The sequence below is a fragment of the Ruditapes philippinarum genome, unplaced genomic scaffold (assembly GCF_026571515.1).
Source record: "Ruditapes philippinarum isolate M1 unplaced genomic scaffold, ASM2657151v2 ctg4096_1_1_1_1, whole genome shotgun sequence".
In the NCBI taxonomy this organism is placed as follows: Eukaryota; Metazoa; Mollusca; class Bivalvia; order Venerida; family Veneridae; genus Ruditapes; species Ruditapes philippinarum.
The window spans coordinates 247,467-319,555 of NW_026856301.1; the positions used below are offsets into that span (position 1 = coordinate 247,467).

The window sequence follows — 72,089 nt, forward strand, 5'->3', positions numbered from 1 at the left end:
CTGTATATTATATGATGGCTGATTTGTGACATTTCGTGGTGCCACACGGAGCAAAAATACGACATTGCACAAATCAGTTACCATAGACACCATTCTTTCAAGTATTAGTACTATGCAGTATTTAGCTTAACGAGCTCTGTTTATACCAAATGTTTTTTCCAAAAGAAAAGACGTGGGTGGTGGTAAATTTGTTAAATCAATTTATTTAATATTACCAACGTAATAGGAATTCCGCAAGGTAAGAAAGAAAGAAAATATGGTAACAAAACAAAGGAAGAGCATTAATCAGTATGACTGTCTTGTGATATTATTAATTGAATAACAATATTATTTATGAACTGGAAATTGGTAACATAAACATGTGAAAGTCACGCGACGTATAATTACTATTTTAAATTACCACTATAGCGTTCGTACTTGTTTATTCCATTATATTTTAGGGGAGTGGGTTGTTTATGTCGACTTCCCATTTTGACTGATGGGGAAGATCTCAGGTGCCCCTTTGTGCATGATATCATTAATTATCTGGGACAAAAATTAATATTTGGTCCCAGGAATTATATATGAGACAATAATATTTATCTTAGTCTATAAAACAACAAAGGGAATAAACCATAAATTTCAAGCAATTTCTCATAAGTTTATTATTTGTCTTATATACAAATTTACCATATTTAGTGTATTACAGTACATTCTACAAAAACTTTACAAAACTTGCATCACATTTGTTTCTATTTACATACTTACATATAAAAATCATATTATACATATACATAGCAAAGGTCAACAAAGTTCAATAACCATCACTGTATTGGTCAACAAGTAACTTATTGTACAACATCATCTAAACATCAATGAACAAATATTTTGTGTTAATTTCAAACCAACAGTCAAATAATATGATATAATTACCACATTTTTATAGCGCCCTTCTCAAAAATAAAATTTTCAAAGGCGCTTTACAATGGAATTATATACATTTACAATGACTAAAAACAAACAAAAAGTAATAAAAATAATAACACACATATATGTATACATTTACAAAATATAAAATATGCCATGATTAATCTAAAAGTCTAAAACTCAGTCGATCATACAAATTTTTAAAATAAAAAAAAATGTACATGAAGAAAAATAAAATAAAGAGAAACGTTAAAACTATTAAAATTAAAAAAAAAACAAATCAAGATAAGACAACTGAAATCTAAATCCAATTTGATAAAACAGTAATCAATAATTGAAATGTGATTCAAAAATAATATTTCAAATATGTACCCAGATATCTCATAACAAAAGACAGCACGCCAATTCACAGTGATGACAAATACAGCACAGTTAGTTACTATAAATTTTCTGGAAATAAATGTGTTTTTAAAGATTTCTTGAAAACATCTACTGTTTTTGAGTCTCTGATACTGTCTGGGAGAGCATCCCACAGTTTTTGGTGCCACCGAAGAGAAACTGCGTTCACCATATCTTACAGTCCTACTTTTGGGAACAAGAAGTTGCTTTGAAGAGTTCTTTGATCTTAAGTTTCTTGTTGGTTGATATAGCGCCAGTAAATGTTTACGGTAAATTGGTGACTGGTCATGTAGGGCTTTATAGGTTTGCATAAAGATTTTAAAATCTACTCGGTAAACCACAGGAATCCAGTGTAATTTCTTCAATACTGGAGTGATATGTTCAAATCTGGATGTTCTTGTGATGATGCGGGCAGCAGTGTTTTGAAGATGTTGTATTTTATTCAATGTCGTTTTCGGTACACCATATAAAATTGCATTACAATAATCCATGCGTGAGGTGACTAAAGAATTCACTAAAGATTGTGTTCATCAGTATTTAGGTATTTCCTTATATGACCAATCTGGCGTAGTTGTCCATAACAAGATCTGCAAACTGAGTTAATGTGCTTTTCCAGGGTCATGTTGTTGTCCAGTACAGCACCAAGATTTCTTACACTGTTTGATGGTTTTATTTTTTCATCTCCGATTTGTCACAGTTATGGTCTCAACATGCTGTTGGTTTCTCTTAGATGTAAATATAATTACTTCTGTCTTGTCAGCATTGATTTTCAACATATTATTGTTCATCCATGTTACTATTTCAGCAAGACAGCTTTGGACTCGATCTAAAGAGTCATTCTTAGAGACTGGACATGCTGGTTTAAAGGAGGGGTACAGTTGTCCATCGTCTGCATAATAATGGTATTCCAATCCATGTTTCTTACATATTGCACCAACAGGTTTAGTGTACATAGTAAAACATTTTGGTCCCAGAACGGATCCTTGAGGCACACTGTAGCTCAATTTGACTGGGTTTGACAGTTCACCATTTATTGTGACAGTCTGGTGTCGATCACTTAGATATAAACGTATCCATTCTAACGGTTTTCCAGAAATGCCAAATTTAGTTTAAGGCGCTGTAGAAGTAATGTGGTCGATTGTATCGAATGCAGCTGATAAGTCCAGCATAATTAACATGGTAACATCGTTGTTGTCTAGTGAATTCAATAAATCATTTTGAACTTTTATTAAAATATATCATTTTGAACTTTTATTAAAATGATTAAATATACTACATCAACACTGCAAAAGAGTAATTTCATCAAATGCAGTATAAGAAACTGCTATGCCTTATAAGAAACTATTTTGCTAACAAATACTAACAACTAACTAACAGTCTTAAGCAAAGTAAAAAGTCAAATTAACCTGTGGAACAAACAACAGATCTGAAGCAAAGGTTTCTTGAATCTTAGTGCTTACAGCATGACAATAAAAGGTTTCTATGGAGTAGTCGTCCAGTAAATGGCAAAAGGCAATTGTACTGCTGATGATGCCAATAAACTTAAAACCGTTGTAACTTTTGTTTATTAGTTGCTACTATGATTTCTTCCTGCCCAGTATGTTTTAATTGATATCAACCCTTAGTGGAGTGCAGTGGTAACTAAATTCACAAGGGCAGACCAAGATCAGTTGGTACATCTTGCCGTCTAATCATGGCCTGCATTGCTTGTTTTACAGTTTATCATTACATTTTGTATTTTGAAATTATCAAAGCTGCTGTCAAATGCTTTAACGACTCAGGTTCAAAGGTTTATATCAAGTCAAAGTATTTAATAAGCTTCTTTATCTTAATTTATAATATTTCAAGGTTGTTCATAGCTGTTACAGAATTGTGACACATTTTATTACGAGTATTGGGAGTTTTAAAAAAATTTCACACATAGTTGTCAAAAATATTACAAACGTTAACTGCATAAGCTATGAAAATGGTCAGATATCGGAAAAAAGGCTTATATAGATGTTACAAGGTTGTTACATATTTGTTACAGTATTGTTACATGTGTAACGTGAGCTAGGAGTTAAAGGAAAATTTCATATATGATTGTTACAAATACAATTATAAACAAATTACAAACATATTACTTGGCGTTATTATTTAACATATTATAAGCGTTTCACTATATTGCTCCAATTGTGTACCCTATCACTTTGAATGACTAAATCAAATGTTTCCAAAATATTTGTTTTTTAATTTTTAAACACAGACGGCACTTAAAGCGTTTCGTACTAGATAATATTTAACGTTTAAATACGTCATTGATTAAAAGCATACACTTCACGTATAAAAAATATTGATTTAACCGACAGTTGTTGAGTTTATCAGTAATTTTTAATAACATAAACATCTCCATTAAACGAGATAGGGTAAACAAATATTTTGGAAACATTTGATTTAGTCAGTCAAAAGCTGTTTTGAAGTGGTGCTGGTTTTTAAATGGTTAAGTGTTCGATCGGTTTATGTTAACGCGATACAACCGTTTGTAGGTTCGTTTGTTTTGCGGTATACAAGCATGTTATTTCGCTTGAAAAACATAGTTAACATTCACGACTGCGCACTGCATTTCAAAAACCTTTGATCAATGCATGTTTTGGCATGGTCAATTCCAAACAGCATAATTATAAATAGAGGTTTAATTAATAAAAAATAAGTAAAAAAGTACACTTTTCATAAAAAAAATAACTTCAAATTTCATTACTATTATATAGGTTCAATAAACGAATTTAATTGTAGCAATAGCAAATCTGCAATCTAAATGTAAGAAAGCAGAACATAATTTTGGCAGCAGTTATCTTCCATAAAATGGTTATCAGGTTGATTTTTTGTTTGATTTATACTGCTAAGATATCCTTGACGAATAGTGTACCTAGATTGTAAAAATAAAAACATTTTATGACTTGATTATTTTGAGTTACTAAAATCATGATATTCACTTAAGAATACCAAAATATTTTATAAAAGATACTTATACGTATTTTATTTGTTACACAAAAAACAAATAGTTGTCAAAAGAAGAGACAAGACAAATACATTTATTTTGAATTGTTTGAAAGAAAAACAAAACAAAGTCATGGAAAATGTTTCAAGAAGACTTTCACGTTGTTTGAATATAACTGGTTATCGTATGGAACTGATACATGTCGGAGAAATATCTTTTTTGAGATGAACCGCGAATCGAATATTAAATGGCCGGAATACACTCAAATTACCGCGGGCAGTTAAGCTGACGGAATAACTAAATATTACGAAAGCGATTTAGATCGTTTGATCCTTTCCAAAGACGTTAAGTGTTTAGAAGAAGGAATTTCTTATTCTAGTTTTGTTGTTTTTCACACGAATAAATATCTATGTTTGCTAGGCTATATCAGAGTATTGCTGAGTAATTGAAATAAAATGTACCTATCAAAAGGAGCAAACAAATGTCTCATTGCGCAAAATGGTAAATTGTCTGATTTTTTTTAAATTTCACTGGGTTTAAAACAAGGGGAACCACTCTAACCGTTGCTTTTTATACTGTTTGTTAATGATGTTAGCGATTTACTAGATTTTGATAATTTAAAAGATAATGACTTACAGCAACTTTCAGTATATCTTTTGCTTTTTGCCGATGATATGGCAGTTTTTACAACGGACAAACACAGTTTACAATCCCAATTAGATAGTATATACTTGTATTCAGTCAGATGGAAATCAAAAATTAATGTGAGTAAGACAAAAATATGTGTATTTGAAAAAAGAAAACAAAGACATGATTTTGAATGGTTTATTAATAATGAAAAAATTGAAGAAGTTGACAATTTTTGTTATTTAGGCATTAAACTTGTTAAAACAGGAAATCTTCGTTTTGATGTTAAGGCCCTATGTGACCAGGCGCGTAAAGCCATTAATAGTTTATTATCTCTTTTTAAGAAGATAAGCATTGATTTAAAGACCAAACTAGTATTATTTGATAGACTTATTGTTCCCATTTTATTGTATGGTTCAGAACTTTGGGGAATATACAATTATAAAGAGATTGACAAGTTACATATCAGGTTTTGTAAAATTATCCTGGGTGTTAGAAAACAAACTACAAATGCTGCTGTACTAGGATAACTCGAAAGATTCCCGTTATCTATTATAAGTATTGAACGTTCCTTTAAGTATTGGATTAAACTTAAGAACAATAATAATAATTCTGTTTTGTGTGGCATTTTTATACAACAATGTACACTATCACAATTAAATGTTAATAATTGGGTGTTAAGAATTAAACAAACTCTTGACAATCTTTAGGTCTTTCACAGTTATTTGATATCTTTAATCCTAGTTAACTAGATTCTGTTTGTCTTCGCATAATCTTGCAATTGAAACTGGTAGATTTAATAATATAGAGAGAAATGAAAGATTGTGTTTATTTTGTAATCAGAAACAGATTGAATCTGAATATCATTTTTTATTGATTTGTCCAAAATATAATAATATCAGAAAAGATTTACTTCCAAAATATTATACATCTTGGCCTTCACTTAATAAATTTGTTGCATTAATGAAAATAAAACTGTTCAAGTAAAATTAGCAACTTATATTAAAGAGGCATTTAAAGTAAGAACACTGGCTATTGAGCGAAATGAATTTTTTCAGGCAAACAGTGCTTAATTTGTAAATTTATTTTCATTGTATTGTCATGTTTATATGTTATGTGTTTCATTAATCATATGCATTTGAATTATTATTGTACATTGATATGTTATTTTGTCTTGGCCATATTCTATAATTATTTACTTGTAAATGGCCAAAGGCATATTTGTGCCGATTGCTAAATAAAGATTGAATTGAATTGGTAAAACATATATCTCCAATAGGTTTACTGAAAGTTTTTTTTGAGTTTTCTGAAATTGGCAGAAAAGCCCATAGAGTTGATTTAAATGGATCTCGTATCAAATTATTTCGTACACATGGACAATGTGTTTCATTTAGAAGTGAAAACAAATTATTTGACTTTGTGACTGGTTTTAAGTGTCAAAGTCGCGATCTTCTTGGAAAATGGATGCAAAGAAAGAGAACTTACGATTGGCCAGATACTACATTTATTTAGTTAAGGAAATATCGGCACCCGAAGGTCATGTTGTGCCAGTTGCAGAAGTTCAAAGACGATTCCCCAATACCGAATGGCGTATTTGCTTTACAAATGCAGAACTTTTGCTGGTAAATTCTTTACAAAGTATATATATTGTTGAAAAAGCTTTCACAGACAGCTCTAAAACCTATTTGTCCGGCAATAACGTCGTACATAGAAAAGAATGTTATTTTCTGGCATGCAGAGAACACACCAAAAGATACTTTTGCTACAGATTTACTTTTGTTCAGGTTAATTGATGCCCTCAAATTCTTACAAGACTGCATTAAGTGTAATAACCTTAAAAGTTATATGATAGAAGATAGAAATCTTTTCTATGGACGAATTTCTGAGCTGCGAAAAAGCTAAATGTTGATAAAATAGATCAACTTCTTAGTAAAGAGGAACAACTTATTCGAGAATCCAAGAAATTATTTGATGCGTATGCTGCTTTTGATACGCCGTCTTACATTAAGAAGCTGAAAAGGCAGAACAAATTGAAAAGCTTCTGATGATGCAGTCATTATTGTATATGAAACTATACGACGATAAAGAGTTTTCAGAAGTTAAAGCAAATTTGCAAAGACTAGTAATACCAGACAAATGTCCTGGACCACCAGACGCTAGTTCACCTTACTTATTTAGAAGAAGATTATCTCGTATTTTAGAATGGTAATATAAATACCGGACAGATATTAAATAACGTTTCAGTAGGAACAACAAGTACACTTGTATTAAAAAAAATGCTTCAGTGAAAATTATGGCATTTCATAATAAATTTTAAATTTTCAATCGAAAGCTGCCAGCACATATTTGTTGATTTATTGTTACAACAGTGCGTAGGAAAATCGGTAGCCAGACTAATATCGTATGAAAACAAAACTGTCCGTTGGGTTATTTGGTTATCTAGTCAAAACTGGTACCAACAGATTCCCCTATAATCACGCATATTCTCGAACTTATCCATTTTCCTATAGCTTTTTTCCACGTTATCTACTTACCTAATCCCTTTTCCATACAGATACGAATTTCTATTACCGTAAATTAAATCCAATTAAACAAAAAATCATAAATTTACTCAATATTTAAAATGATTATTGGTAACTGAAAAAAATGTGTTGCTATTTTAAGAAATGCTGTAATTTACAGTATAATCTGACACGTGTGCAACTTGATTTCCCCTAAGGTCACATAAGTTCACTGATGAAGTGTACAAAAACAGATGTCTATTTCGTAATCAGCATATTTGTCAGGGAAACATTGTGCATGACTTTTTTTCATGATCAAAAGGTCTGTCGGTGTATGCTTTCTACACAGAGGCATACAAGGAGCAATAAAAATCGTCTGTATACAGTGTGACAGGGACATTTGAACAAATTATGAACAATTAAAATGGATATTGCACAGTATTAGACACCAGCAATTGTGTGAATAAATTTTGCAAATTAGATTTTTGAGCAGTCAATAAAAATGTTTTGCCTGCAATTAATATTAGGCTACGATTACAATGTAAATAAATTCCACGCAGCAACATACGTTGACCTCTGATTGACAATTTACTTTTCAAAAGAGTTACGCAAATTTGTGAAAAAGCCACCAGAATTAAGTCCTACGCGTTAACCTTACTAAATACGAAAATCAGTCCAACTGAGAATATATAACGGTCTTTTACGTGGTTTTATATTCACGATGAACTGCAAATTTCATTTGCTGCTCGCCATTATGCGGTAATGGCCCTCGAGTCCCAAATGCCCTTTGGGCCTGCGCCCCTCAGGCCATTATGCACATCTTCAGGCCATTATCGCATAATGGCGAGTAGCAACTAAGTATTAACCACTAAATAAAACATGTTACGTAACACAGGCCTGGCTATATTGAGATAATACATGTGTCGTCACACACACGTAGTCTGCATAAGCAATCGAAACATATTTTCATTTTCTATTCCTACGAAAATAATTTACATCGGCCTTAAAATGAATCATAATGTGGTTTACTAAATCATATATACTTAAACCTGCCGGAGCCTAATTTTAAAATGGCTTGTGACCCCCCCCCCCCCAGTATAGCTCTAAGCGATTCAGTTGCACTTCTGTTCAGTCTGATAGCTCAATTCTTTGAATTTTGATATTTAAAACAACTTAAATTTACATTTGCTGTTCGTAACTGAAACCGGTGCAAACAATACCTAATTTGGAAGGTTATTGGTGTAAACAACTACCTTTGATCTTCATACGAATGTATTGAGTGACAGCTATCAAAACTAACAAGTCAAATTAATTATTTTTATTCACCGAGAAATTAAAAAAAATACATAAGGGTTAACAAAATAATACTCAACAATATGTTCCGGTTGAAAAAAGTCCTGAAAAAGAAAATGCAGAATTAATAGACATTTATTTATTATTAGACAGAGATTAAATAATAATAGACATGTTTAATGTTTTAAAGAAACGCGAGAATATATTAGAACCTAATATAATTTTAAACTTCAACATAAATAATCGTTTAGCACTACAATGCCTTATTGAACGCTCAAGTAATTCTATTTTTTAGTTGTGTGTGTGAATGAATGCCTCGTGCAAATCGCTGTTTCTACTAAGACAATACATTTTGTAACCTGCCGAATCAATAAATATAAATATTGTGCATGTTTCCCACTCAGTTGGAATAAATATTCACCGGATTTATCAGGATTTACGCAATAAGGTACTTTACCCACTAATAATTAATATATTGTAATCAGTAATACAGAATTAAATAATTTTATAATGCATGGTCGTCAGGGGAACAGGACGTCTTCGATATTCTTCAATTTTCATATTCGAAAAGATTTAACTAAAATTGATTAATATACATGATCGACGTACTCCCGGCGGAACTTATCAAGCTTAAAATGACACATTCAATAAGATCATTATTTTTCTATCATTAATGCAGTGATAACAAATAAATTAATGTTTTCAATGGCTATATTTTAATGTCTGCGGGACTCATTTGAACAATATTGATAAGAATCTACAAAGTATTTTAAGGTTATTTTCCGACTGTATATTGATATTTTGTTTAGAGTTAAGACCATTATTTTCAAAGCAGAAATTTTGTAAAATGTTTTGTCTTTGTTCTTTGAATTTTTCGCAACGTAATAAGTAGTGTTTGCTATTGCCGATAACGTTTTCTGGATAAAGAACCCATCGCCTTTTTTCTAAAGCCGCCAGTCCCAGCGTCCTGTTTCTTCTAGAAAGTGCGTGTTATTTGTACTAAATTTTAACATTTTTTCGCGTTCATACTAAGGTAAACGTATCAGATATTTTTCAATACTTTGGGGTTCTTTGTAGACGGCAAAACATCTACCTTTATCAGATGACTTAAGTTGTGTGTTCCAGTCCTGATAATACTGGTCAATAAGGATTTTTTATAGAATTACCAAAGTGTGGACAATTTAGGGCAGGTTAAAGGAACCACAAATCTGCACCACTAAATTCAAGTGTAATTTTTATACGTTTCAGTCATTTAAACTCTTTTGTAGTTGTTTAAGCATGATAAATTTTGTGAGATAATTTTAAGACCTACCCAGTAACTAGCCTCCAAAATGAAATCATCCTGTTTAAATCATAACTAATATCGCCATTACTCCAGTCTCACCGAATTACATATATTTAGATGTTGATTTACGAGCACTAATATGTTTCTAAGAAACTTGCACTGACCTTTTTCAATCATTGTTTAAAGAGTCATAGCCAAAAAAAAGTTCTGATCGATACATAATAATTGTATGGTCAAAAAGCTTAAGAATTAAATTTGAATTATTTACCTCTGTTAAGAGACGGTATAGGCTATTAGCTTGTTGGATGATGTGTACAAAGAACCATTACTGTTGAAAATGATTCCAAGGTATAAATATTTGTCCGTTTTATCTAAATTTGAAATGCCTATATGAAACCGAATATCACTACGTTGCTTTTTATGTTAATATTTAAAAATTAATTTTTGAATGAGATATAATCACTGTACCATCGGCATAGAGTGGGACTAATAGTGTGAGCCATTATTCAGCGTCGAGTGCATCTGTTAACTCGATCCCTACTGATCTTTGAGATTATAAGTGTTCTTGTAAATCGTTAAAAAGTTGGAAAATAAAACTGGACTTAAATTTCCACCCTGTGTGACGCCTGTATTTGAACAGAGACAATCAGAAAATTCTCCGTTATTCTTGATTTTATATTTTGATGCATATTATAAATTAAATTAAATATTATCCCATTTATATTCGCTTTGATTAGTTTTTGCCATAAAGCTACTTTTCATACTTTATCAAATGCAGCAGAAAAATCGACATATGCAAAGAACAATTTCTGTTTTTTCTTTCTTTAGAATTCCAATGAGAGCATTAACGTGAAGGTATGAACCAAGCAGCTGTAGTATTTTCTGAAGTCAGCATGGTTTTCATGAAGAAGATTATTTATATCATATGATTAAATATTTAATTTTTTAATACATTTTTAAATTTCGTCTGCGCAAATTTCCTTATTTAAAAAGAAGTTTGCCTTAGGTGTGTTTATATATTCGCTCGGGTCGAATTGATTATTATCAGTGTCCGAGTTATTTATATTCTTGAAATAATCGTAAAATTCCAATACGGTTATCGACTTTTATGTTTAAAACCGTTCAAATATTTCCAACATTGTTTTCGGTTCTCACTCCTCATTTTACTTTTTTTTTCTTAGTTTGTTTGCCATTTTGTTTTATTTTCGTTTATATAAGAATAGTTCTTTAATACCTTGTATACTGTTTACTAGCATTTTGTAATCTTGTTTGATTGAAATTTTTTATTATTATGATAATTTGTTATATCGTCATGGTTGTCTTATCGGGCCTTATGACATTTTGGTCCGAACCATGGTTTGTTGATATCGTTATTTATTATGCCCCCACTTCAAAGAAGAGGGGGTATATTCCTTTGCATTTGTCTGTCTGTCGGTCCGTCGGTCCGTAGACCAAATGGTTTCCGAGTGATAGGCCTATGAACTTCATAATTGGTATGGTGATTGGTTATGACCAGTAGATGATCCCTATTGATTTTGGAATCAAGGGGTCAAAGGTCAAGGTCACATTGACCTTGTAAGTAAAAACGGTTTCCGATCAATAACTAAAGAACGCTTTGGCCTAGGAACTTCAAACTTGGTATGGTGATTAGTCATGACCAGCAGATGACCCCTATTGATTTTGGGGTAAAGGGGTGAAAGGTCAAGGTCACATTGACCTTGTAGGTAAAAACGGTTTCCGATCAATAACTAAATAATGCTTAGGCCTAGGAACTTCAAACTTAGTATGGTGATTGGTCATGACCAGCAAATGACCCAAATTGGTTTTAGGGTCAAGGGGTCAAAGGTCAAGGTCACATTGACCTTGTAGGTAAAAACGGTTTCCGATCAATAACTAAAGAACGCTTAGGCCTAAGAACTTCCAACTTGGTATGGTGATTGGCCATGACAAGCAGATGACCCCTATTGATTTTGGGGTCAAGGGATCAAAGGTCAAGGTCACTTAGACCTTGTAGGTAAAAACGGTTTCCGATCAATAACTAAAGAACGCTTAGGCCTAGGAACCTAAAACTTGGTATGATGATTGGTCATGACCAGCAGATGACCCCTATTGATTTTGGGGTCAAGAGTCAAAGGTCAAGGTCACATTGACCTAGTAGGTAAAAACTGTTTCCGATCAATAACTAAAGAACGCTTAGGCCTAGGAACTTCAAACTTGGTATGATGATTGGTCATGACCAGCAGATGACCCCTATTGATTTTGGGGTCAAGGGGTCAAAGGTCAAGGTCACATTGACCTTGTAGGTAAAAACGGTTTCCGATCAATAACTAAAGAACGCTTAGGCCTAGGAACTTCAAACTTGGTATGATGATTGGTCATGACCAGCAGATGACCCCTATTGATTTTTGGGTCAAGGGGTCAAAGGTCAAGGTCACATTGACCTTGTAGGTAAAAACGGTTTCCGATCAATAACTAAAGAACGCTTAGGCCTAGGAACTTCAAACTTGGTATGATGATTGGTCATGACCAGCAGATGACACCTATTGATTTTGGGGTCAAGGGTCAAGGTCACATTGACCTTGTAGGTAAAAACGGTTTGATTTTGGGGTCAAGGGGTCAATGTCATATTGACCTTGTACTTGATAACGGTTTCTAATCAATAACTCAACAACTCAAATTGCCTTAGTTGATAATTTTATATTAAATAAAAAAGGTTTTTCGTAAACACATTTGAAGGTCTTATATGTAATATAACAACTTGGCTGTCATTAATGAGGCCTACATGATTCATAAAATTTATGCATATATTTTTTGGTAAGATTTGTAATAACTTAAATTGCTGCATACAACCTATGGGGTCACAAGAATTATTACCTTGTGACTAGTCATGACCAGTAGATACTAGATAACCCTTATTAATTGTTTGTTCACAGGGTCAGAAGTCATGCATAATAACCTGATCACATGAATAATTGGCTTCCGATGTTTTAAAAACATATCTTGTTTATATCAGTTTTATTAAATTTTCGTTTTTTAATAAAAAGTTCTGCCGATTTGGATAAAAAATCCTGTAACTGTTGAGTTACGTTTACTACAGTATTTAAATATTGCGGGTATATGCTTCACTGGCACTTAATATATTCTATGTCATCTAAACATATGTTAGCTTTAAATTTTTCAGAGTTTTGAAGCTGCCAACTTGGTTTATTATGAATGGTTCTATTATCACACAGTTTCTAGGTGTGTTAAACAAATTAAACAAAAACTTTAAAGCACTGTGTCCGTCTGAAAATAGGCTATCAGGTTCTAGTATTTTCAAATAGTAAGCATATTGAAACATTCCAACTGTGACGATAACATAATCAATTAAAGACTTATCTCTGATTGTTAATTTACCGAAATTAACGTCAACGTCAAATTAGCCGTTCATTTTAAATAGATAATTGTTTCGACACGTTTCAATGAGCCCCAAACCATGTTTGTAAGTTCTCTTATCTTGAGAGAACCTACCTAGTTGGATATTATATTTTTCTAGCAATGTGAATTTATCGAAGAGGCTTGAGCTTCCTGATCAATATCAAATATATCGTTTAAAACGAAGTTCGACGGTATGAAGTCAGGAAGCTGGGACATTCTGGCATATATATTTCGGAATTGCTATCTATTATTTTGATATAATTTGAAAAATGTGTTACGTTCATGTATACCTATTCGTCCAGATTTTCTCATTTATTGAATTTCCGACCTGTTTTTCGACAACAAAAGTATAGCCATTGATATCAACTACGTCTAATTTCGTGTCAAGAATTATAATGATATCATAAAACGTAATCATGTCCAGAAATTCTTGATATTTCAATCTTCGTTTAAGGCCACTTACATTTAAACTGAGAAATTTCAAGTCACCAAAGCTGTCACTGAGCCCCCGTGAACCTAGTCTCTTCCATCCGGGCTTTTGCAGTTATCAATTGCACTGGTATTAACACTTTGCACAGAATCTAGAGTGTGATTTTGGCCATTTGGTGAATGATTATTCCAAGGGCGTATGAAGCCACGTGCTCCCACATCTCGTGGTGCTTTTTGAGCTCGTGGTGCGTCTGAAGTTTGGTAGCGTCGCGGAGCCTGGTGGTAGCACGCACAAAACGACGTTCATGTGTAGCGGTGGCTATCTTGATTTACTTCGAGATTGTCTGTCAATATATTTGTGTGTTTGAGATAAATCATGGAATGTTTGTTGGCTACTCTGAAGAGGAGTTGTTGATGACTATTTACCTGATTGATCACGTGATGAGGTGGCCTTACAATCAGGAGATTGAGTTCTTACGGCCGATCCTTGGTGCTCTAGTCTGTCGTCCTTTTTGGTGATAGTGGAAAGTTCTTATTAAATGTGTAGGCTATTGGTGGTGCAATTCGTGACACAGTCGTACACAACATCCCCGTCAAAATTATTTTACAGGGATAAATGAAGCTTACTTTATTATCTGGATATTGTTCACGTAGGATTTTTATCATGGGCCAAAGAATGCGTCTACCATCCACAATTTCTTAAGGAAATTTCTATTGATACTTTTCGTCGATCCGACCAGCTTGTAAGCGTGAGAGAGAATGTTTTAACGTCTCCGTAATCACGGAAGATAACGATTATAGACCTAGTATATTCTTTGTTAAACGGCCCTAAAGGATGGGCTCTAGTAATATATGGCAACTTAATATTTTAAGAGAATCTTAGAGAATGTTTATAATTGTATTTTACAATATTATGTCGAGTTTCAGAAAAACAAGCAAATAATAAATTGTTTCGCCTACTTCTAGCCTCTTGTTCAATTGAGTTTTAGTCAATCATTCTCGAGTTGTTGTTCAATTTGACCGACTTTTGTTGAAATATTCAGACATGTATCGGGTTTCTTTTCAATTGATTGCATATATTGTTTACATTCTTTGTCATCGGCAAATATCACCAAAAGTTTATCATCAATATTCATATTTCTCTTTATTCATATTCAGTCACAATTGAACCAAGCTTTTTTTCTTTCTTGGGATTGTTTAAAAGTGTTCCAACCCCCATGAGAGCTACTCTGACTTTCCATATGAAACAATTCAGCTGAACTATCATGGCCGTCGTCATCGGCGTAGCGGGGTCCTAGAGCTTCATATTGCTTTCCATCAGCTAGCATTTTAATGGGTGGCAAGGGCAAGGAATTAACCTGACCACTCCAGGATACATAATTTCCATATCTCTGATCATTTCACGATAAATTAGACTTTTTTAACCACGATGTTTCAACTTTAACTTTCACAAACTGGAAGCGGAACATCCAGTAATGCTTAAGAAAGAATAAACGTCATCATAAAGCCCACTAGGAATGTCGCCAAACTGTTATCATGTTTATTGTTGTGTTTGACACAAACAAAATATACTTCTGTTCATTAACTGCTAAAAATATCCGTGACGGGTGGTGGTCGTAGAATCTAGAAATAAAACATGTTATCACTAGATTATTTGTAGATAACTAAAAATACCAAAACATTTAAAATGTTTATACATTCGCATGGTCTATTTATTTACAGAACTGCATATGAAAAGTTAACCAAGGACAAATATTCACCGAAAGAAAAGAAAAGAAAAAAAATATTTTGAGATATTTGAAACAAAAACCAAACGAAGTCATGGAACATGTTTCAACAAGACTTTCTCGATGTTTGAATATAATTGGTTATCGCATGGAACTTATTCAGCTCCGAAGAAATATCTTTCTTGAGATGAACCGTAAATTGAATATAATTTGGCCAGAATACACTCAAATGACCGCGGGAAGTAAAGCTGAGGGAATAACTAAATATTACGAAAGTGATATTGATCGTTTGATCCTTTACAAAGACGTTAAATGTTTAGAAGAAGGGACTTCTGATTCTAGTTTTGTTGTTTTTCACATGGATAAATATCTATGTTCGCCTGGCTATACCAGACTTGTGCTGAGTAATTGTAATAAAATGGCTCTATCAAATGAAGTAAAAAATTGTCTCATTGAGCAAAATGGTAAAACATATATTTCCAATAGATTTACTGAAAGTTTTGTTGAGTATTCTGAATATGGCAGAAAAGCCCATAGAGTTGATTTAATTGGATCGCCTGTTAATTTATTTCGTAAACATGGACCATGTGTTTCATTTCGAAGTGAAAACATATCATTTGACTTTGTAGCTGGATTTAAGTGTCAAAGTCAAGATCTTCTTGGAAAATGGGAGCAAAGAAAGAGAACATACGACTGGCCGAACAGTACATTAATAAAGGAGATATCGGGATCCGAAGGTCATGTTGTTCCGGTTGCAGAAGTTCAAAGTCAATTTCCTGATACAGAATGGCGTATTTGCTTTACAAATGCAGAACTTTTGTTGGTGAATTCTCTAAATGAACATCATCTCAAAGTATATATATTGTTGAAAAAGCTTTCAGAGACAGCTCTAAAACCGATTTGTCCGGCAATAACGTCATACATAGTAAAGAATGTTATTTTATGGCAAGCAGAGAATACACCAAAAAACCTTTTTGCTCCAAATTTACTTTTGTTCAGATTATTTGATGCCCTCAAATTCTTACAAGACTGCATTAAGTGTAATAACCTTAAAAGTTATATGATAGAAGACAGAAATCTTTTCTTTGGACGAATTTCTGAGCTGCAAAAAAAGTTAGCTATTGATAAAATAGATCAACTTCTTAGTAAAGATGAACAACTTATTCGAGAAACCAAGAAATTATTTGATGCGTATGATGTTTTTGATACGCCGGCATTCATTAAGAAAGCTGAAAAGGAAGAACAAATTGAAAAGCTTCTGATGAAGCAGTCATTATTGTATATGAAACTATATGACCGCTATAGCACATGTGAACAATTTTTAAATTGCCTGGCAGAAGATAAAGAGTATGTAGAAGTTAAAGCAGAGTTGCAAAGACTAGTGATACCAGAGAAATGCCCTGGAGTGCCAGACGCTAGTTCATCATATTTATACAGATCAAGATTATCTCATATCCTACAATGGTAAATATAATACCTGACGGGTTTTACAATAACGTTACAGAAGGAACAAAAAGTACTTTTGTATTCCAAAAAAATGCTTCAGTGAACAATATGGCATTGCATATCAATTTTGTACTTTGCAGGTATCAGTAGAATTTGTCATTTGCAACAAGTATTATATTTAAATTCAATCATTCATTTTTAATCGCAAGCTGGAGATGTTCATTTTTATATTTTACGGTTGTTAGCGCCATAAGCAATTCATCAATACATTTTGCTATAGACACTTATGACATTCCAAATTGGCTGTTTTTAGACATGCGTTAATGTAAAATTATTTTAATGGTTTGGCAAGTAATTCGCATTTTAATATTAAAACCGGCTTAATGTTTGTTTAAATATAGGACAGTTGTATAATGAATCGCATACATTCTTTAAATTTTTTATACGGTTAAGACAATATATCATTTGATTTTATCGGCATAATTGGTCTTATTGTAATTTGGCATATTTTCCCCCGATTTTTATATTTAAAGTAGTTTATATGTATTGTTATACTGACCGTTTTAAAGACTTCATTTTATTTATTTGGATGTTTATGTTGTAACTATAAAGCTATCTTGATTAAATCATTACATTTTGCTATAGACAGACATGAAATTCCAAATAAGCTGTTTTAAGACATGCGACAATGTAAAATAATCTTTTTATGGTTTGGCATTTTGATACTTAAACCGACTTAAGGTCCATAAAAATGAAGGATAGTTGTATTATGTGGATTGAATACATTTTTTAATGTTTTGTACGGATCAGACAACATATCATTTGATTTTATCGGCATAATTTGTATTGGGGTCTATTGTAATTTGGCATATTCTTTCCTGTTCTTATATGTAGAGTAGTTTGTTCGTATTATTTATTTATTTATTTGAATGTTTATCTTGTTACCATACAGCTATATTGGTTAAATCATTTAGAATGCTTTGGAATATGTTTATATGATTGTTATCTTCACATTTTTTTAACAAATTGTACAGACTGTAGTTAATACATGTTCAAATGTTTATTTTATCGTAGAATAATTGAATAATGCGCATTTAACTACTATACTTGGTAACTAATTCTGCAAGGTCCTTTTATATATATATTATATTGGTGATACAAATATTATAAAAATATTTATTTAATGATTGATTGATTGGTTGGTTGGTTGCTTTGATTGATTGATTAATTGATAGTGTCAGGAGAATGACTGACTTGATGTAATTGTAACAGTTACTGGCATTTAATTGTCCACTTAACGATATTTTATAGGTGTCTTTCTCTTTTTCTATCTCAAATCCATATATACATTTAAACAACAAACTCTGATTTTTATTTACACCCAAAACAAAGAACCCTGATAAAAAATATCTTTTCAAGTATACGTCTTTTATACAACACCTGGCGAGCTCGAGCTCTAAACAACTCATAATCAAACTAGACAATAAAATCGCCAAAATATAAAGCACATAGAATGAATTATTTTACGACTCCGAGATACAGTAAGGACCACAAACATTCAAACAAAAAAAAACTTTTAATTTAATCAGCATCGGAAAACAGCTCAAACTAAACACCCAGTATTTGCAGATATCTTTTAAAACAAATCTTGACAAGACAAAATCACTCGATACAACTCAACCAGTATCAACCAAATATAGCTTACAAAACAGATGTTACTCAACAACAAAATATAATGCAATAACAAAAACAACAAATTACAACCAATGAAAAATGATTAATTAAAGATCACAACGATTAAACTCAACCAACCCCAACAAATCAACAAAACTCCCTTCAAAATAACAATAATCGCTTTTTACGCTACACACTACAAGCATAAAAATAATAAAACAAGAAAAGCATTGATGCAAAGCATCAAAGGGCGTCCAAGCAAGAAATGCAGCAGGTGCAGATGAACTAGTAGATATATGATGACAAGATATTCTTATAAACTGTTCAATGGTTCATTGGTTTTTACCAGAATTGTATATCACTTATGAATGAACGAACGAAAGACATTGTTCATTATTTATAATTTTGATTGGCATGCTAGAAATTAGAATATTACTTGTTATTTCTTTATGATCGTGGTTATTAATAGCAACGGATATACATGTATACAATCATTTATAATCCATATGAGTAACGCATGATCAACACCACACTTGTGTAATTGTCCCTTATTATGTTATCGCTATTAGCGAAGACCCCCTCTTAAGCTATCTGTTCACACTAAGTAACAATATGACACTTGTTATATTACCATGTTGAGCATATATGTTTATTATACACTAATTGTAATATCTTTTTTAATAAAAAAAATACAGATTTTATTAATATTGTTTTCTTTTCTTTTTTGTGTTTTATGCACTACTTTAATACTGAGTTTTTACGTTTACTACTATTTTAAGAATTCAATTGTCATAATGACCGACGATTATAAGTCAAAACCTAACTGGAAAAAGTCAGTAAATTATGGTTAAACTTTCAATATATAATATTGTTTATTCTTAAACCATATACATGTACATTTGTATTTTTCTTTATCATTTTTTAAATTATCAATCAATTGAATAATTCATAAAATCTGATTTGTAACTTTGAATAATTCCTCGGCATCTTTACTAAACACGAATAACAAATTAAATAAAATGTTTCAAAGTTGATAGTGTCATATTAATGCCATAAAAATGTACATTTTTCTCAATTATTGTACATATTTATTGTTTTTATCTCATATAGATAAAATAAAACATGCGATTTGTGTTGTTGGTTTTTTTTTCGAATTGTATGTTTATGTATAATAATAATCAATAAATTTGAGAGTTGATCTATTTTTATTAATTATTGTAACCAAACTAAGTGAAAAAAAGCTTATTTATCTGTAAAATATTTGTTCTGTTCTGTAACGATATCAAACATCTACTCCAAAACCGGAAGAGACCGGACAATAAACGTGTGGTACTATTCGCCGGTCGTCAAAATAGACCAGGAGAGACCGGGAATTACCGACAGGAGTACATCCCTCTATAAATAGATTTTCGGAATATTTAGGTCATCAACTCAACATTCTATTTACAGCTTTCGAAATAACATACCATAATAACCCACTGTGTACTACAAAAATGATAAATAAAAATACCCCGAAGAGCGCGATTTATTGACGGAAAAGGTTAATTAATTTGAAAATGTTTGCATTGCGAAATTCTCCAGTTCGCTATTCATTGTACATATCGCGACTAATTAATAATCAAGCACCCTCATACCGATCGGAATGATCGGCTTTTATTATGAACAACTATAAAAGGCTCGAGAAGTTGCTGTCGCCCTTTCACAAATTCTGATTTCATTACATAAAAGGCGCCGCGCTTCGGCGCGGACTCCAAAAATATTCGCTAACATTTACGTGTATAGATGTTTATACGAACAGCAACATGATATTTACACTTCATCTCAATGTATCGCTGTAGGGAAATATTTACTCGTTGTAAAATGATAAAACTAACGGAACAAATAACGTCAAATGACGTTGTAACTATGGTTTTATGGTTTTTTTTTGCCTTGATGATTATAGAAACCGGTAGGCAATAAATCAAATTGAGAAAATCCAGTTAATGTCAGTTATTTTTCAGTATATATAGAAATATATACTGATAAACTGTATGATTATTATGACAGATTGATTGATTGATTTCTTGTAAAGGTTCTTGATCACAAAAAGATACTTTTTATTGAAATCGAAAACAGATCATTAACGAATATGTTGAAATGTGGATAAAAGTATAAATGGCCTCTAATGTAAAAATATTTAAGTTTCAGTATATCTTATGTCCAATTTTTAGCTGTTTTCAGACATGCGTAAAGGTCGTTGACTTCAAACCACTTGCCCCTCATCGGGGTTCGAATCGCGACAGGGACTTTGGATTCTTTCATGTGAGGGAGCTATTCAGCTAGCTTACGGAACGTCGGTGGTTCTACTCGGGTGCCCGTTCGTGCCTGAAATAATGCACGGAAGGGCACCTGAGGTCTTCCCCCACCAGTAAAGCTGGAACGTCACCATATGACCAATACTGTGTCGGTGTGACGTAAAACCCAATCAAACAAGCAAACAAATAATGTAAAATTATTTGTATGGTTTGGCAAGTAATTCACATTTTGAAATTAAAATCGACTTATGGTTACTTGAAAAGTAGGACAGTTCTCTATTTTGAACCGAATGCATTTTTAAATGTTTTCCACGGATAATGACAACATATCATTTGATTTTATCGGCATAATTTGTCTTATTGTAATTTGGCATATTCTTTCCTATTCTTATATTTAAAGTAGTTTATACGTATTGTTATACTGACCGTTCTAAAGGCTTCAATTTATTTATTTGACTGTTTATGTTGTAACTATACAGCTATATTGTTTTAATCATTAAGTATGCTTTGGAATTTGTTAATTTGATTGTTATCTTCACGTTTTTTTTTTTAATTAGTATGGTAAAGATACCTTTATTGAAATCAAAACCAGATAAGTAACGAATTTGTTGAAATGTGAAAAAGTATAAATGGTTTCTTATGTAAAAATATTCAAGTTTCATTATATCTTATGTCCATTTTTTTCCAAACAGGGCAAAAAAGGTAACTTGTTGAATTGAATTGCAAGCCTTTCAAGGAAAATGGGAGAAATGAAATGAAAGTAAGGATAACAGTTTTAGATAAGATATTGCTATTAACGCGCATCCGCTAGCTCGCTTTAACTTAAATTTCCGATCCACCGAGGATAATGAAACAGTTTTTATACCCCGCACAACAACGTTGTAAGGGGGTGAGTCCTGGAATCAGCTTGTCCGTTCGGCCGTCCGTCGGTTTTGGCTTGTCCGCCCAATAACTTAAGAATCCTTTGACCAACAGTCTTCATATTTAACATAGAGGTTAGTCACGATTAGTAGATGATCCCTATTAATTTTGAGGTCACCAGGTCAAAGGTCAAGGTCACAGGGGCCTTGACTTCAAAAAGCTTGTCAGCCCAATAACTTAAGAATCCTTTGACCCATAGTCTTCAGATTTGACATGGAGGTTAGTTACAATTAGTAGATGACCCATTTTGATTTTGAGGTCACCACGTCAAAGGTCAAGGTCAAAGGGCCTTGACTTCAAAAAGCTTGTCCGCCCAATAACTTAAGAATCCTTTGACCCACAGTCTTCATATTTGGCATGAAGGTTAGTCATGATTAGTATATAAACCTTATCGATTTTGAGGTCACAATGTCAAAGGTCAAGGTCACAGGCGCCTTGACTTCAAAAAGCTTGCCCGCCAAATAACTTAAGAATCGTTTGACCCACAACCTTCATATTTGGCACGATGGTTAATCATGATTAGTACATGACCCCTATTGATTTTGAGGTCACCAGGTCAAATGTCAAGGTCACAGGGGCCTTGACTTCAAAAAGCTTGTCCGCCCAATAACTTAAGAATTCTTTGACCCAAAGTCTTCATATTTGGCATGGAGGTTAGTCACAATTAGTAGATGACCCCTATTGACTTTGAGGTCATCAGGTCAAAGGTCAAGGTCAAAGGGGCTTTGACTTCAAAAAGCTTGTCCGCCCAATAACTTAAGAATCCTTTGACCCGCAGTCTACATATTTGGCATGGAGGTTTATCATGACCATTAGGTGACCCCTATTGATTTTGAAGTTACTGGGTCAAAGGTCAAGGTCACAGGGGCCTTGACTAAAAATATTGTCAGCTCAATTGCTTAAAAATACTATGGTCAACAGTCTTCATATTATGTATTGAGGTTGTTTATGACTAGTAGATGACTCCTTTTTATTTTTAGATGACTGTGTCAAAGGTCAAGGTCACATGTATTTTACTATAATAAGCTTGTCTGCTCAAATGCTTAAGAATGCCTGTCCGCAGTGTATTGATTTTGACATTTTCATATTTGAAGCATGTAGAATACATAACTTAGCAATGCACTGGCGTAGTAACCTCATATTTTGCAGGTAGCTTGTCCTTGGGCTCTAAATGCTGACAAAGTGGTGGGTGGGGGTATTCACGCCATGACAGTGGCAGTTCTAGTAATCACAATTTTGTTAGCGCCATAAGCGATTTTTCAAAACAATTTGCTATATTTTGTGATTTTAGACTGACATAAAATTTCAAATAACTTGTTTTAAGACGTGCGTTAGTGTATAATTAGTTTTATGGTTCGCGCAAGGATATCGGGTCTTAAACATAAAGAAGTGTGTTACATGTGATTGTCTAAGTCATGAAAACAATAACAACGATGGAACAAATAATCCTAACAAATAACCGGTCTGGTTAAAAAATGCATAAGGCATACGCCTGTTAATAAAGTATATGACGAAAAACGTACTAAACATTACATCAAGTCAGTCAACACAACACAAAAATAACAACGGTATGCGTTTAAACACGACCCGCGCAACACGTGTACGCATATGAGACAAGTCACCAGTAAAATAGGTCAGCTCCGTTTACCTTTGCAGTATTTTGAATAATACCGAAAGTGCTTATGAAGAAGTCAATGTCCAAATTGTTTTATATAGTGACGTAACGGAGTAAAGTAAGTCTATGAGACGTTTATCAATATGTTGTTAATTAGTACCTCACTTAAACCTGTTGAGCTCGTTTTATGGTAGTATCGTTTCTAATATTTATTTGTGACTTTTGTCTTTAAAAAGTACCGTGTTAAAAATCTAACAATCATTGTCATTTGTCGGCTTTATATTTATTGTTATATTTTTCTGGTCCTTCGGGATCATTGATGCCAGCACTATTAAGTGTTGACAATTGAGTACCGCTAAAGCCGGTGCTGGGGGCGTGAGAGATGTTGCACGTATTCAAAACCCCTCATGTACAGACTCAATCAAACCGAGTCTGCAATTCTCTTGTAATTTTGTTGTGATTAATGCTTCCGAGGGATCACTTTTTTCCAGATTTTTATAACAAAATTTCATACTCGTTTGAATTAAGTGTATATGATTATAAAGTTTTGTCAATTATCCTTCAGCATTTTGTTTAAATTCATCAAAGGAAAGACACTTCACATTGAAAATCTGGATATAAATATTACTACTTATTAAGTCCTCTTCACTCGTCTAGTGTATATTTGAAATCTGTTTATTTCTAGGCTCTTAACTGTACGTCACTCTATAAAAGTCCGACCGGATTAAGCTTATCATTTTTCACTGTTAGTTCAACAGGTGGTCAATTATAGTCCTCCCAGTTTTACTCAGTCATTTTGGGCTTAAATCCATAGCATATCTGGTGTTCCCACTTTCTCAATGATAGTAATTTGTTTTTGTGTGTTCATCTCCAGAGCTCTAGGTTAATAGCTATCTGAAACAATGGTAGATTAACACCTTACATTTGTGGCAGTGTGTTCTTTTGCGCTTTTCCATCCCGTCCAATACAGCAGTTCAGCCTTACAATGTTAGAACTAGTATAAGATGTCAAGTTAAGAGCTGAGCTAAAGGTGTTATTCAAGATATGTTGACGCTTGAAGTAAATAATTTAGATATAAACTTATTCATAAGCATCCAGTATTGTTCAAAGTACTGCACAGGTAAACAAAGCTGACCTATTTTACTGGTGACATGTCTCTTATGCGCATGCGTGTTGCGTGGGTCGTGTTGAAACGCATACCTATTGTTATTTTTGTGTTGTGTTGACTGAACCTCTACGTTCCTTGGTGTAATGGTTAGTACGTATTTTGTCTGAGTTTTGAATAGCAGACTGATGTCTTATGCAATTCCTCTAGAGATCGGTTATTTGTTCCCAGTTATTATTGTTTATATGATTTAGACAGTGGAAAAAAAACCAATCTATGAATTTGACCTGATGTTAGTTTAGATATCCAAATTCGAATTATTCGCCAAACCATCAAACTAACTTTACACTAACTCGTGTCTAAAACAACGTACACGCAATTTCACGTTTTTTTCTCTAAAATATAAAAAGTAGCAAAATGCTTTGAAAAATTGCCTACGGTACCAACAAAATACTGATTGAAAGTCTTTCATTATCCCCATTGGATATGAAATTTATGAATAGCGAGCATGCGGGTGTACGTTAATACTAATATGTGAACTTTAAATTTTTATCGTTTCTTTTTGAAGACAAAAGATATACTGAAACTGGAATATTCTTACATTAAAACTCTTTTCATACATTTGAACTTGTATTTACTAAAGAGTGCACAAAATGTGAACATAACAATCAAAGATACAAATTTTAAATTCATACTTAATGATTTAATAGATATATCTGTATAGTTACAACATTAACATTAAAATAAATTGAAGCCTAAAAAAGGTCAGTATTACAATACGAAATAAGCTATTTTAAACATAAGAAAAGGAAACAATATGCCAAATTACAATAAGACAAATAATGCCGAAAAAATCAAATGATATAGTGTCTTATCCGTGCAGAGCTATTGTGAGTGAACATTTAAAATGTATTCGGTTCATGATCCAACTACCATGATGGCGAGCAGCGACCAAGTATTTACGTTTTTAATACCTTTGTCCGTAGTACGGCTTTTAGACATCATCGATAATTTTTGCTGTCGCCCTTTCTAAGAAAATGACACATGTTAATGTAAACAAATATCCGTCATTCAGTTTAACCCTCCATTTAACTTAGAAAACATGACAACACACAATAAATATGAGAAAATGTTGTTTTATTGTTGTTTATATCGAAAAAATTAATACAATTTATATTCTTTGAAAGAATAACATTTAGAATTAGTGCCAGTTTTTATGAACTTCGATAATGGTTTCTGAGACTAAAATGTCCAGTTCTAAATGCAACCAATCCTTTTTTCTACAGTCAATCTGAAATCAAATTTTGGATTTTTTTAGGGTCATGCTTTGTCTTGGGAAGAGTTATTGCATTCTTTTCTTGTGTTCATATATATTCAATGTTAAGCTTTGCTGATTGCGATTAATTATGTCATTTGAACTTAATTTTTGTGTGCAAGTGACTAAAGTTCATTCAACATCAGTAGCTAGCTTGAAAGTCACTGAGAGTTGATCACGTGATTTTGCACGTTCGCTCATTCACTCGCCCATTATGGAAAGAGATCTAGTTGACCCGTAATCGTCGTGGAATAGCGAAAGTATATCGATTCAACATTAAGCAATACATAAACAATATTAGATGCAAACATATTTTATAAAACGACAGTAGGTTAAACAAATTATGACACAAGCTATATGCAAACAGTTTCAAAATGATTTAGTAGTTAAAAGTAGGGCGCATAATACAGAAGCAAAAAGTGTTCAATATAGGGTAAATGAAAAGTATTTCGACCTCATGAAGCTGTAAAAATATGACAAAAAATGATGCCAAAAATATGACACATAATAAATGCAAATTGAATATTACTTTTTATAAGTAACAAAAACATTTTTGTTATAAATAAGTAAATAATATATTTATGCCCGAATGTATATCATTATAGAAATTTCAAGTAGATAATCTGCAATATCATACAATCAGCAAAATGGTAATATCCTAAAAATAAGGCCAGAGGCAAAGTTTTAAAAATTCACATCACACACACACACGAACACACGCACACACGCACACACACACGCACACGCACACGCACACACACACACACACACAAGCGCAAAAAAAGACAATAAAACAGTTTTAAACAAAAACTCTTAAAATATACATGTTTATATATACACTGAATATAATGATTGTAGTTTTGCTAGACAATCTTGTTATATCAGAATACATCGATTACATCGGAAATTACGTGACTTTAAATTGAGCGAATAGTTACCCTGGTTTACAGAACAGAACAGAACAGAACAGAAATTTTATTAAAGACTTAAGCATACAGCTCATCGTCATAACATACAATAATACACACAAATCATATAAATTATAAATAAACTTTACAACAAATATTTGTCTAAATTCAACAGTTGAGAGTGATCTGAGTAAGCATGTTATTAAAGTACATATATCTTTCATAAGAATATTATAACGTTGTTCTAATAATAACAAAAAAGATTTATAAGTTATTTAATTGGTCAGTTCTCTGCCTAAAGCATTTAATACAATAAATTGCAAGATTATGTAGAGTCTTTTTACATTTTGAATTTAGCAGTTCTATAAATTTAAACATACTTGGACGTGTATAGTAGAATCTAGGAATATATTTTCCCCTGTTTTCATGATAAAAAGGGCAAACTAAAACAAAGTGGAATTCGTCCTCGATATCATTTGAATTGCAAATTAAACAATAACGTAATAATTACATATCGATTCTTAATTGATACATTTAATTGCTCCTTTTTAAATCGCTTAATCATTGATACTTTTTAGCATATGATAATCGCGTCTTACTGATTCTTCATTCATGGCAAACGCTTCATTATAATTATATACTTTTATTGCATACAAAGGCTTGGTTTCTCTGGAAACGTTACTGACACGCTTTGCTCCTCGTCATATAAACGTTTCACTGATCTTCATAAGACGTTCAACACACGAACAATTTTAATTTTAACATTGGTGTCCTTCTCTCTAAAGTTATGACTAGTGTTTGAGGCCAACAACATTATTTTTAAACCGTCCAAAAAGCGAATCTTCATAATCATAAGGATTGTGGCGATATATCTGTCTCTGTTGTTTGTCATTTGGTAGCCATGTTTTGTCTGGTCGAAGCAGATTGCTTAACCTCTATAATATTAGAAAAATAAACGTTTAAAGATCCTGTAAGTTATAATTTAGGATGTAACAACAACAACACTTAAGTGAAATTGTATACATGTATATATATTCTGAAACAATTTCCTAACATCCAAGAATATGTTAAATATGTACTCATATTAAATATTACACGTATTATAAGTAATTATTAAAATATATGCATTCATTTCTTATTGAAAAATTTGGCTTTGACTTTATCAAAATTAAATTTCTAATTACCTCCCCTTATCTACATGAAAACTAAATTCGGTAATTATTATATCTTTACAAATAATGCTTATTGTACTTTCAATACTGATAACTCGCAATTTAAGCATCTTATATAAAACTTTAAAACAATTTGAGTTACAGGATCTTTAGGTACATATAAAACACGTGACATACAATTAAACATTTTACCAATTACCGTTCTTGTCTTACATGTATCAGTATGTTACTAATTAACAGTGTTTTTTTCCATAGAAATAGCTAAAATAAACAGATACGTTTGATTCTTAAAAATTGTTTGTGTTAGCTAAAATACATCTTTTGTGTAAAAAAGAAATTAAATATGTTAACGAGTTTGAATACTTGATATTTGATACTTTCTCACTCTTGAAAGGTAATGTTGATATAGCTAAACTTGCAATTTCAACAAATTGATATTGGTATTTCCATCCGAGTTATTTAAAAAAACAAACACATTGTGTTGAAATGTTGAACTTAAACAAATATAATGTATGCTTTACTCGTGTATAATGTATAATTTTGTTCTAAAAATTGGGCCTTTTGTTTGACCTTGAATAGCCTTTTTCATATAATGATTTTAAAAGAGGCACTTGGGGGACATTTTGCCAACAACTCAAGTAGTTTTGTGGTCATTTTGCCTTTAATGATTGGGGAGCTTTAATCAACCCATCAAGTTACATTTAATGATTTTGCTTTTATTGACTGAGGGGCATTTAACCGCCCATCAAGTGGCATTTGGTCTTTTTTTTTTGCTTTTATTGACGCAGGAGATTTTAACCGCCCATCGAGTGGTATTTGGTTATTTTGCTTTAATTAACGCAGGAGATTTTAACCGCTAATCGAGTGGCATTGGGCCATTTTGGTTTTATTTACTGAGGAGCTTTTAACTACCCATCGAGTGTTTTGCCTGTTTTGAATAAGGGGCTTTTGAGATAAACTTAGCAAATTACCTGGCAAAGTGTTCCCTTTTCCTTTACCAGCTGGACAACAGCAACAACGGCAATTAAACTGCAAGGTCCAAACGCAAGGATATTTCCTATAACTAGGGCATACTCTGGATAATCATAGCCAATCGACGAGTCTGTATATGTGGATATTGTAGTAATTAAAATACCCTGCAAATAATACAAATAAACAATTTGAAAGCTCTTTCATGTGAGAGATAACAGAGCAAAGGAGACAAAGTGAAAAGCAATATTTGTAAGAAAAATTGTAATAGGGTAGAATCAATTTTTTATGTATCTTGTATAATCATTTTAACAACCACAATACCATCATACAAACAATAGATTTTGATGGGAGCCTTATGTGCTTATTAAAGTTAATCTATTATGATCTACAAACTAATTTAATAAACACTTGCATTTTTAAGGAAATAGAAAATAACAGTCTAGTAAAACACTTGTTTTTCAATGTAATGGAACTGAAGTTAACTAAAGAAGTCTTTGACAAATTTAAAATCTTTAAACATGTATTGTTTTGTGCTATAAATCTTTTTGAGTATGTATGACATAGTGCATTATTGTTATGTAACATTAACCATATAGAATAGAGAAAAAATAATCCATAAAGAAAGCCCACCACGGCAAAATTGAAAATGTTGCAGACTCGGTTTGATTGAGCCTATTCACGGTACTGTGAAGTGCAAACTACCGTCCACATCCCCTAGCACCAGCTTAAGCAGAATTCAACATTTAAACATTAAACAGCCGCAGATATGTTCATACGGCGATTATCATGGAACCTTTAATGTGACACCTCCGTGGCATTCCATGAAAAACGGCGTATTGTCCCCAAGTAAAAAAAAGCGTGTGCTTTAAACGAGAAAACAATGGGCATAACGAAATAAAATGGAATTTTGAAAAAGTATAAGAGGCAATGAAGCCTGCATATTCTAAGGGTGATTCAACATTATTCAAGTAGGAATATTGGAACCACCCAAAAGTTTAGGCTTGAAATACCACAAGCACAACAATAATGTCGTGCTGAATCATCTTTAAGTTTAAGGAACTTTTACAGTCATCAAATATTCGGCAAACGCATTCGTGAAAAGCTCTTAAAATTTCAACATTGTTTTAACTTTCCCTAAAAAAGTAATCGTCGATATTGATATAGACCGGAGAAAATAGAACCGTTTTCCAAACAAATATGAGATACGGAAAATTACGGGAGTTGCCAAGTTTGAACGTAAGTATTAGCGGAAAACTAGAAGAATTAAATGTTACCCCTATAAAGATTGGAATGCAGAAGCACCAAATGAAGCGGAGTATCTGAGATGGTCGTGACCCAGTCATCATCTCTATATCATCGGAGAACCGACCCGCACCTGACATAATACATAGTATGATAGATAAAATCTGACATAACAATGAACTAAAAATTGCCACAGTATAAAATTGCAGTGTACAATAATGTACTTGTATAGTTTACTTTAACATGAGGTCTAGTTTTGTCCATCCAAATAATGCATAAATTAGTCTGCCTTAATGTATAGTTATAGTATTTCACATTTAAAAGATACAATTTGACATACTATATACTAAATGTCTTGCTAATTGTATTGTTTTAATCTGAAATTAACTATAGCTTAAGCGTGGCATACTGTATATTTTTTAATCTGACATAATTTATGTTTCAAATCTCGCTCACTGTATGGTAAGAAACTAATGTAACGAGAATGTAAAAGTCTATGGTTCCAATCTGACATGATGCATAGTTTAAATTTGGCATATTACAAGAATATGGTTACAATCCGACAATTTTGTAGTCAGTTTTTCATACTGAATTGTTTTAATATGACAAAATGGAAAATCAAAATTTATTAAATTGTATAATTATTACACGCTGTCATAATAATAAATAACGTCTTGGAAAATGTATGGTTATAACCTTGAATAAAGTGTACTAAAGTCATACACAAGGATAACTTACCATAGATCCAGGCAACAATGACGCATTCTAGTAGGGCTGTGAATACTATACCAAACAAAGCCACATACCAATCTATCAGCATAAATATATAGTAACCACCCTAAAGACAATGAAAAAAGATAAGTCAAAATACAATCGGGAGTCAAGATCAGTTCATTCTCTTTGTTATATGTCATTTCACAAGCTAACAGATGACGTAATGTTTAGACCGAAAGTAAATGGCGACAAAGAAAACTTCAAACTTACCGAAGTAGTGAGTGGCAGACCAAGCACAAAGAGGCAAGATGTCAGACTTGCCGAGATCCATATCCGGTATCTACTGAACTTTTTGAAATTCAGATCTATTAAAGCATTTGCACCTGTCTCAAATGTACCAAACTGAAATGATATATGATTTAAAAATCATTCGATATAAAATTGCATTTTGATTTAGTAAGACCGGTGTATTGTTGTTACTAGTCTGAAATATTTCTTTCGCCGAACAAGTCTTTTTTAAGAGGAAAAAGGGCATTTTTTTACAAAAAGGACACTTTCGTCATTTTTCGTAACTATGAGTTTTAAGTAAAGGTTTGACCTGACATGATGAACTGGGCGTTCCTCATCATATACACGAGTAATTTAACTTCTCATCACACGGTAAGTGCCAAACTATGCCGATTTCCCACGAACTTGTTATTCAGTTTAAACCCAAAGAAATGTGAAATATGGCTCGTTCTAAGATAGTTCTATGAAACATTTACAATGTGTGTTTTACAAGCAAATTGATAACATATGATAATCTGATGGTAATAACAGAAGTAATTGAACAGTCTGATGCACCGCCATTGAAAACGTTGGTGGATTACTCCCGTAAGAAATATTGTTTAAAAAAGACAACCTGCGAGTCAATTCCAACCATGACAAGTGTCGTAAAGAACAGCACGGACCAAAGGTTCGGCGCGGGCAGACGGCTCAAAGCTTCTGGATATGCTATAAAAGCTAAACCCGGTCCTACAAATAAACAACATAGACAGCGTGCAAAAGCCACATGGTAATTTTATGGACACTGCTGTTTGGGCCGTGTATAAAGTTCATAAAGGAATTAAACAATCAAATTCAACATACGAGATTTAAGGGTAATAAGCCTTTAATTTTTATAATGACCAAGCATAGATTTGTGAGAGAGAAAACATTAAGAATGAATGAGACATGAAAAATGCAAGTACACGATAAAAAGCCTAACACAAATTGTAACATTAAAGTCAACGCAAGTGTAAGTAGAATAGTTCTGCTATATTCTTTAATAAACGAAATTAAAATACGAAGCTAATAAAAACAGTTTCTGAATGCGATGCTTTTGACAAGTAATACTGCAAATTATAAATGTTCGTACCTGCGAATGGTAATTTATCTAAAGATGTCCCTGTTTCCTTCGACAGAAATCCCAGCACAGAAAACACAACAAAGCCACCAAATATGGCAGTAAACGCATCAGCAAAGCACACAATCACGGTATCTCTATTCTCAAAAAAAACATCAAGGTATTTACTTGTCCATTGACACTCATAACTGGGCCGCGTCACGACAAATCCAACATAGTGCATCCGCGCAATCTGATCAGGATCCATGCTGTTAGCTATCAGTTTCTCTACTTGTAATAGAGTTGTTAAGCGAACAGCATGGATCCTGATCAGACTGCGCAGAAGCGCAGGCTGGTCTGGATCCATGCTGGTCGCAAACGCATTATGTTGGTTTTGTCGTTACGCGTCTCAATTTTATAAAGACATTTTGTGTTACTCTGTCTAAAAGTATGTTTCCTTTAAATTCTGTTGTAAATCACGAAAGGTCGTTATTTCTAATAATGTGCGAATTGGAATGGGTACATGGGGTCTATCCCCAATAACTAAAAGAAAAAAATAAAAAGAAATAAGAATAACAACAACAACAAAACCTCCGCAATAGAAACCTTCAATGTATATATGACTAAAATCAAGAAAACAAACAAACAGAAATATAAAAGAAATCAGGAGGCACAATTAAAAACCGGAAACAAATCTTTTGAGCGACTAAATTAAAAACTGTAAGATTAAAAAATAAACACTGATTAACAACCAACCTTAATGCATTATGATTGAACTTGTTAAAACTAGCCATTGTAATTACACCACCCCATGCTGGACCAAGTGAGTAAAAACACTGCACTGCGGATTCTATCCACATCTAGAAAGAAATTAGAATAAGTAAAATACAAGGGCAGCATGTATATTTTAGTTTCCAGAACTGGAAAAAGTATTATAATGATCTTCTTTAGTAGATGATAAGTAGATTGGAAACGTACAAAATCACTCTTTTGAGTATTATTGACAAGACAATTTAATATATAGATTAGAACATTTAAAAATGGTATTTGAAGACCGTACAACTAAATTTTTTTATTCATTTTGCTGTTTTGAGTAATATAAGTAAAACAAACAGCAATTTTCCTTGTTGATAATATGCTCAATAAGCATTTGTTTCAAAATTTAAAACGAGAATAATAAGCGATCTTTAGATCGAGATTTATATCGTTTTTATTTACGAACAAGATACATGATTTTAAGATTTTATATTTTAAAAGCGTATTGAATTCTTTTATGAATTTACCTTTCCATTTGCAAGTTTGCTGAAATCAGGGATGACGTAATGCCTTAGACCGATCCAAGCGCCGTCTAGCGTTACTCCACGAATCAGTAATATAAGTAACAAAACATACGGTAACGTAGCTGTCACGTAAACAACCTTGATCAATTCAAGAAATAATAAAAAAGATCGTTTTATATGAAATGTCATCTTATATCAAATTAAATTATCATGTTATCGAAACGTATCATTTATGCACCATGTCTAATACAAATGCAAACACAATTTTCTTGATATTCTATAATTTCATACAAGCCTTGTATTAAAAACATTAATATTCCTTCAATAAATTATCTCCTTGTAGCGTCACGATTGCCTCAACAAGAATTTAAGAACAAGTTGAAAATGTTAAAGCTGTGATTTGAGATTAATGCTAAGAAGGTTATCTTAGAAAAAAACACTCTTTTACATTCATTATTTGATGTTATTTTCTAGATTTTTTTTTATCAAATCGGAAAGATTAATTGCTTTTTTACAGCTAGATATATTGTACATTATACACAACTAAAGGCACATAAACTAAATTTATGTTATTGACGCGATATATCAAGAAAGTGGCGTCACCGAAATTTCAAGATATGTGACACAATATACTTTACCTTTCCTAAAGATTTAACACCTTTTGCTAGGCAAAAGAAAACCAAAAGCCAACCAAGAAACAAACATCCGACTAGGTGAAGTTGCAATGATCCAATGTCTTCAATTCCTGACGACATATTAAGAACTTTTCGTCTGAAGACAAGTGATTAAAGGAATAATTTGCACTGTAACACATACTTGTGCAGCATCTTGAGATGATATTTGAAAGTACAATATAAATATGTCGTATTTTAAAGTAGTAAATTACTTTTACATATAAAGCGACATGATGTTCTTCACAATGTAAATGGAGAAGGAACAGGTATAAATCAAAATAACTTTACATTTGGCCAGGATTGTATTCAGTACTTTATTGTATTTCACATACTGAATAATTTAATTGATCCATATCGCTCGGAATGACTTAATTGTTTCTTTACATCAGTTATGTCCAAACAAAGTGGGACAATCTTTTTATATCTTAGGCAGTTTTAATATTAAATCCTAATCATTTGTAACTATAATTATTGGCCAATTACCATTATAATGGCCAACGTTTTTGAATATATACATGTAGTTTATTTAGCTCCACTTGACAACAAAAAAATTTGTTTAAAACTTTCCAATACTATTTGGTCATATTGCGACTCAGGTTTGAATTTTAAACAATGTGCGCTACTTACCATTATTAATTTATTCAAACGCAAGCAAAGGTCGGGTAGATTCGATGAAGCCGCCAATTTTTCTTTTAAAAAGGGGAGGGCGCTAATTAAATAAATATCCTGTGCTTGAATTTAAGCGATATGATAAAGATAATAAAAACTTACTCCCAGAATTCTGTTCCGGACGACATAAGCAGCGTTCCTGAACTTACATTCAATAATTTCATCGTCATATTAGTTGTTGAATCTGTAATCCAATTAAAACACATGTAATTCTGCGAAATGTCGTCATTTAATAATCAAACATCTAAAGCTGAGAGGCAAAAACATAAGTAACCACAGAATAATGAAGATGATTCGAAGTATGAAATGTCATGCACAAATAGTAAAGAAAAAAAAAAACAATTATATCGTAAACGAATGTTGAAAGATTTTTTCAGTGTAACATAGTTACCTATACAGTTCTCTGTGTTCCAGCTATTGTTGCACGTGCTCCAGGGTAAAGTCGGGTAGAATGACATGATGAGGAAATAGAATACCCAACCAAATGCTGTACCAAAATACCAAACATAAAACAAAGATGTGGTCACCATTAACAGTCCAATACCTTCAACAAAAATAAAAGAAAATTGTTTAACCCTTTTACCCATGCGATCATTGCAGAACAAGTTTAGCCGACACGTCCATGCCATCTTGCCATGGTCTTCACTGTTTCCTTTTCCGTCAGTGCATGTTGCAATGATTTCCATAATATGATGAACAAGTTTTTCCCAATCGAGATGAAAAAGGCCATGGAAGATATAAAACGTTTTAAGGTTTATTTATTTTTAATTTTTCCCCCCTTAAACCTGTGGCCTTAAACTAGCCATATGTCTCCTTCCCCTGCACCTTGACCTTTTGTTGGCAGTTTTCTTTACAATTAAATGTTTCCGTTAATATCCTTGTCATTTTCTATGGTTTCTTATTCTAAAGAATTTATTATAACGCCCCTCCGTGCTTTGCTTTGTCCCTCTCCTGTTTTGTTTGGCGTCATCCTTGGATTCTTGCTGGGTCGTGTTTGGGGATGGGTTCATTGAATGATACCCTTCCTTATTGATCTGTGTTTTCATATTTGTCAATAAACACATTTGAGCCGCGTCACGACAAAACCAACGTAATGCGTTTGCGACCAGCATGGATCCAGACCAGCCTGCGCATCCGCGCAGTCTGATCAGGATCCATGCTGTTCGCTTACAAACACTATTACAAGTAGAGAAACTGATAGCGAACAGCATGGATCCTGATCAGACTGCGCGGATGCGCAGGCTGGTCTGGATCCATGCTGGTCGCAAACGCATTACGTTGGTTTTGTCGTGACGCGGCTCATTTCAATTTACAACTACCGCGCAACGTTAACATCCTTGTGTTGAATGAGTTTTGCGTCAAACCGACACAGTTCATACTGTAGCTTGCTTTAACAGATAGGGGGAACAAACGCTCTAGTGAATGTCATATGCAAACTCCTGAGCAGATACTTGAGTACAGCCAAAGATCATCTAAGGGCTATTTAAAAAGGTTTGTAAGATGATATTTAATTTTAATGGCAGCATACAGTGTAAATAATCTTGAAATATCAACCAAAAAGTAAATTACTGACAATTGCGTATTTCGATAATTTTGATTACCAAACAAAACGAGTTCAACCACAACACGTATTTTTTCTTTAGCATTCATTCACGCATTTAACCGCTTATTACTGTAGCTTCTTCAAAAGAAACTACAACTGACGTGATGTCAAATAAATAACGTTAAGCCACATGTCGGCAAAATAAAACGTAACGTTAATAATGTACATAGTAAAATGTATAAACATGTCATGATTACGAATATTTATTACAAAAGTTCCCAATAGTAAATAGATAAAAACACGTAAAATGAAACAACGTAACGTGTTGAATAATAATGATACAAATATTTATTTTTTTACATTTTATTCTATTTGTTATATATTTATTCTTTTTTATGTTTTTTCGATGAATTTGATTGTAATTTATTATTTTAGTTATATCATTTACATTATTTTACTCAATCTCAAATAAATAATAAATGCATGCATCCAAGCAAAGAAAGCAGAGATCATGACGACTAAATGAGAATACTTTAAATAATTTGTGAATTTGGTAAACATATAAGTCATGTATACAAGCCAACCAGATGAACTTTCGTTTCGAATTTAAATGTTAATATTAATTTTGGCATCGAACTTTGTGCAATAGTGTAAGCACATCAATTTATTCCACACAAATCTGTGCGAACTTTAGGTATGCATAATTAAATGTTATGTTAACATACCTTTAAATAACGGGCATATATTCCAAACTGTTATGGGCGACTTTCCGGAGAACTGACCCAAGCATACTTCTATATAATATAGTGGCCCACCACATATTATCAGGAACAATAAAAACGGTATAATAGCGATTCCTGTAAATATATATTTAACAAGAAAATCTTCACTTTTGAAGTTACACAACTGATTAGAGCACATAAAGGCAGATTATGCCCCAGAAATCCACCATATCTGAATTCCTAAATAAAAATAAGAATCAGAGTGAAACATACTTTATCATTTATAAAACTTCTCGATCGTCTTTTTGAGCATTCATATCATAAACATGCGAGTATCAAAATAATATAGCAATCTTTGGTTACACCCATCATGCACATTTTTCATAAATTTGTGAAAAATATCTTGAAGACAAAAACAAATAATTAAGAGATAGATAAAAAATAATAGATAGATAAAAAATGAAAAGACATACATTCATTTAAAATATAAATGAAACATAAATAAAATAAAATCATAAATAAATAAGAAAAATGTGAAAACGAACCTCCGCCATTCCTGAAGCAAAAGTACGGAAACCTCCATATGTTTCCTAGCCCAACGGTATATCCTACCAAGGATAGAACAAACTCAAATCGTCCACCCCATGATTCCCTTTCATTCCAGTCCACATCATCCTTTTCATCTAGTTCGTCTAGATCTGTAGCAGTACTACTTTCATCATTGACAAAATTATTTTCGGCTTTAATATCCAGTTTTAACAGCTCCTCTTTTTTCCCGTCATCCATGACTGTTTGTTTTTCTTTTCCTTTTTTATATGTTTCGTTTTGTCCGCAAATAATGAAACTTCCAATGCATTTTTTCTAGTTAACCTGTGATAAAAAATGAAAATTGTTCAGTAAATACGAGGTATGTCTATAAGATCTTACACGAGATGTAGTCGACGAGTGAAAAGAAAGCTGTGGTGGCGATCCTTGTAATATTTTTGGGCGCGATCAGTGGTACCCTACATGATATGAGAAACTGATATGATATTTTTAATGACATATGCTATCATATGGCAGGCAAAATCACTGTTCAAAAGGTCATTCGAACATTAAATGTATGTTATATTGTATAGAAAGAAATAGATAAACGTCTTATCAAATAAAAAAGAAAGATTGTAACACGATCAAATCCATCCCGCATTAGTTTGCCCGCCAGATACATTGTTACGGTATTTAGGCACAAGCCTTATATTAAAAAAAGTATGTCAGAGCAATAACGTATACGACTTTTGTCGCTTTAAATTTATGCATCATTTAAGTTACAATACAGTTTACCAATGATATCATATCCGAAACAGCTTGTCCACTTATAGGGTCATAAAATATTTTATAAAAGAAGTGTTTGCCTTTTATTTAGGTTAATGTATATGGGTATCATATTTCTAATTCAGTTCACATGTCCGTATGCGATTGCAAACATTATTATCAAAAGGCTTTGCTTAATACATACAGGCATAATGAAAACTGTTGCATGGGTTATGTTTAAACTTAATTGAACAAAAGTCTTGATATTTTCGTAATTCACAATACAGGTAAGTAAGGTCTTTTCAGCTTTTCTCAGGCTGACATTATTTCGAAAAATTGTGCAAGCAAAACAAATTAAAGCATGGGTAAAGCGTAGTTTGTTTAAAGTTTTGAGTTAACCGTAAACCTGTGTAAATATTTTTTTAAAACTGGCTGATTTTTAAGAAATAATTTCAATGGAAGAAACGTTACAAAAGGAGGTTTCTTGGAAAGGTAAAGGTATGAAATAACCATTTAGAGCATTATTAGTTTTGTCACACGCTTACTTATAAAACTAGTAATTACAGAAATTTAAACCTATGACAACCAACCCGGTAACTAGTAATTTTGCATTGTTTTTTTTCCATCAAAACTGATTTTAAAGTGCTGCAATTCTCAATGAATTGAAAAAGAGTAAAAGGCTTTTCAGCGTCGCTTACTAGTTACCCTAAGATCGACCTGAGGCCATTTTTTGCCTGTCACATGTCCAAAATTTTCTTGGCGATGAGGGGAATACCGCCCCCTTCAAACCCACCAAACAGAAGCGGGCACATCCCCCTTCTGGCAACCCCCTGATGTAACATTTGGATGGAGGGCGGCGCCGAAAAAGTGGTCATTTTTTTAACAACATTTCTTAAACTAAAAACAGTGTTTGGGGCCTAGATAGGGCATTTGTTCACTGTTTGAGGCCTGAAAAATGGGGGGGGGACAAAAATCCGTCAAAACACGCTTATATGTGGGAAAAGGTTAACAAAAAATGATGAAAAACCTAGGAATTACCCGAAAACTAGTTTTTCCATGTTGACACGTGCCTTTACGCCTAATTTTGGTGATTTTTTTTTGTTTTTTGACATTTTTTCTTTTTAATTAATTTTTTAGCCCATGAGCATATTGCGAAAAATGGCCGTTTTCATTGAAAAGACCCCTGTAACAAGTTCAAACTGCTATGAAACTATGAAAAATGCTTTGATACTTAGCACAAATGTTCACGCTTATATGAGGGAAAAGGTTAAAAAGGTTTTTTTTTAAAGTTTTATTCTTTGTTAACTTATAACTTTAGCGTAACATATTTAAAAACGGTAAAGTTATAACATGGGAGAATGTGACACTCTATATTTATCTATATCAATTAACACTCATCTATGTTATACGAGCTTGATAATATTAATGCTTTATTAATGTTATCGTTTTCCACCAAGAGAACCCTTTTACATACAAATGCTTTAGATTTTATTTGCTTAACTGATCTTATCACAGGATTAATCGACCAAATGGTCTTTTGTTGGGATGTTAAGTATACGGGGCATAAAATGTCATCAAAGTTTATTACAACCGCTAAAATGATATGAAATAATTTGAAACGCTCAACGGATCCTTTTTCTTTTCTTTTTTTTTTTGAGAAATTGTCTGAGATATATAAATGACATTTGTTTGTTTTATTGTTGTTTTTTCGTAAGATGAATTTTTTTTCATCGAGCGATCTTCAATCATGAGAACACTGGTTTTTTAAGTTCACGAGAAGAAATAAAAACAAACACACACATTATAATAATTTCTTTTTTATGTATCTTATACATATATAACATAACACATCTGTAACAATACTAGACAGGAGCTAGATGAACTCGATACTTATGGCAGGTGGTCATACGGATTTACAATACATTGTATATCGAAAAGGATCCCGGATCCGGCTTTTCCGAAAATCATGTGTTAACACTTCTTTTTTTTAACCTGTGACACTGTTTCGCGGGAGAAGTTATTCAAGTCAAGACGCCGCTTGCTTCAAATTGTAACAAATTGTTTTCGCTTTTGTCCCATTTATATAAGTGCTTGCGTCTTACATGCTACTATCAGTAACAATTGTGTTGCGATTTTGAAGATTTCTTAATTTAATGATAGATTAATATATTTAAGATAATGAAAAAATATCACTAAAAAGTGCAAAAGAACTTCTTCAGCTTTATATAGGCATTAAGACAAATTCAGTTAAGTGAGAAGCAATGTGCAATTAAGGAAAAGCACACATGCAATTAAAATAATGATTCTGTTGAGTATACTGACATGTGAAGTGAAGCCATAGCGTAACTATATTAAACATGTATGCATTTTTATTAAAAAAAGCAATTAATGAGCAACCAGAGACATAGAAAACATATTTAAGTCTCTTGAGCAATGAAGCACTATCATGTATTCGCATTTGTAAATCTATTAAATATAAATAGCTGCGTGTAATGAAGCAGGAGTATAATATACACAGTTTGAAATATTCACATTTTAGTTAACAAACAACAATAAATGAGAATGCACTAAACGTACCTGGATTAGTAAAAAGCGGGTATAAACATGTCATCAAGATACATATACTCTTAGCGGATATTCCCTTCCATAGATGATTGGCATTACTTCTACGTATACACATTGCATTACAGTTATTGCTCGTAGGATACTTAATTATGCCCCTAAATGTCTTCAAGAGCAGATTTGCATGTGGAAGGAAGTGTATTTATCAGACCGTTATGAATGTGACCAAAATAGTTAGAGATGATGTTTAATGATAGGTAAATTGAATGAAGTGCGTTAAATCTATTTCTAATTAGTTTGTGACTCTAGATGTTTGTAAATTTCATCCCTGCTTTGCTCTAAACAGGTCAGATTATGTCAGAATTGTAAGCGAAAATAAAAGTAAGGTACCACATGGGGGAAGCTTTTTAAAAAGTAGTCTCTTCATGTAAAATTGTAAAATTATATTTTGGAAATTTTCACTGTAAATCATTTTTACATAGAACTATTACGGGTAATCCACTCAAAAGCATGAAGTGATATTCATTATCATTTTGGTTTACACAGAATTTATTTTAGTTCATTGCGTAGGAAGCTATAAGCTTATAGACACACTTTCGAATCCGTTCCTGGAACCAATTAGTACTGAGCAATTAGTGTAAAGGTTCTTGATCAAGGAAACAACGACTTGCCCCTGATGGGGGCATTTTAAGCACTGCATGTTCAGTTGTAATGTTACGCTTAAATTTGAATTGTCACCAATTAAAATAACAAACAGTTGCCAGCTAAGTAAAGTCATATTTTATTTACCTGTCAATTATGAATACATTTAAGCATTAATATTCGATCGCACGTCGGATGTCCGTGTAGTTTACGAGAATAAATTGATCGACATCTCATCGGCAAAAGTACAGTTGGTAAAGTGATTGCCTGATATAAAAGAGGTCTGTAGTTCTGTCCCTACTGTTGTCATTAAATTAAGACTAACTCTTTCTTTATTTTTGCAGAATATTTAAATGAAAATGTCCGAGTGCTTGTAAAATTGCCTACGTTGATGTGAAGCAACTTAGGAACATTGTTTTGTCTCGATTTGCATTGTGTTTTACGGCATTGAAATTATATTAAATTTCATTTATTCAAATCCGAATGAATTTTGAATATTAATTCTTAAACAGTGTTATCGAAAAAGAGTAAAGATTTTACCAAAATAATTGCTAAACATCTCTAAACAAACGAACAACAAACATAAAAACAATCATAGCTTCAATGTTGAAAATAAAAGAATGAATAAATATGGACCTACGCAGTCTCGATCTTACAACACGTAGGACATTTAGAAATCACAAACCAGCAGTTTACCATATTGCGCTATAACGCACAAATTAAATTAAAGTACATCTTACTGCGTACCTCTCAGGAACTTACCGATTCATATCTTGTGTGCATTGACCGTACAATCAATATGCATTTGACAAGATAATAAATCACATAATACATGTAATAAACTCTAGTTGGTAAAATGGGATAAAATGAAAATTGAAGTGCACGATAAATACTAGGTTGCTAAGTTAAATATGTAATCAAATATATCTGACCTTTTAATGGACGGAAAAAAGATGACAAAAGCGACAGTAACACGTAATTATTAGATCAGATACGTATAAATAGAAAAAAAACATACTTACGTGTTATACATATTATACACATGGAATTAATCAATTAATTAATTAATTAATTAACTGTCTCACTTAAGTGCCACATATAACAAAAATATAAAAAACGTGAAGCAGTTAATTGTTTCCCTAAGTGATTGATACTATCCCGGATCCTACTGATCATGGATCACAGATTCTGATATTGTCCTCAACTAACACATGATAATAGAAATAACGTGGATGATATTATTAAAGAACTGACATGTGTATGGTGTCTGTTTTGTCACAAGTTAGTTGGCAGTCATTTCAATCATTAAGGTTCTTGAATACTCACGAGGTTGTGTTAAAAAAATTATAAAATTATTTACGTAAAACTTTAATTAAGTTATTAACAAAAATTAATATTAACAAAAATACTATTAAGTACATGTATGTTTAAATAAGAAACTGGTATCAAATATAAATTGAAATGGACAACTGAACAAATTATAACAAACGTATATATATTACCTTTTCGTTTGTATTTCATTAAGTATTGATCAAATTAATAAAAACAAACTATATCACAAATAAACTAAAAAAGAATTTTCTTTCCGAATTTTTGTCAAAAGACAAATGTAAAGATACCTTTAGCCTTGACTAAAACTTCAAGAAAAGGTTCGGCGAAAAAAAAAAACACGTTGTTTTTGTGAATAAAATAAATTGATTTGTATTGTATTAAAGCGTCTAAATCAATCCAAAAAAATCAGTCGACTTGCACATCATGATCTTACTTATTGGAGGCACTTTAACGTTTCTGTAACGATGACTTATCTTAGGAATACTTTTCGCTAAACAAACCCTTTCAGTTGGCTCACAATGAAAATACACAATGGAAGTACTTGAATTAACAGGACAGATGCTAAAAAAGATTTACCCACCATATATAAACATATCCATTGACTTAAACGAGAGATAGTGATTTTGGCTGGTTTTGTTAAAGTTAATTGCAGAAGTTTAATATATAAGGACTAGCTTTAATATTGTTTATTGAAAAAACAAATTAAGGTAAAAAATAAGAATCAAAACAATTTAGTCAACAAATATATCAAAACAAAATAAATTACCTTGTGTTCAAGTTACATCATCTCCTTATCCATTTAAATGTAAGGAATTCTAAAAATGAAAAAATTAATCTTCAAATGATGAAATTTATTATATAACTAACTACAGGTCGTGCTCGAAACCATCCAGTTTCAACGTTTCAATGACTTGATAAAAGTGCACGTGCTCATTAAATTAAGTCATGCGTTTCTGATGTCAAGAGAGTGTGAATGAATAAATAGAATCTTGTCAATACTCGTTTTAACATGTTTTTTTTATTAATATTTAACATTTGAAATTTTGATGATTATAAACTTCCGCAATTGGGCTTAAATGAGTTATATAACATAAATTTCGCTAAATTTGATACAGATATCTTATGTTGGGCATTCCATATAGGGATTATTTTTTCTATTTTACAGTCCTTTGAACTTAACGCCTCAATGAAGGTTACCCGTGTGAAAATAACCTGTTGAGGACAGAAGAAGCACGAAGTCACATATTTACACGTTTCCTAAATAATAGCTTCACATGGTACTAGTTTTTGAGTTATATAAAAGTTACTGAAAAATAATTCTGTTTTAAAGAAAGTCTATATATGTCTTAAAATGCGATGGTACATCACAAATGTAACATATGCAGCAACTTCATAAGTGTCTGAACTTGGTGATTTTGAATAGTTAAGTCTAACAGGATCAGCGATGTTGCCAAAAGCTGAAAACAAATAAATTTATTCAGTTAAAAAATAGTTTTTGTTATGCCTATTGCAATTCCACTATTGAAATAATATTATGATACCGGACAGGACATCCAAATTGTTAATGCACTTGACATCTGAGATTATAACTTTTAAAGCGCTCAGTAAAGTACTAAGTTAAGAAGCAAATAACAAATTATAGATCAGTGTTGATGATAGTGCAGGTTTTGCTTCTTCTCGGTAAAGATTTATCACAAGATAATTCACAATAATGACCAATGCCCAATTTGTTGTTTACTCACATTTTTAAAGATTTGAAAAATGTTACAATATAGAAAGATTCAAGGTTGAACATCAATTTCAATATTTTTATTACAAAATCTTTAAAGTATTAAAAAAGATCGAACCAAATGTAACGCATAAAAACTGCAACATGACTTTAATTTGTTATCATCATTAAGGTGCCTTGTTTCTTCATGTATGTCGTGTTAACACTCATTTGTTGTTGTTTTTTCATTTTTTATTGTCCTGTTTATATATTTTATCATTTGTGTTTTCTTTCATCATAAGTATTTCCACCCGTTCCTAATTGGATCCATCTCTCTTACCTTAGCAACCCCTTCCCTTGTTCGCTATAAACGCTCTCTGATTAAAATTGCATCTTTGGTGGTTCTTACATGATAAAATATAGTTGTTCTTATTTGTTTGTTTATTGCAGCTAAATTTATCTAACTTGCAATAACCGCAAATTTTAATCCTTCGCGGTTATAAGAAAGGTTTTGGTTATAGTCCTACAAGCCCTTTTAGCTAGTCCTGTGTGTCTGGATGTAGTATTAACTGATCAATGTACGAAATTTAAATTTTATGTTTTTAGGATTTCGGACCTCAATGGAGTTTCTTTGACCATTTTGTCTTTAATTCTGCTTTTATTATTTTGTAATGAAAATTGCTAAAATCATTTTCAAACTTTCACAGCTTTAGACTGATTCATCATTAAATTTTCTAGACAAATCCCTTTCCGACCATTTTTCCGCTCATATATTAATTATTCCATTTAATTTATAATGTTTGATGAGAATGCACTTGAAGTAAAACTATGTTTTAAACAGCAAATATTTTGTGGCGCACATGCAACATTAATAGATACCTTTTACATTTTAACATTAGTATGCTAAAAATGGTTTTGTAGGTCAAGCGTGTATTCATCGTTAAAGGAACTTTTAGCGTGAATGCAAAAATTTATCACCCACCCGTATCTATTAATAATTGATGCAACAATAGATCATATCGCCCTGCCAGGCTCCAGCAAATCTTTACGACATGAAGCACTTTCGTTCAAGTTCTGCTTTTCAGTATATGAATATCGTAAAATTAATGTTCGATTTTAAACAAACTGAAAGCAATAGCATATCTTAACGATCTTAATTTCTTTTTTATGTCATAAAAAATAATTATTTGAATAAAAACATAAAACTGACTATGTTAATATAAATTATAATTTATATTAACATAGTCAGTTTTATGTTTTTATTCAACCACAAAGTCATTTAGTTCACTAAGAATATTAACATTATACGACGAAAGTAAACATTTCATGTTTTTAATTATATAAAACAATAACATGATGCAAGTGTTTACAGTTATACAGCAAATATTTCAACACAACAAAACCACTGTACATTTTGTATTGTAAATTTAATTTTCTGAGTTGCAATGTTAAATTTTCAGCATGTCCTGAAAGTCCAGCAACACCAATAAAACGAGTTTAAACATAGCATAAGTGACATTATTTAAGTTATGATAACTTAATATAGACAATAAAGAAACATAAAACGATCTGTTTGTTTTAAATACTTTGTACAAATTGAACTATAGTGTAAGTTTGTAGTTTTAGTTTAATGAGGTTCCATTTGCCCGCAATGGAACAAAAGCAGCATTCGCTGCCTAGTACGTATGCCGGGCATGCTACCAGTCATGCTCTTAAAGGGTTATTATTGAAGCACAAAGTGCTGATTATTTACCTCCATTCCATTTCCACAAAGTATTAGTCAAAATATGTATTTGAGCCAAAATAGGTCACTGTACGGCGGTCAATGCAAACCTAAGTGTACAGTTACTTGAGGCAATATGAAAAAGGAGGTAGCCCTTAAATGGGCTGTTGGTGCTAAGCAAAGGTCCTGCTTGTCAAGCCGTCATTCGTAATGGGGGGGGGGGGCTCACGCACCCTAGTTCACCATCTACGTCAACTTTGTCTACTTTGTAGGGTCACTCCCCTCGGCATTAGTCAGAAAACCGCCACGTATGGGACGTATTTGAAGTTCTGTTCTTCGCCATCCAAAGTTTTACAATCTTCAGCCGATGCCCTGATCTTTCTAAGCGACGTGCACGCTCCGAGGTGAACTGAGAAGAAGTGACCTATGGTGTATGAATGTGTGTATTCTAGGCTAAATGAGAATCCATCAGTCCTTTCAGACACTGAATGTATAGATCCCGGACATGTCACAATTAATGTCCTAAATAATATTATGTTCTAAAAGGTGACTTATAATCACTGATTGATACTTAATATGTATGCAAGTCGATTTTTGTAATAATACTATTTTGATGCACGGGAGGCCAATGAGACCATTATGTGTATAGTAGAAGAAATGAGGTGTTATTGCCAAAATGAATGTTCATTTCTTCCGGATGACCTAACACATGTTTCCATATGCATGACTTATATGCAGGATCATTTTAACCAGCTTTTCACAGACGAATTTGGCTAAATAGAAAGTAGTTCCTTTTCTTTTTCAATTTTGTATGATACTTATAATGAGAGTGAACCGGTGAAATATAAAATAAATTAAAGAACACAGTTATGTCAATCATTTCGGATACAGTGCAATAATTGGCGCCGATTGGATTCTTAGTTTGCACTTATTTAATGTCAATCTTATTAACGTGTAAAAATAAATGTTTCTTATTTATTGACACGACAGGGCACTTCTTCTTAGATATGCAATACTCGCAGTGTCTAGTAGCGGAAATACGTCACGCAACATACACATCGAGCGGAAAGTAACACCGATATCGTCTTACGTAAGAATTTTGTGTATAAAGAAATTTTGCCACATTTGTTAGTTTTGAGTTTCTGAAGCTTCTACGCTGTCAGAAATATTCCATCACTGCAACTAAAATGTGTCGTGTGCAGGAGATGTAAATCTCTATTTGTAGAATGTATTCAACACTCTGCTTTTCTCTCATCTGCTGAATTGCTGTTGTATCTGACACTAAATGATTCAGCTTCCGCGAACATTTAACTTAAAAGTATAAGAGTGTAATCCGTCAAAGATTAACCACTTATGACAATAGTTTATACCTGTTCACTGAAATAATTGTCTGTATATCGAAATAGAAGATGTTGCGCAAAAATACACAGCGCACAAATCTTGATATAATATCATAAACGAACGCAAGCGGAAAGATTGCAGCAGTAGAAGTGTATGCACTTGCACTTATATCCAAGTCAATGCACAATTCATGAAAAAAGTCATGAATAAGTTTTAAAAATTAATTTACAGTGTAAAGTATATAAAGGAGATGTAACCAAACATGAGCATAGACAAACTATTAATTGGGACTTTAAAGATTATGTGGAACTCAAATTATCAAAAGAGAAAACCTTTAAATTCCGTCATTATCTTTAAATGTTGAGTTCTGCTTAAACCAATATCGGTAGGGGGAGAGGGCATGGACGGTAGCTTGTGATAAGAACTTTATTGCACAAACAGACTGAATTAAACCGAGCCTGCGACTGTTACAACTTTGCCCTCTCGGGACTTTATTTAGGGAGTATGTGCTTCTCTTTTGTAGGCAATGCTTTATCAAATAAATTTTGTAACTGCTGTTCTGGACAAATATTAAGGTTTCCATTGACGGTTCGAATGTCACATCTGCATTATTTGTGCCGAACAGCGACTGTCAAAAGTTTCATTTTGTATTCACTTAGATATTTTATTTTTGATGTTTTGGTCTTTGACTATATTTGAGCACGATTGACTTGTGGTATTTGATTTTTTACAATTTTTATAAATCCATTATACATTTGTAATAAATGTATAATCATCCCGAGGATATACAGTATTTCCTGCTTTTTAATGTTGTCATTTGTCTGTAATAAGCCGACTTCATAATTGCTGATCCCCTTTCTAAATTCTTTCATTAGTACTGCTAATTGTTTCCTCGTTTGAGACATTCCCATTATGTTACTCACCGACCGTACGGCATTGGTTTACTTGAAAGTACCATACTGAATATTTCATGATAACAGGAACATTAACAAATCTGTACATGCTTCTGAAATGCTTCTTTAATCTTAATTTAACTATTTCATATCTAAATGTTGAATTCTGCTTAAGCAGATGATGAAGGGTGTGAACGGCAGTTTGTACGTTCCACTGCCTTCCATAAACAAGCTAGATTTTAACGGAACCTTCAACATTTTCAATTTTGCCAGGTTGGGCGACATTTAGGATGTCCTCATTTGACTAAATTGCCTTAATTATTTCTCGCAAAAAGCTTAATGCCACTTTTTTAATATTAACTAACGGTCGCTTTATTCCCTGCGGTCTGGAGACCGTAGGGTATTGGTACGCGTTTAACTTTTGAGGCATGGAGGAGCACGTGACCTGTTTTCGGTACATGGAGGAGCATGTGATCTGTAAACCGTACATGATTGGTTAATTGACCTTTTCGAAAACTTGGCTAAATACCGTTTGCCGGTACGTTACGGATAATCCTCTAGGGAATAAGTCAGAATTACACCTAATTAAGAACAAAAAACTATTACGTGATATTTTTAATTTTCTATAATTATTAAGATAGGAAAGATATATAACAACCCAAGTTTTTAGATTAAAAACTATTTACTATGGTTTTGTTTAATATTGAATAAGAAGAAAAGAAAGTACGTGATTTATTCATTTCAAATTGTAACCTTTTTGTATTATACATTATATTTCATATGCTAGATCATTTATGTTAAATATTACTGGAGCAATGTTAACAGGTGGCTTTAAATGGAATATGAACAATGATTAAACTAAAATATATTATTGTCCGTCGTGAGAATACTGGTTTTCAAGTTCACGAGATGAAATAAAATAAAAAAACACACACGCACTCACACAATATTGTACTGTACTGTACATATTTATCATTATAATTATTCCTTTTTATATAACTTAACATATTATATAACATAACATACCTATAACAATACTAGACAGGAGCAAGATGAAATCAATAATATATCAATGATACTTTTGGCATGTGGTCAATTCACGGATTAATAATACATGGTATATCAAAAAGGATCCCGGATCGCATTTTCCGAAACGCATGTGTTAACACTTCTTTTTTTAAACCTGTGACACTGTTTCGCGGGAGAAGTTATTCAAGTCAAAGCGCCGCTTGATGTCAAATAATAACTAACTGTGTTCGCTTTTGTCCCATTTATATAAGTGCTTGCGTCTTACATGCTACTATCAGTAACAATTGTGTTGCGATTTTGAAGATTTCTTAATTTAATGAAAAATTAATATATATAAAATAATGAAAAAATATCACTAAAAAGTGCAAAAGAACTTCTTCAGCTTTATATAGTCATAAAGACAAATTCAGGTAAGTGAGAAGCAATGTGCAATTAAGGAAAAGCACACATGCAATTAAAATAATGATTATGTTGAGTATACAGACATGTGAAGTGAGGCAATAGCGTAACTATATTAAACATGTATGCATATTCCCTTCCATAGATGATTGGCATTACTTCTACGTATACACATTGCATTACAGTTATTGCTCGTAGGATACTTAATTATGCCCCTAAATGTCTTCAAGAGCAGATTTTCATGTGGAAGGAAGTGTATTTATCAGACCGTTATGAATGTGACCAAAATAGTTAGAGATGATGTTTAATGATAGGTAAATTGAATGAAGTGCGTTAAATCTATTTCTAATTAGTTTGTGACTCTAGATGTTTGTAAATTTCATCCCTGCTTTGCTCTAAACAGGTCAGATTATGTCAGAATTGTAAGCGAAAATAAAAGTAAGGTACCACATGGGGGAAGCTTTTTAAAAAGTAATCTCTCCATGCAAAGTGTAAAATTATATTTTGGAAATTTTCACTGTAAATCATTTTTACATAGAACTATTACGGGTAATCCACTCAAAAGCATAAAGTGAAATTCTTTATCATTTTGGTTTACACAGAATTTATTTTAGTTCAATTGCGTAGGAAGCTATAAGCTTATAGACACACTTTCGAATCCGTTCCTGGAACCAATTAGTACTGAGCAATTAGTGTAAAGGTTCTTGATCAAGGAAACAACGACTTGCCCCTGACGGGGGCATTTTAAGCACTGCATGTTCAGTTGTAATGTTACGCTTAAATTTGAATTGTCACCAATTAAAATAACAAACAGTTGCCAGCTAAGTAAAGTCATATTTTATTTACCTGTCAATTATGAATACATTTAAGCATTAATATTCGATCGCACGTCGGATGTCTGTGTAGTTTACGAGAATAAATTGATCGACATCTCATCGGCAAAAGTACAGTTGGTAAAGTGATTGCCTGATATAAAAGAGGTCTGTAGTTCTGTCCCTACTGTTGTCATTAAATTAGGACTAACTCTTTCTTTATTTTTGCAGAATATTTAAATGAAAATGTCCGAGTGTTTGTAAAATTGCCTACGTGGATGTGAAGCAACTTAGGAACATTGTTTTGTCTCGATTTGTATTGTGTTTTACGGCATTGAAATTATATAAAATTTCATTTATTCAAATCCGAAAGAATTTTGAATATTAATTCTTAAACAGTGTTGTCGAAAAAGAGTAAAGATTTTACCAAAATAATTGCTAAACATCTCTAAACAAAACGAACAACAAATATAAAAACAATCATAGCTTCAATGTTGAAAATAAAAGAATGAATAAATATGGACCTACGCAGTCTCGATCTTCCCAAACCCCGTAGGAAAATTTAAAAATAAAAAACCAGCATTTTAAACCATATTGCTCTATAACGCAAAATTTAAAATTAAAGTACTTTCCTTACTGCGAAACCTCTCAGCGAACTTCCCCGATTCTTGTGGGGTTTTGACCGTTAAAACCCAAAAATGCATTTGAAAAGATAAAAAAATCCAAATACATGTAAAAACTTGTTGGAAAAGGGGAAAAAAAAATAAAAATTTTAAAAGTGCACGTTTAAATACTGGGTTTTTCCAAAATTTTAAAAGAATAAAAATATATTTTGACATTTTTAAGGGACGGAAAAAAAGATGACAAAAGCGAAAAAGTAACAGGGTAATTATTAGATCAGATCGTTAAAAATTTAAAAAAAAAACCCATACTTACGTGTTTTACATATTAAACAGGGAATTAATAAATTTAATTTAAATTTAAATTTAAATTTAAATTTAAATTAACTTTTCTCACTTTAAGTGCCACATATAACAAAAATATAAAAAACGTGAAGCAGTTAATTGTTTCCCTAAGTGATTGATACTATCCCGGATCCTACTGATCATGGATCACAGATTCTGATATTGTCCTCAACTAACACATGATAATAGAAATAACGTGGATGATATAATTAAAGAACTGACATGTGTATTGTGTCTGTTTTGTCACATGTTAGTTGGCAGTCATTTCAATCATTAAGGTTCTTGAATACTCATGAGGTTGTGTTAAAAAAATTTATAAAAATATTTACGTAAAACTTTAATTAAGTTATTAACAAAAATTAATATTAACAAAAATACTATTAAGTACATGTACGTTTAAATAAGAAACTGGTATCAAATATAAATTGAAATGGACAACTGAACAAATTATAAACAAACGAATATATATTACCTAAACTTTTGTATTTTATTAAGTATTGATCAAATTAATAAAAACAAACTATATCACAAACAAACTAAAAAGATTTTTTGTTTTGGCGAATTTTTGTCAAAAGACAAATGTAAAGATACCTTAAGCCTTGACTAAAACTTCAAGAAAAGGTTCGGCGAAAAAAAAAACACGTTTTTTTTGTGAATAAAACAATTGATTTGTATTGTATTAAAACGTCTAAATCAATCAAAAAAATCAGTCGACTTGCACATCATGATCTTACTTATTGGAGGCACTTTAACGTTTCTGTAACGATGACTTATCTTAGGAATACTTTTCTTTAAACAAACCCTTTCAGTTGGCTCACAATGAAAATATACAATGGAAGTAATTGAAATTGCAGGACAGATGCTAAAGAAATTTACCCACCATATATAAACATATCCATTGACTTAAACGAGAGATAGTGATTTTGGCTGGTTTTGTTAAAGTTAACTGCAGAAGTTTAATATATAAGGACTAGCTTTAATATTGTTTATTGAAAAAACAAATTAAGGTAAAAAATAAGAATCAAAACAATTTAGTCAAAAAATATATCAAAACAAAATAAATTACCTTGTGTTCAAGTTACATAATCTCCTTATCCATTTAAATGTAAGGAATTCTAAAAATGAAAAAGAAATAATAATCTTCAAATGATGAAATTGATTATATAACTAACTACTGGTCGTGCTCGAAATCATCGAGTTTCAACGTTTCAATGACTTGATAAAAGTGCACGTGCTCATAAAATTAAGTCATGCGTTTCTGATGTCAAGAGAGTGTGAATGAATAAATAGAATCTTGTCAATACTCGTTTTAACATGTTTTTTTTTATTAATATTTAACATTTGAAATGTTGATGATTATAAACTTCCGCAATTGGGCTTAAATGAGTTATATAACATAAATTTCACTAAATTTGATACAGATATCTTATGTTGGGCATTCCATATAGGGATTATTTTTTCTATTTTAAAGTCCTTTGAACTTAACGCCTCAATGAAGGTTACCCGTGTGAAAATAACCTGTTGAGGACAGAAGAAGCACGAAGTCACATATTTACACGTTTCCTGAATAATAGCTTCACATGGTACTAGTTTTTGAGTTATATAAAATTACTGAAAAATAATTCTGTTTTAAAAGAAAGTCTATATATTCTTAAAATGCGATGGTACATCACAAATGTAACATATGCAGCAACTTCATAAGTGTCTGAACTTGGTGATTTTGAATAGTTAAGTCTAACAGGATCAGCAATGTTGCCAAAAGCTGAAAAACAAATAAATTTATTCAGGCAAAAAATAGTTTTTAGTTATGCTTATTGCATTTCCACTTTGAAATATATTATGATACCTAACAGAACATCCAAATTGTTTTTACATTTGACAACTGCCATTATAACTCTTACAGCGCTAAGTAATAGTTTCTTAGTAAGAAGGCAATTATAACAGAAGGAGATCAATGTTGATGATAGTGCAGGGTTTGCTTCTCCTCGGTAAAGATTTATTACAAGATAATTTATAATAATGACCAATTTATTGTTATCTCACATTTTCAAAGATTTGAAAAAGTTAGAATCTAGAAAGATTCAAGGTTGACATCAATTTCAATTTGTTCGATTACAAAATCTTTAAAGAATTGAAAAAAGATCGAACCGAATATTACGCATTAAGTGATTGTAATAGTTGTTTCTCTCCAAATGTAATAAAATGGCACTCATGACTTTAATTTGTTATCATCATTAGGGTGCCTTTTTATGTGACAATAGGTTGTGTCTATCCGTGTTCCTTCATGTATGTCATGTTAACACTTAATTGTTAGGTATTTTTGCGTTTTTGATTGTCTTGTTTATATATTTTTACATATGTGTTTTCTTTCACGATAAGTATTTCCACCCGTTCATAATTGAATTCATCTCTCTTACTTTAGCAACCCCTTCCCTTGTTCGCTATAAGCGCCCTCTGGTTAAAATTGAATCTTTGGTGGTTCTTACATGATAAAATATAGTTGTTCTTATTGTTTGTTTATTGCAGCTAGATTTATTTAACTTGCATCCGCCAATTTTAATCCTTCGTGGTTATAAGAAAGGGTTTGGTTGTAGTCCTACAAGCCCTTTTAGCTAGTCATGTGTGTCTGGATGCTGAATTAACTGATCAATGTACGATATTCAAATTTTATGTTTTTAGGATTTCGGACCTCAGTGGAGTTTCTTTGACCATTTTATATTTAATAATCTACTTTGATTATTTTGTAATGAAAATTGCTAAAATCATATTCAAACTTTCACAGCGGTAGACTGATTCATCATTAAACTGTCTAGACAAATCCCTTTCCGACCATTTTTCGCTCATATATTAATTATTCCATTTAATTTATAATGTTTGATGAGAATGTACTTGACTCATAGAAGTAAAACTATGTTTTAAACAGCAAATATTTTGTGGCGCACATGCAACATTAATAGATACCTTTTACGTTATAACATTATTATTCTAAATATGGTTTTGTAGGCCAAGCGTGTATTCATCGTTAAAGGAACTTTAAGCGTAAATGCATAAATTTATCGCCCCAATCTATAAATAATTAACGCAACAATAGATCATATCGCCCTGTCAGGCGCCAGCACATCTTAACGACATAAAGCACTTTCGTTCAAGTTCTGCTTTTCAGTATATGAATATCGTAAAATTAATGTTCGATTTTAAACAAACTGAAAGCAATAGCATATCTTAACGATCTTAACTTCTTTTTTTATGTCATAACAAATAATTATTATTAACATAGTCTGTTTTATGTTTTTATTCAACCACAAAGTCATTTAGTTCACTACGAATATTAACATATACGACGAAAGTAAACATTTCATTTTTTTAATTTATATATGACAATATAATAACATGATGCATGTGTTAACAGTTATACAGAAGATATTTCAACACAACAAAACCACTGTACATTTTGTATTGTAAATTAAATTTAAATGAGTTAATATCTGAGTAGCAATGTTAAATTTTCAGCAGGTTCTGAATGTCCTGCAACACCCAGAGAACGAGTTTAACCATTGCATAAGGTTATGGTAACTTAATATAAATAATATAGAAAATTAAACGACCTGTTTGTTTTAAATACTTTGTAAAAATTGAACTATGATGTATGTTTGTAGTTTTAGTTTAATGAGTTTCAATCCGCCCGCAAGGGCAAACAAGCAGCATTCGCTGTCGATTACAGATCCCGGACATGCCATCAAGCATGCCCTTAAAGGGTTATTTTTGAATCACAATTTGGTGATTATTTACATCCATTCCATTTCCACGAAGTATTAGTCAAAAATAAGTATTTGAGCCAAAATAGGTCACTGTACGGCGGTCAATGCAAACCTAAGTGTACAGTTACCTGAGGCAATATGAAAAAGGAGGTAGCCCTTAAATGGGCTTTTGGTGCTAAGCAAAGGGCCTGCCTGTCAAGCCGTCATTCGTAATGGGGTGGGGGCTCACGCACCCTAGTTCACCATCTACGTCTACTTTGTCTACTTTGTAGGGTCACTACCCTCGGCATTAGTCAGGACACCGCCATCTGGGACGTAATTTTAGTTCTGCTCTTTGCCACCCCAAGTGTTACAACCTTCAGGCGATGCCCTGATCTTTCTAAGCGACGTGCTCGCTCCGAGGTGAATTGAGAAAAAGTGTCCTTTGATGTATGTATATGTGTATTCTTGGCTAAATTAGAGTCCACAAGTCCATTCTTGCACTGAATATATGGATCCCGGACATAACACCTTTCATGTCCTTAAATAAAGTTATCTTCCAAAAGGTGACTGATAATCACTGATTGATACTCAATATGTATGCAAGTCGATTTTGGAATGATACTATTTCGATGCACGGGAGGCAAATGAGACCATTAAGTGTATCGTAGAAAAAATAAGGTGTTATTGCCAAAATGGATATTCATATCTTCCGGATGACGTTACACATGTTTCGTATGAATGACTTATATGCAGGATCATTTTAACCAGCTTTTCACTGACGAATTTGGCCAAATAAAAAGTGGTTCCTTTCCTTTTCAATTTAGTATGATACTTAAAATGAGAGTGAACCGGTAAAAAATAAAATACATTATAGAACACAGTTAGGTCAATCATTTGGGATACAGTGCAATAATTGGCACCGATTGAAGTTCTCAGTTTGCACTTATTAATTGTCAATCTTTTTAACGTGTGAAAATAAATGTTTCTTGTTTAAACGGGGGGGGGCTGTTATTGACACGACAGGACATTTCTTATAACATATGCAATACACGCAGTGTCTAGTAGCGGAACTATGTCACGCAACATACACATCGAACGAAAATTGAAACCGATATCGTCTGATATGTAAGATTTTTGAGTATAAGGAAATTTTGCCACAGTTTTTAGTTTCGGGTTTCTGAAACTTCTACGCTGTCAAAAATATTCCACCACTGCAGCCAAAATGTGTCGTGTGCAGGAGATATAAAATTTTAATCTCCTTTTGTAGAATGTCAATACTACCGACCTTTCAACACGCTTCTCTCTCATCTGCTGAAACGCTTTTGTGTCTGATACTAAATGACTCAGATTCCGCGATTATTTAACTTAAAAGTATAAGTTAAGATTGTAATCCGTCAAAGATTAACCACTGATAACTATATTTTATACCTGTGCACTAAATAATTGTCTGTGTATCGAAAAAGAAGATGGTGCACAAAAAGTACACAACGCGCAAATCTTTGAATAATTTTATACACGAACGCAAGCGGAAAGATTGCAACAATAGAATTGTGTGCATTTGCTCTGGCATCCAAGTCAATGCACAATTTTATGAATAAAGTCATGAATAAGTTTTAAAAATTAATTTACAGTATCGTCCATGAACTGGCTCAATCAAACCAAGCCTGCAACATTTTCAATTTTGCGGTGTTGGGCATTTTTAAGGCATTCTTATTTTTTCTATTTCATGATAACAGGGACATTAACATGCTTCTGAAATGCCTCTTAAATCTTAATTTAACTATTTCATATCTAAATGTTGAATTCTGCTTAAGCAGATGATAGAGGGTGTGAACGGCAATTTGTACATCCCACTGCCTTCCATAAACAAGCTGGATTTAACCGAACCTGCAACATTTTTCAATTTTGCCAGGTGAGGCGACATTTAGGATGTCCTCTTTTTTGACTAAATTGCCTTCATTTATTTCTCTCCAAAAGCTTTATGCCACTTTTGTAACATTTACTTACGGTCGTTTTATTTAATATTGAATAAGAAGAAAAGAAAGTACGTGATTTATTCATTTCAAATTGTAATTTTTTTGTAATGTACATTATATTTCATATGCTAGGTCATTTATGTTAAATATAACTGAAGCAATGTTAACAGGTGGCTTTAAACGGAATACGAAAAATGATTAAACTAAAATATATTATTGTCAGTGGTTTTCCAGTTCACGAGATGAAATAAAAACACGCACGCACACACACACACGCACCCACACACACACGCACACGCACACACACACACACACACACACACACACACACACACACACACACACTGTATTGTACAAATTTATCATTATAATAATTTCCTTTTTATATAACTTCTACATTATTATATAACATAACACATATATAGCAAAACTAGACAGGAGCTAGATGAAATTTATCAATGATACTTATGGCAGGTGGTCAATTCACGGATTAATAATACATTGTATATCGAAAAGGATCATCCCGGATCCGGCTTTTCCGAAACGCATGTGTTATCTCTTCTTTTTTTTTACCTATGACACTGTTTCACGGGAGAAGTTATTTACGTCAAAGCGCCACTTGATATCAAAATGTGACTGACTGTTTTCGTTTTTATCCTATTAATATAAGTGTTTGCGTCTTGAATGCTACTATCAATAACAATTGTGTTGCGATTTTGAATATTTCTTAATTTAATGAAAAATTAATATATTTAAAATAGTGAAAAAAATATCACTAAAAAGTGCAAAAGAGCTTCTTTAGCTTTATATAGTCATTAACACATATTCTGTTAAGTGTGCAATTAAGCAAAAGCACACATGTAATTACAATAATGATTATGTTGAGTATATAGAAATGTGAAATGAAGCAATAGCGTAACTATATTAAACATGCATGCTTTTTAATAAAAAGAAGCAATTAATGAGCAATCAGAGACATAGAAAACATAACATATTTAAATCTCTTGAGCAATGAAGCACTATCATGTTTTCGCATTTGCAATATTATTTCTATTAAATAAGAAGCAGTATGCAATGAAGCAGGAGTTTAATATACACAGTTTGAAAAACTCACATTTTAGTAAGCAAACCACAATAAATTAGATTGCACTCAACGTACATGGATTAATAAAATGCGATATAAACATGTCATCCAAACCCATATACTCTTAGCGGATATTCCTCTCCTTAGATGATTGGCATTACTTCTACGTATACACATTGCATTGTGTTATTGCTCGTATGATACTTAAATATGCCTCTAAATTGCCCCAAATGTCCTCAAGAGCAGAGTTGCAATTCGAAGGAAGTGTATTTATCAGACCGTTATGAATGTGACCAAAATAGTAAGAGATGATGTTTAATGATAGGCAAATTGAATCAATCAAAGTGCGTTTAACTTATTTCTAATTAGATTGTGATTCAAGATGTTTGTAAATTTCATCCCTGCTTGTCTCTAAACAGGTCAAATTATGTCAGAATTGTAAGTTAAAATAAAAGTAAGGTATCACATGGTGAAGCTTTTTAAAAAGCAGTCTCTTCATGCATAGTGTAAAATTATATTTTGAAAATTGTCACTGTAAAACATATTCATATAGAACTTTTACGGGTAATCCACTCAAAAGCATAAAGTGATATTCATTATCATTTTCGTTCATACAGAATTTATTTTAGTTCAATTGTGAAGGAAGCTATAAGCTTATAGACACACTTTCGAATCCGTTTCTGGAACCAACCAGTACTGAGCAATTAGTGTAAAATTTCTTGCTCAAGGAAACAACGACTTGCCCCTGAAGGGGGCATTTTAAGCACTGCATGTTCAGTTGTAATGTAAAGCTTAAATTTGAATTGTCACCAATTAAAATAACAAACAGTTGCCAGCTAAGTTTAGTCATATCTTATTGACCTGTCAATTATGAATAAAGTTTAGCATTACTCGTTCCCACGTCGGATGTCCGTGTAGTTTACGAGAATAAATTAGAAGTAAATAACTTATGTTGTGAAAAGTTACACCAGCTTTATGTAATGATCGACATCTCATCGGCAAAAGTACAGTTGGTAAAGTGATCGCCACATATAAAAGAGGTCTGTAGTTCGGTCCCTACTGTTGTCATTATAATCGTTGATGGTCAATATCATTTTGTTCTTTTTTGTTTTCAACATACTTTAACTGGGTGTTTCATGATAGTGTGTAGGTAAAAATTTTTTTTTATATTTTTGCTGTTGTTTTGTAATTTTTATTTTTTGTTTTTTTGTTATTTTGTAAGACTTACTATTTCTTTATTTTTGCAGAATATTTAAATGGAATTGCCCACACGGATGTGAAGCAACTTAGAAACACTGTTTTTGTCTCGATTTGTATTGTGTTTTACGGCATTGAAATTATATTAAATTTCATTGATTTAAATCCGAATGAATTTTTAATATTAATTCTTAAACAGTGTTATCTAAAAAGAATATAGATTTTACCAAAATAATTGCGAAACATCTCTAAACAAAACGAACAACATATAAAAAAAACCAGTCATAGCTTCAATGTTGAAAAAAAAAGTATGAATAAATAAGACCTACGCAGTCTCGATTCACAACACGTAAAACATTTAGAAATCACAAACCAGCAGTTTACCATGTTGCGCTTTAACGCATAAATTAAATTAAATCACCTCTTACTGCGTACCTCTCAGGAACTTACCGATTTATATATTGTGTGCATTGACCGTACAATCAATATGCATTTGACAAGTTAATAAATCACATAATACATGTAATAAACTCTAGTTGGTAAAATGGAAAAAAAAATGAAAATTGAAGTGCACGATAAATACTAGGTTCCTAAGTTAAATATGTAATCAAATTCATCTGTCTGTTTTGTCACAAGTTTGTTGGCAGTCATTTCAATCATTAAGGTTCTTGAATACACACGAGGTTGTAATAAAAAAAATATTGAAATATTTACATAAACCTTCAGTTATTAACAAAAATACTATTAAGTACATGTACGTTTAAATAATGAAACTGATTTCAAATATAAATTGCAATGGACAACTGAACAAAATATAAACAAACGAATATATATTACCTAAACTTTTGTATTTTATTAAGTATTGATTAAATTAATAAAAACAAACTATATCACAAACAAACTAAAAAGAGTTTTTGTCTTGGCGAATTTTTGTCAAAAGACAAATGTAAAGATACCTTTAGCACTGACTAAAACTTCAAGAAAAGGTTCGGCGGAAAAAAAACGTTTTTTTAATAGAATAAATTGATTTGTATTATATTATAACGGCTAATTCAATCCAAAAAAAATTAGTCGACTTGCACATCATGATCTTACTTATTGGAGGCACTTTAACGTTTCTGTAACGATGACTTATCTTAGGAATACTTTTCGTTAAACAAACCCTTTCAGTTAACTCACAATGAAAATACACAATGGAAGTACTTGAAATTGCAGGGCAAATGCTAAATATATTTACCCACCATATATAAACCTATCCATTGACTTAAACGAGTAATAATGATTTTGGCTGGTTTTGATAAAGCTAATTGCAGAAGTTGAATATAAAAGGACTAGCTTTATTGTTTATTGAAAAAAAAACAAATTAAGGAGAAAAAAGAATACAAACATCTTAAGACTTTAGTCAACAAATATATCAAAACAAAACAAATTACCTTGTGTTCAACTTACATCATCTCCTTATCCATTGAAGTACAGAATTCAAAAAATAAAAAAATAAAAAAAATAATCTTCAAATGATGAAATTGATTATGTAACTGACTATAAGTAACTAACCATCCAGTTTAAACGTTTCAATCATTTGATGAAAAATTGCAGGTGCTCATAAAATTAAGTCATGCGTTTCTGGTGTCAAGAGAGTGTGAATGAATAAAGAGAATCTTGTCAATAATCGTTTTTTTTTATTAATATTTAACATTTGAATTTTTGATGATTATAAACTTCCACAATTGGGCTTAAAAAGTTATATAACATAAATACGCTAAATTTGATGCATATATCTTATTTTGGGCATTCTTTAGGGATTATGTTTTTTTTCTATTTTACTGTTCTATGAACTTAATGTCTCAATGAAGTTACTCGTGCGGTAATGAACTATTGAAGACAGAAAAAGCACGAATTCACATATTTAATCCAAGTTATCTAAATAATAACAGTTTCACATGGTACTAGTTTTCGAGTTTTATAAAGATTATTTTAAAATAATTTTATTTAAAACAAAACTCGGTATAAATGTCTGAAAATGCGATTGCAACACATGATTGTTATTCACATAATCCTCCAAATATTATGTTTGTTGCAAACACTAAAATCTCTATTTACAGCAGTTACATAAGTGTCTGAATTTGGTGATTTTGAAAAGTTATGTCTAACAGGATCAGCGATGTTGCCAAAAGCTGAAAACAAATAAATTTATTCAGTCAAAAAATACTTTTTGTTATGCCTATTGTATTTCTACTATTGGAATAATATTATGATACCGAACAGGACATCCAAATTGTTTTTACATTCGACAACTGCGATTATATACTAGCGCTTAGTATAGTTCTAAGTAAGAAACAATTATAACAGAAGAAGAAGTTCGGTGTTGATGATAGTGCAGGCTTTGCTTCACCTTGGTAAAGATTTATCAAAAGATAATTTACAATAATGCCCAATTTATTGTTTACTCACATTTTTAAAGATTTCAAAAATGTTACAATATAGAAATATTCAAGGTTGAATTTCAATTTTTTGATTACAAAATCTTTAAAGACTTAAAAAAGATCGAACCGAATGTAACGCATAAAATAATTGCAACAGTTGTTTCTCTCCACCTTTCATAATTTTTTACCATCATTTAGGTGCCTTATTATTAAACAATATGTTGTGTACATCCTTGTTTTTTCATGTATGTCGTGTTATCACTTATTTGTCATTATCTTTTTTTTTGGCATTTTTGATTGTCTTGTTTATATACTTTATCATGTGTGTTTTCTTTCACCATACGTATTTCCACCCGATTCTAATTGGATCCATCTCTCTTATCAACAACTACCTTTGTTCGCTTTAACCGCCCTCTGATTAAAATTGCATCTTTGGTGGTTATTACATAATACAATATAGTTGTTCATTTTCGTTTGTTGATTTCAGCAAGATTGATGTAACTTGCATCCGACAATTTAATCCTTTTAACAAATGTTTTGTTTGTAGCCCTACAATACCTTTTAGCTGGTCCAGTGTGCCTGGATGCTGTCTTAGCTGAATGAAATTCAAATTTTATGATTTCGTTTTGGATTTCGGACCTAGTGGAGTTCCTTTGCCCATTTTATCTTTATATTTTCTTTTATTCCTCCGTTATGAAAATTGCTTAAATCAGAATGAAACTATCACAGCTTTAGAATGATTCATCATTAAACTGTCTAGACAAATCTCTTTCCGACCATTTCCCCGCTCATATATCAATTTTTCCATTTAATCTATAATTATACGAAATATTAACCAAAATATGAATTTTGAGCCAGAAGTATGTCACTGTACGGCGTTCAATGCAAACCTAAGTGTACAGTAACCTGAGGCAATATGAAAAAGGAGTAAATCATTTTGTATTATAATACAAATATTTAATCAATTTTGAAGTAATTATCCTTTTCTATTTTCGAAAAGCTGGATCGTTACTTTTACCTGATATAAAAACGTCTGTAAAGAATACATATTGCGACATTGACGTATTACGATTTTGGTTGAAGTTCTTGTTCACTGAAGTCCTTGTTCACGTTTCTAACATGTACGTGCTTGACATGATTTATTGATTAATATATACCTATATATAAACAGTTGTATGCGAACACATCGAATACACATCACTTTTAAAACGAGGAGGAAAAATACAACAAATTGGCTGAATATAGCTGTTCGTCCGTTAAAGTGTTTAACTCCTACTTGTCTAGATAGACTGCCCGCTATTGAAGTCAGTTGAAGGTACACCAAAACGGTCAGATAACGAATGAAAAAGTAAGTTAATCACAAAGAGCATTCATACAAATATTAACAATATAAAGAAGTAAATACAGATAATATTTTGTATTATACCTCACAAAATTAAAAAAAAAATGCCATAATGCTTGTCTTCACTGACGGCATCTAATGTTTCACATGCCAAAATTTCATTTCTTAGCTTTTCATCAAGTGATGTATATTCAGAAACGCCTGCTTCTTTTACATCTATAAAAAGCTTTCTTGTTGAGCAGTAACATCTGTAGGGGATGATATACGAGGGTTGTTCAAAAAGTAATAGGACTGCAGTTCTACTGTTCACATTTTTTAATTTACGTGCACAATTTTACAAGATAATAATATCGAAATATATCTTCTATATACAGTGAAAAAAATCAATAAAATATGTTTAAAAATTTCAAATGACAAGGGGTACGCGACCCGGCGCACGCTAACAGCACAATAAATGACGTTTATGACGTCGTAAAATAAAAACAAAATGTAACAAGCGTCATCCCTTCTGAAATAATTCTCCCTAGAGTTCTAGGTGTCTAAATCATATAACTTCGACCAGGCCTCATTTGTGGAGATGAAGCAAGAAAATAAACGATCACATTCTCGTTCCACTCTCCGAAAAAACGAAAAAAAGCTCGATAGCCGGCCACTCTCCGCTTTTCTCGTATTCTTATGTTCTTATAGTAATCAACATAAATTAAACAAACATGAATTTATGATGTTAATGAAAAAGCGATTTATATAATTTATTTACACATATCATCGTACGTTCTTAAAACAATGTGATATAAGTGAAATAACAATATTTATCATCTGAAAAGTATAGTTTCCTACTAGGAACAGCGTATCATCTTAAAAAGAAAATCGGAGAGAAATATTAATAATTACCGTTAATCAAATCATTATTACATTACTTATTGATAACACGTATATCTAGTTAAATGAGATAGAATTTTATTTGAAACAAATCATTTGGGCAGAACTGAATCAATAGACCGGGTGCAGAAATCAAACATGCCTGACAGTTCGTGGACTAATTACCATCGATCATTTTGTAGCGCTTATTCATTTGACGTCACTAACGTCCCGTGAATTTCCCGCTATCATTCTCATCCTTTCTGTTTGTGATCTCATATGTGCCGTTTTTGAATTGCTTACGCAAGCTGAGAACGAGTATCCTGATAGCCGATTAATAGTAATGTGTTAATTTTATGTTTTCGTATGTATCTGAAGGAGTATCGCCAATTTGTTGGCAAAGTTAAACGATTTCACACATTTCAGTTATTTAACGAACGTCAAATTTCTACATTTAACGTTATGACCACTGCTGTTCAAAACTTGATGATTTAGCCATTTCATGTCTGAATGACGTCAAATTTGGGCATAATGTCAATTAAATAAAAATAATTGTGTTGGTGGAATAAATGGGGAAAAAAGGCAATAAATTATGAATACAATAAAAGTACAAGTAAGCTTCAATAACTTTTTTATGTGTTGCGCCGGGTGCGTGTTACCATGGTTATTCAATAACACAGGGAACAAGCGTTAAGCACAAGAATTCAATAATTTTATGCTTAAATTGAAGAAAACATATTTCGATCGCTGTACATATAAACATATTCTAAATTAAATTGAATATGAAGATGCAAGACTCTTAGTCCTATTACTTTTTGAACAACCCTCGTATTAGCATATGTAGATCTATTCGTTCTGAAAATTAGTAGTTAAGATTTAATTTATAAGTAAAAAACTGTTTCAGCAATTATGCGTTGATATATATATATAAAATTTTGGCTTAAGGTGTGATTTATGTAAAATATTACAAAGGGTTAAAAAACTGTTTGAAAAAAGATTTTCATACTTGTATATAGATTTCACTTCATAAAATGAACTTTTAGGCATAACGTGTTACAATGTCCAAAAATAGATGTATAAAGATATTTTTAACTTACATATTTTCGGTAAGAAACTAATTTTAAATATTAAACAAAGACATAGGTCACCTGGATTTTACTAAAATATAACCTTTAAAGATACATTTTCTCATCATCTAATAAACAGTAGTTAATAGTCATTGCAGTATGTGTTATTTCAATTTCAAATGGCACTTATTGTAATAAACTAGTTTCGGAGTTTTTATTGATATGTATATTAAACAAGTTGAACCTAGTTTGTCTCCTGTATTGATCTTTAAAATTAGTTTTAGAACCCTTCGTGAAAACCTGTTCTTTTCATCAACAATGTTAAATAACTTGCATATAGTGCCAGTGCAGCGATAACTACTCCTAGAACAACCCCAGTAATGATAGACTAGTAATGATTCGGGACAACTGCTTTGAAGATGGCTCTCTGAAATCAAAAATTCTTTACTTCTTCAGGCTGTAGAAGAAACATTTGCTCATACTGCCCCATAGTATTCTTTACAATAAGCTTGTATATTCCATACACGGTCTTGTTCACGTTATAAACAGTTAAATTTGACTCTAAAGCTTCAGTGTCTAATCGAAATGTTGTGTTATTCTTCAGGGGTTTCCATTCATTATTATACCACCTAAACCAATAAAAGTCTTCTTTAGATGGCTTTGGATACGCGACTGTCTTAAATGTAAATACTGCAGAATTATGCTCAGCCGTCCTAATAGCTGTTTTGATATGTAGATAACGAGACAGCATTGGTGCACCTGAAATAAATATCGATTGTTTCTATATCTGAATTCATGAGTTAAAACCACTCTAAAAACCCTTTAAGAGTGGTACATTTTCAAATCAAAATTCCAAATCTTTATACAGTTGAAAGATACAAGATACTTACGAACGCTATATTGCGCTTAAATAAAAACAATTTTTTTGTCGAATATTTTTTAAATATAAATTAAGTATATGATAATTCAAATGTTTAAAATTTTAAATTACTTCACTAACATTTTACATATAGTGTGAATTGTTTCATTGATTCCTTCGTACCATAGCCATTTGATCCTGAGCACGTGTAAGTTCCAGCGTCGAGACAGGTAACTGATAACAGTAAATGGTTTAAATTGTTCACATCAGAACCTGATTTCATGACATACCCTGTTTGATTTTTAATGACAATATCAGATCTAGGGTTGCTTTCCGCATTGCAATGCAAATGCACATTTTCTGTTTCCTTAACTGTTACTGACTTTATATCGGCAAATCCAGCCACAAAAAATTCCTTTACAGTTGTTTCATCTTCATTAGAAAATTTTTTTAATAAAGAATAGAAGATGTTAACAAAACGTTTATGCATTTGTAAGTGAATATTTTAATGAAAATAATATTTGAAATTTCAGACATCAGAAATTGTTGTGAAGCAAATTAATATCACATAAAATGTGTTTTAGTTTGTATTTGATTACATGTAACTTGCATAGTTTCAATGAAGAAGTGCTTTATATTATTTATGTAAAGTAAGTAAAAAATATGTAAATGTGATTTCACAACGTACACATTACATTCAAAAAGAACGTTTTACTGTCAGGAACAGATATTTGTAGTAATTTCCCAGTTTCTTTCATAACGTTTGCGACCTCACACGAATAAAGCATGGCATCATTTCTCGACACATTAACAATTGTTAGGATCTGCGTGTTCCATATCCTGGTATCATCTGATGTTGTCCACTTGAATGATGTCATTGAAGGGTTACCAACTGTTACAGGACAAGGGAATGACAGAGTATCTCCTTCTAAAATACTTCGGTTGTTTTTACTTCTTACCACTGGTGGATCTGATAAAGTATTAAGAGACAAAATTAGGTATAAAAATCACATTCTGTCACATTTTGCCAATCAAATAGGCATTTTTTTTTAAAACTTATTCATCTTATCAGTGTCACTAAATTCTATTTTTCTTCAATAATTGATACAATAAGAACGGATAAAAATATGCGGTCTAGCCATGTTTATTTATTATCTAGTTTCTATGTTTTATGAGAAAAAGTATCCCTCCTTAATATCAGCTACTTAAGTGTCACCTTGTTTTAAATTAGCTTGACATGGGAATCATACTTTATGTCAATATTCATACAAGAAAGGCATCTAAAGCTTAAAATATCGATCTTACTGTTTTTTTCTTCTTATTTGTCGATATTCCTTTTATAAAAACAATTATAACATAAAAGTAGCAAAATTGTCACAGGTCACGTGCTTTAATTACTTAAGTTAATATGGATTTGAAACACAGCATTTCAATGGTTATTGACGATGAATTAGAACCTACAATAACTTCACCATTTGATTGGTCTAAGACGTTTTTTGCATAACATATATATCGGCCATTATTCTCTACTCTGTTTACAGTCGTAACATTACCAAACGTTGTTCTTCTGTTTGATAACCATGAATATTCTATGTCGTTAGGACTTCCGGAGCTTGAGCAATTTATTTAGACTGAATTGTGTTTAACGACCTGTATGGTGCCTTTTACGTAATTCACGTGAAATATTGGTTTATTTGGTGGGTCTGCAATAATATGAATAGTAGTTTTTTAAAACATGGAACAATGTTTGTTAATATTTGTACATAAATAGCTGACATTTTTTATTTGATAATGAGAGAACAAACTGTAAACACAATACCTTAAGCCAAAGATGAGAACGCAAATAAATATATAATTAAACTTAATCTAGTGTGTTTTTGTGATATAATGTAAAATGAAACATCTCTTACGCCGCCCAATATCACCATCTTACATAGTACTGGTATTTAATCTTCAGTAAAACATTTAATGGGACAAGCTATTCTTATTTCCCAGAAATATACACTTATTTATTTTGTATGATGAACCTTTAAACATCTGCATCATCACTCTTAACACCTGCTGTTGTGAGTAAAAAACTATAAACTGACAATTACCTGCAAATCAAAACTGACAATTACCTGTAAATCAATAAAAAAAATTAAATAGGTAAAAGCCACACATTGACTTTTCTTTAGTCTATTAAGTAGAGATAATAAAAAAGTGAGTAAATTCTCACAGACCCTTAAACCGGCAGATATAGTTTTCTCATTCTCATCACAAACCTTGGAATCGGTAATATTTATGGAATAAAATAAAATTGGATAAATAACAACACTGTAATGAAGTGACTTTTAAAGCTGCTACATGTAAATAATCGTGGGTTGATACTTGATGTTGTAAAAAGTCAAAGAAGGTTTAGTAACGTTATTCCTATAGATATCAACAATTGTTACAAATTCTAGAAGAAGTATTTGCGACAGTTTCATATTCATAGGAAGTCTTATAAAGTGTACTTACATATCACAATTGAAAATTTAAAAAAAAATGTCAAGTGATGTCCAAAGTGATAATATTGACTATCGGTGAGTATAATAAACAATGTTTACACTAAAGATTAGGTGGATAAACAAGTTCATTTGTAAAAAAAAATGAAAATGTTTTACCAAAATGAGAGAGTCATTGCTGATCTTTGAGAACTAAAAAAAACTTCAATTTTTCAAATGCATACATTGTATTATCTAATTGATACTAACTGGTCAATAAAACATTGAAAGTATAACACTGTCAAAATAATCGTACTGTTTTAATGTAGATATTTTTTACAACGAGTTAATGTCTTCCTATAGCAATACACTGAAGTGTATCATATTTCAATGAACAATTATTTTTAAACGTATAAAATTCTACATGTGAAATGTTAACTTAACAAATATGCGAGTTTAGGAAAGGCCCACTTGTAGTGTGTAGCGTTTATGTTTTAGAGAAGAGAATATTGTTTTATTTGAAGGGAGTTTTGTTGATTTGTTGAAGCTGGTTGAATTTCATTGTGGTGACCTTATTGATCTGGGGCCATTAGTTGAAATTAGTTGTTTTGGTTGTTGCATCATCTTAGGTTGTTGAGTTATATCTGTTTAGTAAAAATATTTGGTTGCTATTGGTCGAATGTTTGGAGTGATTTTTGTCTGGTCAAGAATATATAGTTGATGCTTTGCGTTTGAAGATATTTATAAATATTGGGTGTTTTAATCTTTAAATAAGTTGTTTAAATAAGTTAGACTATATTACCTTGAATAAAAATGTGTTTAAACCAAATAAGTTGTTAGATTTTGTAAAGTTAATATTGTTGATTGAATGTTTGTGGTTAATACTGTATCTTCGAGTTGTAAAATAATTCATTTTGTATTACATGTATTCATTTTCTGGCGATTTTATTGTTTTGTTTTATCAGAAGTTATTTAGTGCTTAGGCTCGCCAGGTTTCTAGTGATATCATATAATAAAAAACTTATAAACATGAACAGATATTCCGTATAAGCGGTTGATAAATGATGGGTCTAAATAATGATCAGAGTTCTTTGTTTTGGGTGTACGTAATGATCAGGGTTTGTTGTATTAATGTAAATAGGGATTTGAGATAAAACAAAAGGATAAAAATACATAAAAGAAAGTTTTAACTAAACAATTTAATGCTTGTTTTCAAACTGGGAATATTTCAATTTTAAGTCAGGCGGTGCCACCATATCTTGGAAATTTGTTCTAATTTTTATTACTAAATCTTTCCTTACATTAATTAACATCAATTCTCCTGACAAATACAAGCATTGTGCAAATATCCAAAGCATTATTTCAACTTCTAAGTTGGTGAGTGTTTGTTAACTGTAACTTTACATACAATTATTAACTTTACATTACATAAGGTCTGAAATTGTATCGATATGTATCCGCTTCGTTTTGGATGGGAATAGTAGCAGTTGCAATTTGTGTCTGGACCGCGTCTCGCTATCCATCTAGCTGTCTTGGAGACTGTATTATCATCATCCTTGTCTGTTGTAACTAAATTGTAACAGATCCAAGTAAGAATTGGTTGTGGATTGCCACCTTTGATGAAACAAGTAAGTTGTCCTTATTTATTTTCTAAAACACGATATGGAATGCCTTTCTTAAACCCTTTAATGGCCGCTGGCCCATCTGGACGATCTATAAATTTGCAATATAGATACTTAAGACATGTTGTTTCTTTCATTTTTATAAAAGATTCTTATACTAAAATGAAAAGGTATTTGGCGTTAAAATCTTGATGACTGTTTTTCTTTACACTTTATTTGAAAAAGTTAAATGAGAGTATGTCATTTAACAATCCAAACTTTTCATGATAATATCGAGCTTAAAAAATTCATTACTTACGTGTACATTATGTTTCTTTTTTGTAACTGATTTACTCATTTACATATTTTGAAACAAGTTTAATGGTTAAATATCAGATATTTATATTCTTAGATTGGAAACGAACACACTGACAACATATGTAGCAACAGATAGGACCTACGTAGAACATTCAGCATCGGTTTTCGTGCAGAATATATTGGTGCCATATCAGGAGAACTTTATGCAGAGCAATATATCCTAGTTTGATCATCATATTTTGATATAACCATTGTCAATACACTGGTTGTAATTATCAGGTCATCATTTGACTGAATATATGTTGAAATAAGCGTCATATGTATCGCTATATCATCAATGGTATCAGAAGGTGTTCTAGAATTAGTGTACCATTTTACAGTTGGTTCAGGTAGTCCTCCAGATGTTACACATTTGAATTGACTTAAAACACCTTCGTCGATAGTAAGCATATCATCTGATTGAGGAGTTATCATCCGAACCAGCGGGATAGGAACTGTAAAATTGAATATATTACTGTAAATGATATTGACAATGGTTCAATGATTATTATTATTATATTTTTCAGCAACGGTACAATTAGTCTATGAAAAAAAAAGAACTGTGTTGTATCTAGTCGACATGCAACATTTAGAGTTAAAAACACTTAAAGTAGTAGCATTTTTACATAACTATTGTCAATATCATATAATATTAAAATATTATTGCTATTATATGGCAATGCGGAATTTAACTTGAGTTTATATTTGTATTTATTATTATATTAGCATTTTATTGTGTTAATTTTAATTGCAGGTTTAACAGTACTACTACTTATCCCGCGATATCCTGTCATGAAAGCGATTTCCATCTCCACTTATCGGTCCTGTTACTTCTCCTGACATTTATGATGGTGAGGCTAAATATCATCTTGGTTATGTCACAAGTGTAGCTGTGTATATTTTCATTCCTCCAAAACAGTTTCAGGCATGATCTGTTAATTCTTAAAGCACTTTCGGTTATATGATTTGAAATGATGTTATAAAAAAGTTTCTTGGCTGTTTTTTTTTTGTTTTTTTTTTTAAAGCAAACAACATTAATGTTATATAGATAATATTTTTTACATTAACTGTACACTGATTGTTTTGAATGCCAAATTGTTTGTATACTTATGTCAGTATGTAAATACATGTGATTTAAATACTTCGCATTATTTTACTGTATATTGCTTGCATTAACCCTTCATACTACGAAATATTTGGCGTTTATTCTTATATCGCAACACTAGTCAAGATG

General features: G+C 31.9%; 3 protein-coding genes across 4 annotated transcripts; 1 reads left to right on the forward strand and 2 right to left on the reverse strand.

Annotated features, from left to right (window-relative positions):
• Window positions 1-15,790: 15,790 nt before the first annotated feature.
• On the forward strand, window positions 15,791-17,029 carry LOC132746146 (uncharacterized). Its single transcript, XM_060735222.1, has one exon. It carries the CDS (start codon window positions 15,791-15,793, stop codon window positions 17,027-17,029), a length of 1,239 nt encoding a protein of 412 aa, XP_060591205.1.
• A 10,323-nt stretch (window positions 17,030-27,352) lies between these two features.
• LOC132746153 (sodium- and chloride-dependent glycine transporter 1-like) lies at window positions 27,353-53,098 on the reverse strand. Of its 2 annotated transcripts, XM_060735230.1 has the most exons (16): window positions 52,953-53,097; window positions 43,783-43,831; window positions 37,736-38,060; window positions 37,194-37,325; window positions 35,317-35,469; window positions 35,028-35,109; window positions 34,221-34,353; window positions 33,586-33,720; window positions 33,059-33,162; window positions 32,336-32,460; window positions 31,841-31,953; window positions 31,210-31,341; window positions 30,964-31,063; window positions 30,258-30,358; window positions 28,983-29,147; window positions 27,353-27,774 (listed from the first exon to the last, which is right to left on the reverse strand). In XM_060735230.1, the coding sequence occupies exons 3-16, from the start codon at window positions 37,974-37,976 to the stop codon at window positions 27,631-27,633; spliced, it is 1,860 nt and encodes a 619-aa protein (XP_060591213.1). In that variant the 5' UTR covers window positions 37,977-38,060; window positions 43,783-43,831; window positions 52,953-53,097; the 3' UTR covers window positions 27,353-27,630. The 2 variants fall into 2 exon arrangements, with proteins under 2 accessions (XP_060591213.1, XP_060591214.1); XM_060735231.1 differs by lacking the exon at window positions 43,783-43,831 and having other exon boundaries at window positions 52,953-53,098.
• Window positions 53,099-65,660: 12,562 nt separating this feature from the next.
• Window positions 65,661-68,088, reverse strand: LOC132746143 (neural cell adhesion molecule 1-like). Its single transcript, XM_060735220.1, has 3 exons — window positions 67,905-68,088; window positions 66,574-67,402; window positions 65,661-66,332 (listed from the first exon to the last, which is right to left on the reverse strand). The coding sequence occupies exons 2-3, from the start codon at window positions 66,920-66,922 to the stop codon at window positions 66,007-66,009; spliced, it is 675 nt and encodes a 224-aa protein (XP_060591203.1). The 5' UTR covers window positions 66,923-67,402; window positions 67,905-68,088; the 3' UTR covers window positions 65,661-66,006.
• Between the last annotated feature and the right edge of the window lie 4,001 nt (window positions 68,089-72,089).

Coding starts and splice junctions, on each gene's coding strand:
- LOC132746146 (XM_060735222.1), top strand. CDS start 15,791: ATGACCGCGGGAAGTAAAGCTGAGGGAATAACTAAATATTACGAAAGT.
- LOC132746153 (XM_060735231.1), bottom strand. CDS start 37,976: ATGGATGACGGGAAAAAAGAGGAGCTGTTAAAACTGGATATTAAAGCC. Junction 33,163..33,585: donor GCAAACTTGCAAATGGAAAG/GTAAATTCATAA, acceptor ATTTCTTTCTAG/ATGTGGATAGAATCCGCAGT. Junction 27,775..28,982: donor AAAAGGGAACACTTTGCCAG/GTAATTTGCTAA, acceptor CTAATATTATAG/AGGTTAAGCAATCTGCTTCG.
- LOC132746143 (XM_060735220.1), bottom strand. CDS start 66,922: ATGCATAAACGTTTTGTTAACATCTTCTATTCTTTATTAAAAAAATTT. Junction 66,333..66,573: donor ATTCACACTATATGTAAAAT/GTTAGTGAAGTA, acceptor TATTTATTTCAG/GTGCACCAATGCTGTCTCGT.